The following is a 70,169-nucleotide window of genomic DNA, read 5'->3' as shown; positions in this document are numbered from 1 at the left end:
GGGTTTGTTCACTATGCATGGTCTCAGCTGCTCTTTTCCTGAACAACGCGCTACGTACGTTGCGTCCCGAACCGTGTCTTCACCGGACCATCATTTGGGCACTCGTGGTACCCACGGCCGTGTGGCGACGGGCACAGTTGTCGGTGCCCTCCTACGTGAGCAGGGGAGGCCGGCCCCTTGCGCCTGGGCGCGAGGCGGGCACGGCCCTCGGGCTGCCGGACAGGGCAGCATTGCCCGGGCCACTTGGTCAGATGGCCAGAGGAGGCTGGAGGCTTGCAGTGCGCACCGCGCTCTCGGAAGAGGAGACAACGTGGTCTCATGACTGCAGGCTCAGAAGTTCCACTTCGTACCTTCCAATCAAGATAAACCCTACATATTGAACTAGGTAGGAGAGATGGCTTTCCAGAGTAATGTTAGAAATGTGGAGCTTTTGAAAACAGTCACTATCTGCCTGAGAGGAAGACTTCTTTGTCTCTGGAGCCGCTGAAGCCAGGACAACCGCTTTTGATGTGAGTGACTTCTGGTCACCCCCACCCGCTCCCCCAGCACTCAAAGAACTGAAAGCAGTTTCTCCGTCCACACCTCCATGCATGTGTGTAGGAGCATTTATGCTGGCAACAGTGGGGAAGATTTAGTAGACGACTTAAAAGATTTCATGTAAGTTTCAAGACAAGGATGAAAATGTCACCCCCTTTTCAAAAGAAAGCTGGACTGTATAGGAAAGCTCTAGAAACTTGCACACAGGAAGGACTCTGGCAGGTTTACCTGAGCCTGGGAAGAGGGAGCGTAAGTGTCTCCAGACACCTGGGGTTTTCATGTGGGTTTCATATTATTTCGTAATGATTTCATGTTCCAATCAGCATATTCAGATGTATTTGGCATTTTTCCTAAGTAGCTTCAGAGACCAGACTAGAACCCAATGGAAGCAATTACAAAGAAATAAATTTCAGTGCAGCAGGAGAGGGAATGTTTTCAATGGCTAAAGGAGCATCTTTGCTCCAGCCTGACTCTGGGTAGCTTGGAACTAACTGTGCACGTCAAAACCGGGCACCACCACCCACCTTGCCCCCATCCTGCCATCCTCCCCGCACCCCCACACCAAGGATTTTGGTTTTGAAAGACAGGTTCACGTAGATGGATGCTAACGTTCCTTCCGATTCAAAGTGTATAGTCATCTGGTTACAGAAGAAAAAAAAAACCTAGGAAAATAAAAACACACAAAGTGAAAAACAAACACACTGTGCACAAAACTCTTATTCAGAAGACTGCTTGCATATGGAAGCTAGTTTATGAACCAGAAACCTCAATCCACGTGCAAGTGTTTGCTGGTGTGTAATGATTAATTACAGCTTTCCACTTTACGAGTTTTTAGGAGATGTTAACATTACACATGAAGGAAATTACCGCTGAATTTAAGTAAGACTTATTTTACAGGCATTGATCTGCGGTATCACGGTGCCATGGGAAAAGGCTCCAGCGAGTAGACTAAAAACAACAAGAAAAGTCCCGTATGAAATATTATAAGAAGGTGAAAAAGGGCTTTTAGTTCATATTAAAGCAAAAAGATGTGGGCAAGGCAAATGACCAAAACAATGATACTACGTATTTATTTAATATATTTCAAGCATTGTACCCGGGTTATCCCAATTAATCCTCACCCAAACCCTGTGACATGGTGTACCTACTATTTTTTTTAGTAAGTCCTCTTTGCAGATGAGGAAATGGAAACTTAAGACAATTGATAACTCATTCACATGGGTTAACCATTTACCCCTGTAACTGGTTACGGACCCTGTGTCCAAACCCGGGCTGCCTCCAAAGCCTGTAGACTGTCTAGGGTAGAGCACAAAATTAACATGCAACAAATGGACAGAGAAACCCTTCCTTGTGCCCAGTGAGCATTAGTCTGCCAATTTCATTCTTAATGTTATTAATAAAGTGATATACATTACATTACAAGAAAAGACAACTACAGACCAATATCTGGCATGACCATAAATGCAAAAGTTCTCAACAAAATAGTAGCAAATCAAATCCCCCCAAATAGAAAAAGAATGATATACTATAACCGAGTAGGATTGATCTCAGGTATATAAGACTGGTTCAACATTTGAAAATCAATTAATGTAATTCATTACATCAACTGACTGAAAAAGAAAAATCACACGATCATATGAGTAGATGCAGAAAACACATGTGAGAAAAATCCAGCACCCATTCACGATAAAACAACTCTCAGTAAAGTCGAAATAGGAGGTATTTCTTCAGCTTGATAAATATCTACAGAAACCTACAGGTAAGATCACACTTAATGGCGAGAAACTCAAAGCTTTCTCACTAAGATCAAGTACAAGGAAAGTGTCCCTTCTCGTCATTCCTTTTCAAGATTGTACTGGAACTCCGTATTTGTGCAATTAGATAAGAAAAGGAAATAAAAGGTATACAGATTTACAAGAAAGACATAAAACTATCTTTGTTCTCAGATAACATCATTATCTAGGTAGAAAATCTGACAGTATGGACCAAAGAGCTCTTGGAGCTAATCAGCAATTATAGTGTAGTTGGAGGAAACAAGGCTAATATACGAAAGTCAGTTGGTTTACTACAGACCAGCAGTGAACAAGTGAAATTTGAAATTAAAAACACAGCACCAATTACATCAGCATCCCCACGCCCCCCAAAAAAGAAAGACTTAGGCATAACTCTAACAAACCATGGACAAGATGAGCAAAACTGCGAAGTTCTGACAAAGAAATGGAAAGAACTAAATAAGTGGGAAAATATCCCATGTTCATGGATATGAAGACTCAGCGTTATCAGGATATCAGTTTTCCCAGTTCGATCTCTAGATTCAGTGCAATCCCAACTGAAACCCAGCAAATTATTTGGTGACTATCATCAACAAACGGTTTCTAAAGCTTATATAGAAAGCAAAAGGCCCGGAATAGTCAACACAATATTGAAGAAGAATAAACTTGGAGGACTGACACTACCCTACATCGACACTTACTATAAAGCTATGGGAATCGAGACAGTGATGTATTGGAGAAAGAACAGACAAATGGTTCGGTGGAACAGAACAGAACAGAGAGCCCAGAAATAGACCCACGTAAATTAGTCAACTGGTCTTTGACAAACGGGCAAAGGCACCACAATGGAGCAAAGGTCGTTTTTGTAATAAGGGTGCTGGAACAAGCGGAGATTCACACAAAATGAACCTAGACCTTACGCCCTTCCTAAAAGTTAACTCAAATGGATTATATTATTTTCTTATTAACAATTTATTTATTTTTTAATTTACATCCAAGTTAGCATATAGTGCAACAATGATTTCAGGAGTGGATTCCTCAATGTCCCTTACCCATTTGGCCCATCCTCCCTCCCACAACCCCCCCCCCCCAGTAACCCTCTGTTGGCTTTAAGAGTCTCTTCTGTTTTGTCCCCCGCCGTTTTTATATTATTTTTGCGTCCCTTCCCTCGTGTTCATCTGTTTTCTCTCTTAAAGTCCTCATATGAGTGAGGTCATATGATATTTGTCTTTCTCCGACTGACTAATTTCACTTAGCATAATAGCCTCCAGTTCCATCCACGTAGTTGCAAATGGCAAGATTTCATTCTTTTTGACTGCCGAGTAATACTCCAATGTCTTTATTATACCACATTTTCTTTATCCATTCAACAAATGGATTATATTCTTAAATCTAAATGCAAAAGTGTAAAAGTAGCAGAAAACAGAGGAGTAAACCCATATGACCCTGGTATGGTGATGACTTTTTAGATACAACACCAAAGCCATGGTCCATGAAAGAAAGACTTAATAAGCTGGACCTCATTAAAATTAAAAACTTCTGCTCTGTGACAATGTCAAGGGAACTTAGAAGACAAGCCAAAAGATGGGAAGAATACATTTGCAAAAGGCACATCTGACTGATAAAGGACTATTATCTAAAATATACAGGGGTACCTGGGTGACTCAGTCAGTTAAGCGTCCGACTTCGGCTCAGGTCATGATCTCACGATTCGTGGTTCAAGCCCCACGTCAGGCTCTGTGCAGACAGCTCAGAGCCTGGAGCCCGCTTCAGATTCCCTGTTTCCCTTTCTCTCTGCCCCTCCCTCCCTCACTCCATCTCTATTTCTGTCTCCCCAAAATAAAAATTTTAAATATACAAAGAACTTGTAAGACGCAACAATAGGAGAACAACTCAATTTAAAAATGGACCAAAGACTGTAACAGACACGTCACCAAAGAAGCTGTCCAGATGGCAAATAAACTGGGAAAAGAGGCTCTGGATCATGTCCTTAGGGAAATGCAAATTCAAACCATGAAATACTGCTGCACGCCTATTAGAATGGCCAAAATCTGGCCAACACTCAGTGCTGGCAAGGATGTAGAGCCCCAGGAACTCTTGTCGCCGGTGGGAAAGCAAAATGGGGCATCCGCCGTGCAAGATGGTGTGGCAGTTTATTTCTTTCTTTTTTTTTTTAATATATGAAATTTATTGTCAAATTGGTTTCCATACAACACCCAGTGCTCATCCCAAAAGGTGCCCTCCTCAATGCCCATCACCCACCCTCTCCTCCCTCCCACTCCCCATCAACCCTCAGTTTGTTCTCAGTTTTTAACAGTCTCTTATGCTTTGGCTCTCTCCCACTCTAACCTCTTTTTTTTTTTTTTCCTTCCCCTCCCCCGGTGCGACAGTTTCTTACGAAACTACACATGCTTTTGTCATACGATCCAGCGATCACGCTTCTTGTCATTTGCCCGAAGGAGTCGAAAACTCTGTCCACACAAAAGTCTGCCCACGGATGCTTATAGCAGCTTCATTCATAACTGCTTTCCCTGGGAAGCAACCAAGGTGTCCTGTAGTAGGTGAGTGAATAAAGAAACTGTGGTCCATTCAGGCAACGGAATACTATTCAGTGCTAGAAAGAAATACACTATCAAGCCACGAAAGGCACAGAGAAACCTCACATGTGTATTACTAAGTGAAAGAAGTCGCTCTGTAAAGTCTTCATACTGTAGGATTCCAGCTATATGGCATTCTGGAAGAGTAAAACTAGAAGGGACCCTGAAAAGATCTGTAATTGATCGGTAATTGATCGGTAGTTGATGGGGCTGGGGAGGCAGAGAGAAAAAAGGACACGGAAGACTTTTAGGGCAGTGGAGACATTCTGCTTGTTATTATGTTGAATATATGTCATTATACACTGGCCCGCCCCACAGAATGTCCATCAAGAGTGTATCAGTGGAGCGGCGCCTGGGTGGCTCAGTCGGTTGAGCGTCCGACTTTGGCTCAGGTCATGATCTGACGGTTCGTGAGTTTGAGCCCCGCGTCGGGCTCTGTGCTGACAGCTCAGAGCCTGGAGCTGCTTCAGACTCTCCCTCTCTCTCTCTCTCTCTCTCTCTCTCTCTCTTTCTCTCTCTCAAAAATAAATTAACGTTAAACAGAAATGATATAATGTGACTCGGCAGTCGGGAAGTCCCTTCCTAATCATTGCTTCCTGCTAGATCTAAGTGTTTTCACCAGAAACCTTTCTGCAGAAGGGCCCTTCAGGTGAATTTGGAACTTGGTGAGTGCAGCTCGCACCTAGCTGTGAGAAAGCCTCTTGGCCTTTCATCTGGCCCTTGGGTCTCTGCCGGCCGCGGAGCCCCTGTTTGGTTTGCCTGTATTTAAGGCAAACATATCCTTGACTCAACATTGTTACCCACTAGCTGACCGAGGAGGAGATTGTTCACAGAAAGGCGAGAAAAAAATAAAACTGAAATGAGGCAAGACCGTTTTTTAACAGGAGAAGGAAAAGTGCCACTTGAGATTGCATCCAAAATGAATTTAAGGTGATTGCCCTAACAACTTGTCAACAGAAAGGGCAAGTGAGTGTGGCAAGCCGTGCTCTGGGGACCTGACAACGGAGAAAAGGAAGAAAAAGTGCAGATGAGGGGAGGACGTGTCTCTGGCTCCCAGTGGGTCCGGTTGTACCGTTTTCGCCTCCCCAGTTACACGCTTTCCTCCCCAAACCGTGTGGCACAGGGTCGTGGTTTTTATCCCCCTGCGACCCAAGAGGGTGCGGGACAGAGGTCCCTGGGGCGGGGGGCTGGCCGAAATTTAGCCACTCAGCCTGGCATCTGCTTAATTACTTGGACTCCAGAAACTCTGGAAAGAATGCCCTCGAAAGACTGAAACCGGGTCACGTGGTTTGGGAGCATCTCGGGCCCATGTGGCCATGAGAACCCTTTGAGCAGCCCGGAGTCCGCCCCCTCCCTGGAAACTCAGACGCTCGGTGGCCATCTTAGCAGAGAGCGCGGGATTTGGGCCACAAAAAGTAAATGTCCGGCCGCAGTGGGAACTGCCCCCTTCAAAGTCAACGTCAGGCTGCCGGTTGAATCATGTTGGGAGCCCACTCTCCTTTGATCCCTAAATACTCTGTTTTATTATCGCCTTTTGACTTTTCTATACCGCCAAAGAGTTATGTGCATGGACCTTGTCGCTCACAGAGGGAGCCTCTCTGAAGGTCTAGGGCGAGATCGTTAGTCCTGCTCCTGTGGATCCTCCCCTCTGCCAGCTCGTCGGCCTCTCAGCAGCCCAGCCTGGACGGGAGTGCTGCACTGACCAGGGCACGACACCAGGGGACTTACGTGCACAGACGTGGGCGTATCAGCAAATCTGGGCTCTCTTAGATGTGTTGGGATAGATTCTGCACCATCAACAGCAACAATATACCCAATCCTTTAACTCTCTCCCTCTCTCTTTCCCTCTCTCTCTCTCTCTCTCTCACTCTCACACACACACACACACATACACACACACGCAGCGAGAGTGGCTGAGAGTGGCCGTGGCCAGCCCAGCACCCACTGGAACTTCTTAGAAGTGCGAATCCCCAGCCCATCACAGACTCGCTGAATGGGAAACTCTGGGGTGGGGCCCAGCCGGCTGTTTTGAACAAGCTCCCTGGAATTCTGGTGCAGCTGGAGTGTGAGAAGCGGGGCCCTGGGCAACCGCCCGGCGTCTCGCTGTCCTGATTGAATTGCCCGCTGTCGGATCAGCTAGTGAGAGTCTGCCCGACTTCACGTAATGACACCAGAGCTTGCTTCTGGAAGCGATTCTTTTCTATTTTGTGCACCAGCCCCAAAGGGGGCACCAGACGGGGACTCTCCCCGTGCCCGGCTAGGGACACACCTGCACCCTAAGACAGCCTCGGGTGGCCTGGGCTGAGTCCTCCCTTCCCTGCTGGGAGTGGATTTGCCCCGGCTGGGCACCTGGCGACCAGGGGCACATATTTGTGGGAAATTCATTTGTGATTAAGTTCTCCTACTTGGGGCTAAAGCTAACCGTGGCCTTCGTTAGCCCGAGTCTAAGCCCCTGGGCTACAGGGACGCACCTGCTAAGGTCCATCTGCCCCTGGCCCAGCTCGGGAGGGTGAGGGAGGAGACTCACCTTTACGGTGTGAACAAGCGTTTGTTTGTGTGAATCAGCGGCTTAGCGCTTCCTGGAATTCACGCTCCGGGCCCCGCAGAGCACAGGGCAGCGACCAAAACTGGTTCCCAGCTTTGGTTCCCAGCCGAGTTTCCGTGTGCTTCAAAATCCAATTAATTGCACACAACCTGTATCCTCACTGGGTGTTTTACTGGGTCTTAGGGCCCGTGTTAAGCACCTGCTGGCTACAGAGGAATCAGGGGGCCCTTTCAGAGCACATGGTTGGCTCTCGAGCTGTGCCCAGATACTCATTCTGCTGCCCAGTTAACTGCGCCCCATCGTCCCCTCTCCTTACCCCCCCGCAGCATGAGATGTAAAACTGTCACACGTCAGGCCCCGATCACCTGTCACTGCGGCAGGTGAGCGGAGAATTGGGTGGAGGAGAGGGAGGGGGAGGGGAGGGGAGCGACACACAGGAGACTAGGGGTGCTTGTGTCATCTTATAGAGCGTGTCAGGGAGAGATCTCTTAGAAGGGAGATTGCGGACGCCCTGGGAAGGCCATAGCAGGCCAGAGACGTTTACAAGCTGCTAGTGTCCAAAGAGTCAGATGTGAACCGCGGTTTTCCGACTCTGGGGAAAGACTGTCTCTGAAGCAATGTGTTCCTGGGCATATGGTAGGTGCCAGTACATCACTGAGGACTGAGGAACTCCTAGAATCATGGACCTCATTCCCCAGTGAGGCGGGGGGAGCGCCAGCTGGATTCCCTAGAAATGAGCATCGTTTCTGCCTGGGAATGTCCAGGGAGAAGTGAACCGAGGCTGGGTGGCTGTTTGTGGATTGGCGTCCCTGTGACGCTGTCCTCATGAGATCCCCCCGCAACTGCTCTCCCTTTCCGTGTTGCGTCCCCTCGGTGAGCTGCTTCTGGAGGATGGGAAGGGCCGGGTCCCTCCTTCAACTCTCAGAGACAAACGGCCATCGGCGTCCATGACTCTGGAAGGGTCTGTGGTATCAAGCTTTGCCTTGCTGCCCCCCCTCACGGTCTCGGCACCCGGACGCGGAGCTGTAAGGAGTTCCTAGTTCCCTGTACGTCCTTGGGGGACCGGTGACTCTTGCCAGCTCTGTTCACTCCCAGTGCTGGCCCGCTTCCGCTTCTGAGTGTAGGAACTTCCATCTGGCCCGGTCTCGGGAACACCTGCCTGGTACCCTCAGACCGTGCCGCTGACAACAGGGACTTGGGACCAGATTCGTGCTCCTGCTCTGGGGAAGAATGAGGTCCCGGCTGTGAGGGCGACTTTGTCCTTGACTCGTCTCTCTCGTCCCCGCTCGCGTCCGATGTCCACGGTTGTGTGGGCCCTCCCTTCGCAGAATACCCAGAGGAGGCCCCAGAAAAGCTGTGCCTGTGTCAGAACTTTGTGTAAATGCAAACATACTCCAGAGTCGGGGGACTTCTAGCCGCATCGCCGAATTTGTGACTAACGACATGGCCAGGCCAGGCTCGCCTCTCCGCTTCCAACGCACACGCACGTAGTCTGGTGTTAACGCAGGAGCCACACTGATCCCGCACAGGGCTGCCGTAATCTGGAGGATTCTTTCGTTCGTCTCCTCGGGGCTCAATCACGTGGCTGCGTTTGGCTGTGAGCTGGGCTGACGCTGGTTCGTCCAAGATGGCCTTAGACCTTCTCTGTCTCTGTGTGTGTGTCCGTCTCTTTCTCCCTCTTGCTCTCTGCCTCTCTCCGCCTGTTTCTGTGTCTGTCTCTGTTTTTCTCTCTTTTCTGTCTCTCTCGGTCTCTCTGTGTCTGTCTCTCTATACCTCTCTTTCTGTCTCTATCTCTGCGTCTGTCCCCCTCTATCTCTGTGTCTGTTTCTCTCTTTCTCTCTCTCTCTCTCTCTCTCTCTCTGTCTCTCTCCCTTTCTCGGACGGGGCCGCTGCGTTTCCTGAGTGGTGACTGTCTTCTAAGCCAAAGGATTAGCAAAAATGGGTTGTCCTCTCAAGGCTGGTTTGGGAGTCCCAGAACTGCACTCCGTCACATGCTAGGAGTCAGAGCAAGTCACAGGGCCACCCGGGTGCGAGGGGAGGGGAGACCCATCCCGCCTCTTCATGGGGGCAGCCACAGAGGCGAAGGAGCTGGGCTGCCCCTCAGAGACCAGCTCCCACAGACGTAAGCCTGCGAACTCACCTAGACGGCTTCTTTTGCTGCAAAAGCTGACGTCCCGCCTCGCTACAGCCTACACGACCCACTTGTTTTCTGCTTATTTGTCCCGGCGCCTGCCCCCCTTCAACTGAATGCAAGTTCCTTGAGGGCGGGCATTTCTATTCACTTGTCCCCTGTTGTCCTCACCGCCCAGAGCAGCGACTCGTGAGTAGGAAGAGGCGGACGATATTTGTTGAATGAGTCAGGTGCCGTCTGGCCGAGCCCGTGTGCGCCGCACCTGTGCAGCCAGCTGCTCGGAACCCGGGAACGGCGTGGCAGGCCCGCGACACTGAGAGACCACAGCGCGCGGTGCCCACGCTGGGCCTGTTCGGTCACGGGATTTGCCAGACGAGTTTCTCTCTTCCTACGGAATGAGACCTGACGCTCAGGGCAGTGACGACCGTCCTCCCCGGCATCTTGATTGTCCGTGGATTCCCATCACGTTGAGTTTTCTTCCCCCTCTTCTGGGTGGGAAACCCAAACATGCCAGTTTTATGATGACAACTATATTAAACGAATATAGAAAATATTTTTGGCTCGGATCGATCTCCAGTGCTGAATTCTTTCCTTTAACATGCCTTTGGGGCATAGAGGTAGATTAGCCTAAGGACAACACGAGCTTCGTCTGTTGAGAGTCCTAATTCTAGAAACTTGGTCCATGCCACAACAGGGCCCTCAACGTTGGGAGGTGTTCCCTAATTTTTTTTAATGTTTATTATTTATTTTTGAGAGAGAGCGAGACGGAGCGTGAGCAGGGGAGGGGCAGAGAGAGAGGGAGACACAGAGTCTGAAGCAGGCTCCAGGCTCCGAGCTGTCGGCACAGAGCCCGACGCGGGGCTCGAACTCACGAACCGCGAGATCGTGACCTGCGCTGAAGTCGGACTCCTGGCCGACTGGCCCACCCGGGCGCCCCGCTAATTTTCATACCATCGGAAGGGTATCTGCTAGTGTTTTCAGTAGGGATGGAGGAAGAAACGTCACAGTCACACTGCGTCCAGGGTCATAGTAAGGAGGAATCCACGTGTCTAAACGCCAAGGACACATCAGAAATGTGGGAATGTCCTTTGGCAAGAGCACTATCCGGTCATTCTTCCCTTGTGAGTGTCACTCTCTCTACATCTTCATTTCTCTCTCCCGGGGCCGGAGCCTCTGTGGTTTAGGGGTGAACTGTCAGCCCGCCCTGTTCTCACACACGCTCAGTTTTCGCAGATGCCGCGGGTTGAAATCTTCATGTTACTTACACCTAAATGGAAACAATATTTGTTGTTGATCGATCAGGAATAATAAAACTTTTCAAACTTGAAACATGAAAAGATGAAACAATTATGGTCATATTAAATATAGACTACTTTGACTTGACTCACTTCTAATGAAGCTGGAATTGCAAAAAAATATCGGTTCGACTTTTCTCGTGATGTTACTTTTCTCCACCGCCGGTCTGCCCACCCTTACTTTGACCAGAGCGCCGAAAGATTAGCTAGATATCCCGAGAAGCAACAAATAACACACTTTTGGATACTTAGTGCTGCGCTCTAGGAATCTTATCAGTCACTGATATTGACATAAAAGGACATTTTCCAGAACCAAAAATAGTTTTCCTCTAAAAATGATACAAAATAATAATGCATTTTGGGTTCCTTATTACATTCGGTATTGTTATACGTTGAGAATCTAGACTGTATTTATTCAAGTGGGGAAATACTGGAATGACCAAATGTGTGTGCAAGCGTATGTCTTTTCATTCCGGAAATATTGAAACACACGGTAACGTCTCCAGATAAGAGGTGTTTTATGTTTGCGAAATGCTTTTGATCAGTGAGGCACCTCTTCGGTTGGAGCTTACCTTTCACGGAGTTGAACATTTAGTGTTTTTTTTACAGACCAGGGTCTCTTCCCGGGCGTCAGCTGCCTGCCTGTCTCAAGCACAGGAAGATTCTCAGCAGCCCCTTCCCAGGGTGAGTGACATGAGACCCTTCTTTGTGGCCTTGAAATCGGAGGGTTATTTGCCAACTTGATAATTAAACCAGGACTCAGCGTGGCGAAAAATGGCCTTCCTGCCCCAGACACTAACTGTAGAATCTGTGTGGGTGTGCTCATGCCTGTGTGAATGTGTGGACATGTGCGTGCACGCGTGTGTGTAAACCAGGAGAATATGGCCGCTGTCTTTGCTGTTAGCACACTGTCCTGTATGTGAGGGTGTGCGTCTCTAAAAACCCGGGGCTTCTGAACTTCATCAAGTATCATCATCCGTCCCTCCACCCAGCCGTGAATTGATCTGCTGAAACCACTTATTTGAGGATGCACGAAAATAGATTCTGAGACAGAGAAAGAGAGGAATCAGCTCCTCAAATGAGTAACATTTTGGTAAATTCTTAGCATTTATCGCACCGCAACCTGATCTGGGTTTTAGAAATAGCGGTAGAGTGATTTTTCACGATGATAATGTGCAATTTGATTTTTTTTTCCCTTAAAAACAATTCCAGTATACGAAAGTGTGTAAAAGGGCGGAGAAGTTCCAGCCAATGGGGAAATGTCAACGAAAATACATACACGTTGTCCCCTTGTTATCTCTCTGATTCCCTTGGCAATGTTTCCATTTTCCTTGGTTTGGCCAGGGGCTCCCTCCCACCTGCACTCCCCGCACACAATCTGCACTGAATGGGGAGGGAGTGGTTTAGGATTATGTTTGCAAAGAGTTCCTAAAAGATAAACAAACAAACAAACAAAAAACCAGTACTCTTTCCGAAGCTCTTATAATCGAACCATGAAAGACATTTTTGTAGTTGCAAGATCTTAAGGGTTCGGATACCCCCCAGAAGCAAACAGGGGAGGGTGGGAGAGGGGTCCACCTCGCTCTACGTTTTTCTTGAAATGCCAGCATCAGAGAACCAGCTGCAAACAGTCCCCTCCCCTTTCACCTGGTGAAATAAAAGCGGAAAGAATCTGACTGGCTTTGACAAGATCGAGGTGACGTTTTAGGAAAAACGAACTCTCCTAAGGAGGGGCGTGCACGTCCTGGGACTCCGGGTGGGCACTCCCTGGTGCCTGGAGCCGAAGGGCTGATTCCCGGGTGCTCAGACCATAAACAGCCTTCAAGGCACTTCAAAAATCTGCATTTTGTGGGTGTTGGCAAAACCACCCTGGCTTCCTCCTCCGCCATCTGTTCTTTGTGTGTGAGTCTCCCTTTGAACATTTGCCTTGGCTCGTAAATACCTCTATTTATTTCACTCTGGGCTTCGAGTTGATGCTATTTTGCCAAATGCACTTGTGGTGGCTCTGTTCCCAAAAAAGTCTGCGCTTTTGTTACCCGGACTCAGCTTTCCTTGGTGAAAGCCCGGTGCAGGTTTTAGGGAACTTAGGGGCGCCCCTGGGAGCCGCCAGCCTGTCCTGCTGATGGCCACGGTGAGGGCAGAAGCCACCTTTCCCAGCCCCTTTTACGACCCGCTCCAGACTGTCACTTTAGAGCCCACGTGCAGATCCCTGCAGGCCCACTTAGGAGACGTGCCCTCAAATCCAACGTCCCCTCGTTCCCTCAGGACTCTCCGGACCCAGGCCGGTGTCCCGGCCCCGCGCCGTCACTCATGGGCACACGACACTCGTATCCGAGAGAACGCTTTGCTTCAGGGGGCAGAAACGCTGGGGTCTCGCTGTGGGCACGATGGACCGGGTCCCCGCTTTACGGATTTTCTCGAAGAGGCTTCCTAATACCTCAGGAGGACTAAAGAGGACTTGGCGACCTCTGCGACTTGCAAAACCCTTCACGATGTAAGGACGGAGCCAGAATTGGTGAAGCATCTCGTGGCTGTGAGATAAATCTAAAGATCGTGCCATGATGTAACAAAAGGCAGTCTCGCCCTGTGCGGGTCTGCTGACGTTCTGGGAACTGTCCTGTCTGGGGTCTCAGCTCCCTGTTTCCAGGCCTTTCCGTGGGTTTATCCCAGCAGCTGTCCGCTCCTTGCTCTTTCTGCCCTGGCCACCCCAGGGCCTTTGCACACGCAGGTCCCTATTCCAGGAAGGCCCTCCCCGCAGAGATCCCCATCGCTAACCCCTCACTTCCTTCTTTAATCAAAAGGCTCACCCCGAGGACCCTAGTGGAGCTCCCGCACGGCCTCCACGCCCTGCCCTATGTCTAATCACCGTGGCCCACTTTGGTTTTCTTCCTGGGCCCTCGTCACCATCCAGCGTCATGAGTACTTTATTATCCTCGTTAGTGCTTTGCTCTCCCATCTACTCCAGAGCATCATTCTCACTCTGTACAGTGTTTCTGTGTCTAAAATAAAGCGGGGGGGGAGGGCCTGTCATTCAACAAACACTTGATGGATTCGTGAAAAGATTAGATTTTCCTTTTTTTCTTTTAATCTTTTTTAACATTTATTTATCATTGAGAGACAGAGAGAGACAGAGCATGAGCAGGGGAGGGGCAGAGAGAGAGAGGGAGACACGGAATCCGAAGCAGGCTCCAGGCTCTGAGCTGTCGGCACAGAGCCCGACGCGGGGCTCGAACTCATGGACCGCGAGATCACGACCTGAGCCGAAGCCGGACGCTTAACCGCCTGAGCCACCCAGGCCCCCCAAAAGTTTAGATTTTCTAGGAAATGTTGTTTTCCTCAGCAGCTCTTTTCGTTTGATTTCGTTACACGGTTTCTGAGCCACTGGCACAAGGCGGACGGAGCGTGTTTAACTGGAGATAAGGTCAGACCTGGCGTTGGAGGGTCTGCCATCTGGCGGCCGCTCCCCCCGGGCCGCAAGGCCTCTGATCCCCTCGCCCCGGCCGCCCACCGTTCGTTCCCTCCTCCCGGGCCTGCTCGAAGTTTCCTGGGCCAGGCTCGTGCCTCCCCTGCTCTGCAGGCCTTCTGCTGCTCCTGGCTCTTCCCCGAGGTGTGCGTGGGCAGCTCGGTCCTGGCAGGGACCCCACGCTCCTCGGTGGGACCACTGTGCCCTCTGCTTCGGCACCTCCCCCGGGCTGGCCCCCCCGAGCAGCGCTGTGCATACTGCGGGCTCGGCCCAGGCTGCGGGGAGCCCCGTGCTCCCCACGGCACATCTCGTCCGGTTCGTCGACCTCCTCCTCCGCCCCGTTTTCCCTCTTCCTCTCACACCCGCACCTTCCATGGGCAGCCCCTGTCATCAGCCTCTGGGGTCACAGCTCGGTAGGGACACAGGTGCTTTCAGACAAAGTCGCGATGATCATTCGGTTAGAAATGGGGTTCCCGAGGCCATGGCCACCGGTCCCCTCCTGCACGCTGGATCCGTCGGCTCCAAGGGGCGGAAAACTTCCTCCCCCGGCGCCAGCCTCCCTGGCAGTCATTCCCACGTGTTTACTGAGCTGGGGACAGGGTGCCTGTGCCCCGTGCCGCATGTAGGTCTGTGAGGAAAGCCCAAACACACCTGCTGAGCGATCCTCCTTTCTTAAAACAATTTTCTTTGGGCACAAAGTTCCATTTCAGGGAGCACCTGGGTGGCTCAGTCGGGTGAGCGTCTGACTCTTGATTTGGGCTCAGGTCATGATCCCAAGGTCATGGGATGGAGCCCCGAGTTAGACTTTGCACTGAGCATGGAGTCTGCCTGAGCTGCTCTCTCTGCCTCTGCTTCTCTCCCCCACTCGTGTTCTCTCTCCCTCAAAAAATAAATAAATGCATCCAGTACGGACATAAAAATAACAGGTCTGGGGATATCTCACGGGTGGTGAAGTTGTTACGAGTACTGATGACATTGTCTTGGCCTTCTGTGGGGACCACAAGTTCGTTGCCTCCTCTCCCAGAGAGGCTGTCGGCTCACCAGATGCCCCGCCCTCCCCCGGGAATGGTCACCATACGGATTCTACTCCGTCGGAATGCACGGACAGGTAGGAAAAATATACTTTGAAAGGTTACTTACTATCTACATGTAGGGTATTCTCAATTATGCCTCGAAGCACTTCACTTTTTTATCTTTATCGGAAAATGTTTTGAGCCGCGACATGCCCGCCATGCTGCCGACTTATTCTGCGTTACCCAGATGTGGGCTGTGATGCCACCTGTCGGTCGGCGACCTTGGCTAAGTCTCTCGCGTTTATCATGTGTCAGCTTTTTTCTAAGCTTTTATTGTGATTCCAGTTGGTTGACACACGGTGTTATGTCACCATCAGGTGTGCAAGATCGCGATCTGGTGACCGTCACTGTGTTCTCCAGGGTGAAGAGTCTGTTTCTTGGTTTGTCTCTCTTCTCTCGGTTTTTCCCCCCTCTTGTTTTTCCATTTGTTTTGTTTCTTAAATTCCACACATGAGTGAAGTCATAGGGTATTTGTCTTTCTCTAACTGAGCTTATTTCAATCAACATAACACTCTCTAGCTCCACCCATGTCATTGGAAATGGCAAGATTTCGTTCTTTTTTGTGGCTGAGTAATATTCCAGTGTGTGTGTGTAAGTGTGTGTGTGTGTGTGTGTGTGTGTGTGTGTATACACCACATCTCTACCCACTCATCTGTCGACAGACACCAGGTCTGCGTCCACAATTTGGCTGTTGTAAACACTGCTGCCATGAGCCTAAGGATGTGTGTGTTCCTGTAAATTAGTTCTTCGATCCTTTGGGTAAATACCTGGGAATTCACTTCCTGGCTCGGAGGGGAGCTCTCCTTTTAGCTTTTTGAGGAAGCTCCACACTGTTTGGCACGGTGGCTGAACCGCTTTGCGGTCCCACCGGCAGTGCCTGAGGGGTCCTTCTCCCCCACATCCTGGCCAACACCTGTCGTTGTGGTTTCAGCCATCGTGACAGGTGTGAGGTGCGCGCGTCAGCTTTCTTATCTGTAAGATGGGAGCACTGATTCCTACCTCCTAAGGTTACTGAAGAATTCAACGAAACGAGTTACACAAAGTAGCTCATACAAACTTACCCCCCAATAAATGCACTTTCTTCTTTTCTTATTTCTCCAGCTGAGGTCAAGTTAAAAAATAATAGCCATTCTGGGGCGCCTGGGTGGCTCAGTCGGTTGAGTATCCGACTTCGGCTCAGGTCACGATCTTGCGGTCCGTGAGTTCGAGCCCCGCGTCGGGCTCTGTGCTGACAGCTCGGAGCCTGGAGCCTGCTTCGGATTCTGTGTCGCCCTCTCTCTGACCCTCCCCCGTTCATGCTCTCTTTCTGTCTCAAAAATAAATAAACGTTAAAAAAAATTAAAAGAAATAGCCATTTAAATGAAAAATGTCAGTAGAAATATGAAGAACTGAAAATAATGGGGAGACAACTTATGCTATACGGCATCTCTGCTTATGAGTTTGCCCTAATTTAGAATAAACTCAGTAGTCAGGTAATGCCACAGCTAGTTTCTCTGTTTTATAAACTTGAGAAATGGTTTCGTATCAGGTCAATCCCGTGCACAGTTTTATTCTTTTATATGAGCAGGGGTGGGAAGGTTTGGTTGCCTCCTCCTGGGGGCGGTGTGAGGTCCTCCCTGCACTGCCAGGCGCTCCTCCAGAGGCAGGTGGCTGCTTGATGTCAGATGCAGACGACATCATTCTCTGTTAAGTGGTTTTGTTTACTAGGGAAAGTTACATTCCTGCTTCTCAACAAGAGGATTCGATATGAATCCCAAAGTTCTTGGAACGTTTAGGGGAGTCTGTCTGCCTCGTCTGTCCTCGCATTTACTCCAATAATCTTCCCTAATTACTTGTGTCTATGTTTGATCTCCCCAAAACTTCGCAACTCGGCACAGCCCCCCGGGCCACCAAGATGTGTCTTATCACATTCTACGCAGAGCGATTGAAAAATAGACTTCGGGACAATACGTGGCTGCAGCTGACGGAGCGGCTTGCCATCGTGCAGATTGAGAGGAGACTTCTTGTTGTCCCTAGTTGATGGGGTGGGATGGGAGTTTTGCATGCAGTTGCCTAACTGTGGCAGGCAACGTGTACTGAATCAGACCCCACTGGTCTTGCAGGTAAGTTGTAACAAGTAAGTCAGTGCCTGTCCCTGTGGGGTCCAGCTGGCTGCAGAGTGTGACTCCAGGTCTGGCCAGTACAAATGGCATTAATGGCCTCGAACGGGCATATGCCAAATGGAGTCATCGGTTTTAGGAACTAGCCATATCCTCCACTTAGATCAAGGATCCAACTTTTATTTTGCCTGGTTCCAGAAAAACACGTCTTGTTATGTTTACACCGAGCAAGCAAATAATCACTAAGAGGAGGACAGTGCAGAACAAATTTCCTTCTCATCTGATTTGCTTTCTTTTTAGATGCTCTGCATATGAATAGATAAATCTAGGCTGATCGGTTTCGCCTTAATTTCTCAAAATGCTTCAATTTCCCTTCATTACCAAATAGACTTAAAACTAATATAAAATAGCAAAAATAATGTAAAAGTTCTGAAAATTCCAACTTCAGCCTACGAGTAGTTTACCGCATCCACCTGAGGACAGCGTGTAACTTCACCAGCAGAAACGGAAACAGCTTCCTTGTTCTTCTTAAACCATGGCATAGGTAGCCGGGCGTAATTTGGTAATTAAAGACTTCTCTTCAATTAGACCTGAAAAGTAGCTGTATCCCAGGTGACACAATCTGGGTGGTTTCGATGCGGTTAGGAACCACGGTTCTTAAAAATGCAGGTTGGCGTGCACACTCACACACACGGGCACACAGTTTAACCACGTAAAGTGTCTGGGTTAGAAGAGGCAGCAGACGGAGTGGGCCCGAAAGACCTTTCAGAAAGCCACGGTGTTCGGATGCCCTTGAACGTGCGACGTACTGATTTCCTCGTGAGGACTAATGTGCCCTCAGTGCTAACTCGGGAATTCAGAAATAACGTTAAGACTAATCTAAATTAAACATAGAGCCCGCCAATATCTGAGACCCTGACAACTCTAAGAGCAGGAAGGAAATGATATGGAGTCAGTATGGCTTTTTTTCTCGCTGTACTCAGATCCAGGCAAACATTTTCTGGAAAGGACTAGGTGCCGGTTGTCTTGGCCACATTTGGTTCCGTCGCTGTTGTTTTTCTTTCTTTTTCTCTTTCTTTCTCTCTTTTCTTTCTCCCTTTTCTTTCTTTCTTTCTTTCTTTCTTTCTTTTTTCTTTCTTTCTTTCTTTTTCTTTCTTTCTCCCTCCCTTCTTCCTTCTTTCCTTTCTTCCCTCAGTCTTTCCCTTTTCTTTCTTTCTTTCTTTCTTTCTTCCTCTCTCTTTCTCCCTCCCTCTTTTTTCTTTTTCTTTTTCTCTTTCTTTTTCTCTTTCTTTCTTTCTTCCTTTCTCTATTTTCTTTCTTTCTTTCTTTCTTTCTTTCTTTCTTTCTCTCTGTCTTTCTCCCTCCCTCTCTCTTTCTCCCTTCCTCTTTTTTCTTTTTCTCTTTCTCTTTCTTTCTTTCTTTCTTTCTTTCTTTCTTTCTTCCTTGTTGTTTTTAAATAACCGTTTGAAAATGTAAAAGCCACACTCTGGCCTCAGAGTTTGCAGACCTCTGATCTAGGATGTTAACTCGGTGGTTCTCCTTTCTGGACTCGGATGATAGAAAAATGAATGGAAATACGCCACTCATCTTTTGGAAGCTAAAAGTACCAAAGCCCATCTTCTTTATGATCTTGTGTGCTTCTGTTTACACCACATGCCTTATTGTGTTCAATCCTCATATGCCAAGATCCTCGCCCAATGCCTGGCATATGGCAGGTTCTCAGAAAATGTTTGCTACGGAATAGCCTTCCTTATTTTCGTCTAATGCTACAGGATCGAAAGGACGGCTTCATTTCCGAGAGATGGTTATTTTACCGCCGGCCTTAACAGTGGTGTTTCCAGGGCCACCCCTCCCCCCACCCAGCAGTTCTCTCTGGAAGTTAAAGTATGGAGCCCAACAGATGGAACTGATCTAAACTGCAGCCTTGATGAGCAGCATTATGTATGATGCAAACACAATATTGAAGAGTACAAATAATTTAAGAGTGCAAGATAAATTCCTGGCTGCCTATTTTAAGAATGCGTCTAAACCCAGTTTATGTTTATTTTGGGGGTATCCCGATTATAAAGTAATGTCTTATAACATCGTACGTCAACTATATTTCAATAAAAATTCACATAATGTCCTTGAGGACAAAACCAGGACTTTAAAATTTTCTTTCTTTCCTTCATTCCCACCTACCCCCTGCCCCCCGCCCCCTGCAAAGTGGTAAAGTGATCAGTAGTGAACACACAGGGGCTTAATAAATACCACAGACCACTGTATTTGCTTTGCGAACCGTCTCTAGGATGGGTCCTCCCCTCTTCTATGTTGCCTTTCCCGTGGCAAAATGCCGCTCCCACTTTTTCCATTCCTTTAAAGAAGTGTGCTCCTCTTTCAATCTGCCAAGTAAAAACAATATAAACACTTTATCTTTCGATCCATTTTCTGGGTTTTCCCCCTCCCCATCTGGTTCAAAACACGGGATCAAAACCATAAGGTGTGATGAGCTAGTGCTTTGCAAAGTTTTGTTACGATCGACTGACACAGTGTCTGTAATTATCGATTTCTTCTATCAGTAAAAGAAAAGGGCAAAACGCAGTCCATTTTTCCTATTCAGTGCCAATCGGCAACTGACGTCTTGGAGAACGCGTGTGATGTTCATTTCTGTCTCCCAGCCTGGGGAAGCGACAGAACTCGATCTTGCAGATTTTAAAGCACTCCGCCGTGGGACTTGACGTGGTTTGACCTCTTTTTTTCCCTTGGGTTGTCACATGTTGGGGTTGACGGGGCTTCTGTCTGCTTCCCCTGTCCCGGTGGCCTGAGTTCCAATGGACTTGTGCACGGGACCCAAGTCTCTGTGGGAGGTCCCGAGACCCGCTTCCCCGCAGCCCCGCCCGGTGCCGAGGGCAGCAATTTTGGGGATCGTTTTTTGGGGGGAGCTGACCCGCTCACCCTCCCAGACAGAGCTCCCATCTCCCTCCAGCCCCAGCTCGGCCGGCCGGGGTGTCAGGGAAATCATTAAGGGGGCATCCTGGCCTCTCCCGCCCACACCTGCGGGTCCTGGTCCCCTGCTGTAGTTTTATGGGCCGCGAGGAGGCAGGTTTGACGCCACGGGGCACAGGCCCTGCCAGCGGCTGCAGACGAGTCAGCTCCGCAGACAGTAAAATGTAAAGCGGGGGGAGGGAGAGATAACCTTTGAAGTTCACAAAAAAGCCTGACTTTGACCACTTCCTTCTTCCTTTTTCAATTGGTGTCCCAGGTACGGTGACAGGAGCCATCCGCTAACTTTACGAGGAAAGACCCACTTGCTCCCAACACTTTAGGGCCACGGGATTCCCAGCATGTGAGTCCTCGGCGGCCTCCTTCGATCCGGCCCATCTGCAGCGAGCAGGGGAGGAGGGTGTTTGAAGCCAAGCGGCGTGTGGGCGCCCAGAGGTGACGCAGACGTGTCTCTGGAAATGTGCGCTCACGTACACGCAAAGAGCATCTGGATTCAAGTTTAAGGTTAAAGGCGCGAACCCTCCCTGGGCCCCCCCACCCCCCCGGCCTCCTTCCCCACGGGCTGACGCCGCTTGGGGGCTTCTCGGTTTCCTCCTGAGACGAGGTGACGGGAATCTGGGCCCCTGTGTTTTCCCCTGATTTTCATCTCAATTTTGTTCTATTTTTTTTTTTTAATTTTTTAACGTTTATTTATTTTTGAGAGAGAGAGAGAGAGAGAGCGCGAGTGGGGGAGGGGCAGAGGGAGAAGGAGGCACAGACTCCCAGGCAGGCCCCAGACCCCACGGTGGGCTGGGTGTCCCCCATGTCCTGGGTGTCCCCTGGCCGTCAGACACCAGCAAACTAACTAATAGTCCCGGGGGTCGACAGGACAAAGCTGTGCGGAGGGTGGAGGGCGTCCAAGAGGGACGGTTTCTGAGTCCGGTGGGCCGGGGTGGGAGGGGCACACAGAGGCTCGTCCTTTGATGGGCACCTAGAAGCTTTGCACACGAATCATCGCAAAAGAGCACAGAGTGGGACTGCTGAGTTGAGTGTGACGTCTTCACGGTCATGGTGACCTAAGCTGTCTTCTCGTGCACACCGTGCAAGCACCTGTCTTCACACTGTCCAGCCCTGAGGGGTCCATAAAACCCGTTGATACCCACATTATAAATACTAGCGGTTGGTTTCGCATCCTTTATGCTGGTGAGCTGGAACACGCTTTCACGGTCTCCTGGGTGTGTATTCCTCACGTCCCTCTCCCTAGCAGCCATCCCTGTGTGTGCGCGGGGGGCCGGAGCAGGGATTTTGATGGCCCGGTTTCTTTCTGCTTCCTAAGACCTCATCATCGCGCTATCAGCCCTGTGTCTGTCATAGAGGGGCAAAAAGTTACCGGTTTGTCATTTACCTTTCAGCGCTCGTGTTTTTTAAATTTGTGGGAGCCAACGATAGCTTCAACTCGGAGGTGATTGCAATGTTTCAATCTTTCCCTTTATGTCGTTTATCTTCCTAAAGCAAGTGGTATGTAAGTATTGATCTGTATTGTGGTTTGTCACTTTGGCCGCACATTGGAGCCCCCTGAGGAGCCTGAAAACCTAGACGCCTGGGACCCGCCCGGGGGGGTTTCACCACGCGGCCGCACTTGAAAACCCGTTTATGTGGCGTGGTAATTTTTATAATTTCACTCTCTACATTTGCTTGCTCGTGAGGTTGGAATCTGACCTTATATTGCCAAAGTATTTAGCCGTTTTTCTTAAAGCCATTTGTTAGACAATTCATTCTCTACCAGATACTACCCTTTCAAAGATGTTTGAGTGTTTTCCTTTAAGACATTTTTTTAATGTTTATTTATTTCTGAGAGAGAGAGAGAGGAAGAGAGGGAGAGAGAGACAGAGTGTGAGCAGGGGAGGGGCAGAGAGAGAAAGGAAGACACAGAATCCGAAGCAGCTCCGGGCTCTGAGCCATCAGCACAGAGCCCGACGCGGGGCTCGAACTCGCAGACCGAGATCTTGACCTGAGCCGAAGTCGGAAGCTCAACCGACTGAGCCACCCAGGTGCCCCTTTCCTTTTTTATTTTTTAAAGATTTCTATTTTCAAGTAATCTCTACAGCTCCCGTGGGGCTGTAACTCACAACCACGAGGTCAACAGTTGCCCGCTCAACCGACTGAACCACCCAGGCGCCCCTGGGTATTTTTCTGTGTTTCGATTCTGTCCACCGGATTCCTGTGAAAGTACTTTACGGTATCGCAGAGGACGAATCTCCCATTGTTACTTTTTGAGATGTGGAGGTCACATGTCACTCCTAAATTGAGACTAACTGGACGGAACCTAGAGACTAATAATTTGCCGAGCCATCTGCATCGGGTGGCAGGCAGTTAATATTAAAAGTTGCTCTGTCCTCGAATCACTTACCGTAAACACATTTAAAGGAAATGCACACAGGGGCGCCTGGGTGGCTCAGTTGGTTAAGCGGCCGACTTCAGCTCAGGTCATGATCTCACGGTCCGTGAGTTCGAGCCCCGCGTCGGGTTCTGTGCTGACAGCTCGGAGCCTGGAGCCCGTTTCAGATTCTGTGTCTCCCTCTCTCTCTGACCCTCCCCTGCTCATGCTCTGTCTCTCTCTGTCTCAAAAATAAATAAACGTTAAAAAAAATTAAAAAAAAAAAAAAAAGGAAATGCACACATATTCATCCCCTGGCTTTTGGTGACGCCCAGGCTTTCCCTTTGAGGCTGGGTCTGCTGCCTGGTTCGGTGTGGTTTTCGTGCGTCCTCCATAACTGGATGTGTGGTCTGCGTCCTAGACTTCCCGTTGGTGATGGTGTCAGCGCCGGGGACGGCCAGCCCAAGTGCAGACTCCTTTCCGACTCGACGGTTCTCTCCCCTGCGCTGATTCGCTGGCTGTTTCTTAGGTGACTCACCTCCATCATGTTTCCCCAAAGCGGTCAGCTTGATGGTTTTGTTTTTTCGGAAAGAACCCCCTTTAATAGTCCCATTTTATGAGGTTATGTCAAAGCTTCGCTGAATTATAAAACCCGACTGTAACTGCACTTGGCCTCAGTGGGGAACACACGCAGACGGCTGATGACCATCAACCTGAGGGTGGATAGAGCCACGCAGCCGCCCACGGGGGGCCTGCCGTGGGCTCAGCCTGACCTGGGACCCCTCGGTGTATTTCGAAGAGGGTCATGGGCTCACCTGGTCGATGGGTTCAGTGGGGTTTCGGGGAGGTTCTGGGGTGCCCGTGGTGGGGAGGCAGCATGGAGGCAGGAAGCAAGCGTGGCCAGCAGAAGAAGGTGGGCCAGTGGGAACCCGTGTCTGCCCAGCGGTGGGGCTCTGGGAACGCTCCTTCTGTCCCTGCCACTCTCATCCTGTGCCCGACGAGGGGGATGCCACAATCGCCGTGAGCATTCAGCGTAAGGGGGCTATCGTGCCTGCACCCCGGAACCTGGGAATGACCCTTCCGTCACCCTCTACTCCCGCAACACCTGACGTACCCCAAGCTCGTTCTCATATCCCGAACTCGCACATCTCTCAGGCCCCCACACTTGGCCGGGCCACCGTGACCTGGGCCAGTGGCCTCCCTGTGTCCACTCTTGCCCGTCTCACACCAATTTTCAACTGGATAGTGATTTTTTTTTTTCAACGTTTATTTATTTTTGGGACAGAGAGAGACAGAGCATGAACGGGGGAGGGTCAGAGAGAGAGGGAGACACAGAATCGGAAACAGGCTCCAGGCTCTGAGCCATCAGCCCAGAGCCCGACGCGGGGCTCGAACTCACGGACGGCGAGATCGTGACCTGGCTGAAGTCGGACGCTTAACCGACTGCGCCACCCAGGCGCCCCTGGATAGTGATTTTAAAACACATCTAGGGATACCAGCCTCCCCTTCTAAACATCTGTGTCTCCTCCCCCCTCCCCTCCGCTCTTAAGATAAAGTCATCCGTCCTGCTCTGTCCTCAGCTCTCATCTCCCTGGCCTCTGGGTGCTTGTGGTGGTGGTGGCTGGTGGGGGGCGGACAGAGTGCTTCTTCACAGGGAGTCTGGTGCCCAAACTTCCCTCCGGCCCCCTGCTGGCCCAGCCTCACTCCTGGGGGGGCGGGGATTCTCTTCCTCCAACACACTGGGTTCTCAGGCCTGGGGGTCTCCTTCCTCAGGGACACTCACTCAGCTGTAGGCGGGGTTCTGTGGTTACCTGGTTACCATCTGTCTCCCCTGGGGGACGGTGGGCCCCACGGCCAAGGAACCCTGTCACTGAGCGAATGCTCTACAGAAAAGCTTCAAGTTTCGGGAGTGTTCTCAACTGGTCCTGAGTCAACTGCCGTCCCTCAACCTTAATCCTTGGTAACAAACTGTCACAGTTTCGGATCATACCAAATTGCGGCTTATTTGTAATTATATTAGACTTCTTTCTCCCCCGTTGAGCTCTGGCAGGGAAGGTGAGGCCGGCTTTGATCCGGGAGCAGGTATGTTAATGCTGCAGCTACAGGAAGCCCTCGGGATTGCCGCCCACCCCGCCGCTCCCGGCCTCCACGCCATTTATCTGCCCGGCCAGATTAAGGAGACCAACTTGAAAGGCGCAGGCACTTGGTCATATTTACATCAGCTGTATCCATTCTAAGGAAAAAGAAACACTTTATGGGGGAAAGAAAAAGCCTTAGTGACTCAGGGGTTCGTCGGAATCCCCGGTTAGTACAAGGTTTGGGACTTCTTCGTATGTTCCAGGGGTCTGCAGGCTTTTTCGGTAAAGGGCCCAGGGTGGGGGTGGGGCGCGTCTACACTCCTCTTTATGGGGGCTGCTCAGCCCATCGAGTCTCATTGCAGGGGGGGGGGCTTCGAGAACCACCCCCCCCCCCCCGCCCGCTTTCCTCCGACACCCCTCCCACGGCACGGCAGAGGAATCTTCCTGATGGGACCACTTGAGGGTCTAAGTCCCCCCTCCCCACAGGGCTTCCCAGGTACCTGACCGCCTCCGGCCCCCCTGCTGCCCCGCAGCCACTCCCCTCTGCTCTCCCAGCACTGGCACTCACCCGGGCCCTCCCCCCCCCACCCCCCCTGCTTGCAGACCCCTCCACGGCGGCGGAAGCTTAGATTTCCACGTATCCCCTCAAAACGTGGTGGGAACAGAAACTCTGGGTGGAGGGGCACATGTCTGTCCCATGGCACTTTGCACGCGGGAGCTTGGGAATCTGTACCCCGTGGCCTGGTGCACAGAGGGCCGGCCACCCCGCCACGGGGATTGCTGTTGTGGCAAGGACGCCCTCCCCTTGAAAGGGGACAAAAGCTTGAGATTCAAGTGTGGGAGTCAGTGTTCTCCAAAGTAGGGTGCTCTCCGTTACCCATTTGGGGGGGAAATCTTCTATTCACGGGTTTTTTTTTTTTTTCTAAAAATAAAAAAAAAAAAGGTATGAAGTGTCGCTGATATTTAACCTACCGGCAGAGGCTGGGGGCCTGTCCTGTGTCATCAGTCACAGGGCGCCGTGGCGGGGCCGGGATTCGTGGGGCCTGGAGCGCACACGCTTTCCAGAACAAAAGGGGTACTTGGGGGGTTCGGCAATGAAATGTATGTGACATCATGCTGAGGCCACCCGGTGGGACAGCCGTGCTGCCGTCACTCACTGCAGCTCTTTGGGACACGCTGTGGCTTTCACGGTTGGGTAAGCGAGCATACAGATTATGCCTCTTCCACACCCCTCAGTGCCGCCCCCCACCCAAGGCAGCGGGAAACCACAGGAAATGGCAAAAAGAAAGCCTTTGGGGCCTAGGCTGAAACCTTGGTCAGTTTTATGAAGCCGGGGACTGGGCACGACAATCGAATCAGAGGCTAAGTCAGGAAAAAAATGACAAAAGCCCTGTTGAAAATGTAGATTCATATCCTGATCTCCCACGGGGGCAAAATCCCCCGGGTGCACACCGTGCTTGGGGAGACTGGCGAGTGACCCCACAAAACCTTGGTGACTTAGCAAGACATTTAAAGGGAAGGATGGGGTGGGTGCACCTGGGTGGCCCGGTCGGTTGAGCTTCTGACTTCAGCTCCAGTCATGATCTTGTGATTCACAAGTCCGAGCCCCGCGTCGGGCTCTGTGCTGACAGCCCAGAGCCTGGAGCCTGCTTCACTTTCTGCGTCTCCCTCTCTCTCTCTGCCCCTCCCCAGCTCCCCCTGCGTCTCTGTCTCTCTCAAAAATAAAAACATTAAAAAAAATTTTTTTTTACGTAAATTTAAAAAAGTAAACCAAAATATGTCAGGATTGTCAGAATGGCATGTGCCATGACACGGGCTGTGGTCACGGCATCTCGTGCCGCGCAGAGGCTACTGGTCACGTCTACAAGGGGTACTTGGAAGATTTCAGTGACAGGTGAATCACACGCCTTTATTCTATGCAGAGACGGTGACCTAAATTTGCCGGCGTTTTCTGTGTGACGAATGACTGGTACATTGCAGAGGGTTAAAAAGAAAAACTTAATCCACATCCTTCAAGGTAAAGACAGAATGATCAATTTGTGATTGATTTGTTTTAATTTTTTTTTTTATGTTTACTTTATTTTTGAGAGAGACAGAGATCAGAATGCGAGTGGGTTAGGGGCAGAGAGAGGGAGAGACACAGAATCCGCAGCAGGCTCCGGGCTCCCAGCTGTCAGCACAGAGCCCGACGCGGGCCTCGAACCCGCGAGCCACGAGATCATGACCTGAGCCAAAGTCGGACGCTCCACCGACTGAGCCACCCAGGCTTCCCCAATTTGTCATTATTAGCTGTAGTCCACAGCGGACTTTAGGGTTCACTCTTGGTGTTACACATCCTACGGGCTTCGACACACGTGCCACGGCACGTGTCCACCGTTTGAATATCACGCACTTTCCCTGCCCTAAAAATCCTCTGTGCTCTGACTGTTCACCCCTCCCGCCCTCAGTGCCTGGCACACAGGGATCATGTCACCGTCTCCGCAGTTTAGCCTTTTCCAGAATGGCGTGTCGCCGGCGTCATGCAAGGCACAGCCTTTTCAGATTGGTTTCTTTCCCTCAGTGATACCATTTAAGGCTCCTTCGTGTCTTTCCATGGCTTGATCATTTCTTTTGAGCGCTGAACAATATGCTATTGTGGGGCGGCGCCACGGTTTATGTATTCCTTTACTTACTGAAGAACATTTTGCTTACTTCCTAGTTTGGGCAATTAGAAATAAAGCTGCTATAAACATCTGTGTGCCGCTTTTCACGGGGACAGAAGCTACAGCCCCTTTGGGTAAATACCAAGGGGCCCAAAAGCCAAATCTTATGGTAAGAGCATGCGTAGTCGTGTAAGAAACTGCCCGTCTGTCTTCCGCGTGGCCGCACGATTGTGCACGCCCACCAGCAGTGACAGTTCCCGCCGCACCACAGCCCTGCCGGCATTGGGTGTCAGTGTTGCAGATTTTGGCCATTTTGGCCTTTCTAACAGGTGGGTGGTGCTAATCAATTTGCATTTCCCTGAAGACATGACCTGATCATGTGTTCATGTGATTGATTATCTGCCGTGGGTTTGTTTTCTTGGGTCAGGTGCCTGTGAAGATCTTTGGCGCATTTTTTTATCTTTTTTTTTTTTAAGTTTATTTATTTATTTTTGAGAGAGTAGTGGGGGGAGGGACAGAGGGAGAGGGAGAGAGAGAGAGAGAATCCCAAGCAGGCTCCGATCTGTCAGCACAGAGCCCGAGGTGGGGCTCGAACTCGCAAACCGTGAGATCGTGACCCGAGATGAGATCAGACGCTCAACTGAGCCTCCCAGGCGCCCCTGGCCCATTTTTAATTGCATTGTTTTCTTGTTAAGTTTTAAGAGTTCTGTGTGTCTTTTCAAGGCAAGTCCTCAGGTACATTTTTGCACACATTTCCTCCCTGTTTCTGTTTGTCTCTTCAGTCGGCTACTGTCTTTCATAGAGCAGAGGTTTGAATTTCACCGAAATCCAGCTTAGCGTCGTTTTTCATGGATTGTGCCGCCTTTAGCGTAGAATCTGAAAAACTTATCACCAACCACGGTCACCTAGGTTTCTCCTGTGGGATCTCCTAGGGGTTTCGAGGCTTTCACTCTCCTTGTGGGTCCATGATCCATTCCGAGCTTGGGTCTGAGCTCTGTATCGAGATTCTTTTTGCTTTCACATGGATGTTCGATTGTTCTATTTCTTTTTCCTTTTTTTTAAGTTTATTTATTCTTGAGAGAGAGAGAGAGAGAGAGAGAGAGTGCTCGAGCACAAGTGGGGGAGGGGCAGAGAGAGAGAGGGAAACAGAATCTGAAGCAAGCTCTAGGTTCTGTCAGCACAGAGCCCGATGCGGGGCTGGAACCCATGAACTGCGAGATCATGACCTGAGTCGCATTCAGACGCTTAACCAACTGAGCCCCCCCGCCCAGGTGCCCCTTGGTTGTTCCATTTCTTGAGAAGACTATCCTCTCTCTGTTGAATAGCCTTCACTCCTTCGTCAAAGATCAGTTGATGTGTTTGTGTAAGTCTGTGTTTATTCTGTCCCATTGGTGTGTTTGTCTATTTGTTCACCAAGAACACACCATCATGATTTTTGTAGCCTTACTAAATCTTCAAGTTGCATAGTTTTCACCCTCTGACTTTGTTCTTCTCTTGTGCTACTGTGATGGCTATTCGGGGTCTTTTGACTTTTCTTTCTTTTTTTAAGTTTATTTTGAGAGAGAGAGAGAGGCCGAGTGAGAGGGAGAGAGAGAATCCCAAGCAGGCTCCAAACTGTCAGCGCAGAGCCTGACGTGGGGCTCGCACTCAAGAACTGTGAGATCATGACCTGAGCTGCAGTCAAATCGGAAACTTAACCAACGGAGCCCTGCAGGTGCCCTGCTCTGTACTGTGTTGTGTGTGGTTGTTGTAGATATTACAGTCTATAAGTGACTTATCCCACACTCCTCATATCAAAGACTTAACATTTCGAGCGAAGCATCGAATGTTTCCTTCCATTTAGGTCCTTTTATTCTTTCCACTTTTTAAAAAGATTGGATTTCCTCTACGTACACTGAGCGCTGCGTCAGGTAGTGTTAAAAGATTTGTTTCAACCATGAAGTCTGATTTAAGAAACTCATAGAATGGTACTCTATTATTTCCCCCCTATTTTCCCCCAATGCATCAGTCTGCTAGGGCCCCCATAACAAAATACCGCAGACGGGAGGGATTAAACCGCAGGAATTTCTTTCTCAGGGTACAAGAGGCTGTGAGCACAACATCAAGGTGCCAGGAGGGCGGCTTCCCAGCGAGGCTCTCCTCCCGCCCTGCAGACGGCCGCCTTCTCCCTGCCTCCTCACTTGGCCTTTCCTCTGTGCGAGGAAACCTCATGTAACCTTAATTACTTTCCAAAAGACGCTGTCTCCAAATATGTCACATTGAGGGCTGGGACTTCGATATGTGGATTGGGGGGAACACGATTTGGTTCATAACACTCGCCGCCTTTTTCCCTTTCTGCAAACAATATCGAGCGCCTCGAGAACTCACGGGCCATCCTCGCGCAGGCAGGTGGATCTCTGTGTGGTTTCGTTTTCCCTGTGCGTGGCTGAAGTGAGCGCCCCAGTCGCTGTTGGAATACTTAAGTAATTCCTTTTGGTTGAGTCTGATTGTCATCCTAGGAACAGGCATGTTGCACCTTTCTGATGTAGACGCATTCTCAGAGTTAACGTCCGCTTCTCTTAGTCGGCTGGATCTCAATGTAACCTTAACACGTTATCTTCACCGGTGTATCGGAGCCACTGGTGAAATTTGAATCGAGTTGTACATGAGACGACAGCATTACAGCAATACTCAATTCCTAAATTTGGTCAGTTTGCTAAGGTTGTATGAAAGCATGACCTTTTTATTGGGAAGCATACGATGAACTATTTAGGGGTAAAGGGTCATTATGTCTGTAACTTTCTCTCAGATGATGAAGTAATAATACTAATAATATAATTATATCTACAATGTATGTATATGTAAGGTAGGTATCATATATAGGCATGTATATGAAAACCCACATATAAAAGGAGAGAGAGAGAGACCCGAAACATGTATTTCATGTGACGCACAATGCGAAAAAAATGTTTACAATGGATACATCTGACCGAAGGACATATAGGAGCTCATTATACTATTCCTGTAACTTACGTGTAAGTTTAAAACATTTTTCCAAATAAACAGTCAAAACATTTCAGAGTTAAAAAGACAACCCCTCCCCTCCCCGCAACTTGACCTGGGGGTATTATATCGTCCAAGATATTAAAAGTAGGATGAGGTCTATTTTTTTTCTTCAGTATATAGTGTTAGCAATAAAGACAGATTGAAAACAAAATCACACTACTAACTCCAACTGGCCAATAGTCGGTAGGTGTCTCCAAGTACAGAAAGCAGCTCAACAGAATTTGGTGTTTCCGTCGATTCCCCCGGAAGATTTGGTGATATTGTTTAAGGTGGCAGAAGCTGTGGGAAAAGTGTGCTCGTCATGAACCATTGACGAGCTTGTTGTGAATCACAGATACGCAGTTTGAGACGGAGACTGGAGGTAAATAAACTTTGTGCCCCCAAAGATCGGAAGGCTATCGACTAGACCCAGGAGCAGACGAGGCAAGTCAGATGTCTCAGATTACGGTGGGTGGTTGTGTAAAACACCTGAAAACCCGGACAGGCGCTTGGGAACGGACATGACCGATTCGGCGGACGACGTCAGCACAGCCAAAATTCCACAACGGGGTGAGAAAATGAAACCCTGCAACAAACGGGAAGGTCATAAGTGACTGAAGATCACGACCAGAAGTGTTTGAGAACGTTAACCAACTCTGAGATACAAACGCTTCTAGAATAAAAGGAGGAAATAAAATACGTGAAGACCTTTGCTGCAGGTGTGACCTTTTACATGAGAATGGGACATAGTCGGGGACAGTGTAGCTGACATGAATTGCTTGGAGCCCACGCTCAGCTTTATGATTTAAGAAGCATTACGTCAAACTTTCAAAAACCCTACTTAAGCATGTAGAGCATGAGAACATGCAAAATCTTCACCGTAATTCCCAAACTGAGCCGAGGCCATCGCATGGCAGCTCGCCAGCAACTTGAGGCTTCCGTCCGAAGTGGCGAACATCCAGCAGAGAACCGCAGAAGGCTGAGGAAGAAAAGACTCCTCCTCAGCACCCTCCTTGGTTCACGCGGGGATCCACGGGCTGGGTATTGATGAAGGAGGAGGAGAAGAGGACAGGAGGGGGCGTGAAGAGGGGAAGGGGAAGACGAGGAAGACAAGGAAGAGGAATTGGTGAATGAAAAGGAGGCGCGCAAGCAGAGAAGGGGTGCGTCCGGTAAGGCATTGCAACTCCAACTAAGTAAACAAACGTCTTCCAGGGAAACTTTCCCAACGTAGATTTAATCACTGATCGTCGCCAACGGCGACATCTCTACCGATCAAGCCATCCAAAGATCAAACACTCCCACAAATGGAGAGATTATGTGACCATCAGTGACAGTGGCTTATCACCCAATGGGGATCCTCTTAAAAAGAAATGTCTCTAGGATCGAGTCACTTTGGCAAACAAGAGGACGGCATCCACACCGGGGGGGTGGCTGAGCTCAAACCCAGAACTGCACGTTAGGACGCCTAGACAGGCCTTTGCTTTCTCACTCACCCCTCTCCCCCTTGCTGAGGGACAAGGGAACCCCCGTAAGTGACAATGTGCATTTCCAGGGCATCAGCTGCCCTGGAAATGTGGACAAAAGCACATTATTCTGAGGTTGAAGCAAACATGTGAAACGTAGAGTAAAAGAACAATTTGCAAGAATTTTTAGTGAAACATATGATGTCAAGGAAATGTTGCTCTTGAAGTGGCTGAGTCCCTGGTGCCGTGGGGGGCGAGCCTGCTTCCCGCTGACATCAGTGGGGCTTTTTGGAAGCTTCACCCAAAAGTTCCCTTACATATCGTTGTCCCGAGCTCCGTCACATTGCCATTGGAACTCACAAGGGGGCCGGAAAACACAGTTTCTTCAGCTGGGCGCCTCGCCCCCCCACAGCGCGGCTGGGGCCCTGTTAGTTAAGGAAGACAGGCGTTGGGTCCTTAGCCAGCAGGGTTGGCCACCTCGGGAGAGCCCCTGCCACTTGCTGGGCCTGGCGGTGGCTTTGCGCTGATCACTGGGAAATGGGCATCGAAAGCCTACGACGGGTACCGAGCACTCAGCGACGCTGCTGCAGGTGGCCGGTGCTGAGGGGGCGGGGCTTTGCCAGAGTGACCTTGTTTATGTTTATTCTTGTTTCATTTACTTTGCTCATGTGCTTTGCTCGGTTTGTTTCCCGTAGGCTCCTCGAGTCCCATTGTAAATAATCCCGCAGCGGGCCTGCCCTAGGCGAGCGACAGGTGCGGTGATATTGTGAACTTAGGCGTCCCCCACCATTTCTGTATTTGAAACCTTCAGCTGTCCTGTGTCACCATCGGGTGAATGAACGAGGCCAATTATTCTCCATAAAAGGCTTTAAAATCTCATGGGCCCCCTGGATTTTTCTGTCTTTTTTTAAGCCCCGAAAATCATTCTTCATTTCAGTCTCGGAGTGGGGCTTACCTTACCGAAGACTTCACCCTGGCTGCGTGTGATGTTCTCTTGCCACATTTCGTCTCACTTGTCACTAAAAGTGGATTTCTCCTCTGAAATGCTATTTCTGAGACCTTCCAGTTCCGGAATTTGTCCAAAACTCTCGCTTTTTTATGGTAAGGACTTAGGAAACAAGAGAATCGGACGTGTCGAATTGCTTTGTTACGTAATAGGCCAACGCGCCTTGACTTTCACGCCACACGTGTCATGACGTTGACCTCCTTTTTGCTCCGAACTGGCCTTTGCTATAAAACATTAATGTATAAATAAGTAGGCTCCAGTATACTGAGGAATAAAAGTACAGGAAATTCTTTATGTTCGCATAAAGATCCTGTTGTGCTCTAAGTATGGGAGTGACGTATACTGTTTGGAGGGTGTGGGCTGGGTGGAGCGATGGCCGGCATTGGGGCTGCGTTGTCCCTGTCTCGCTTGGTATGTGTGGCCCCCTCCCCCCACCCCAGCCCCGCCCCGCCCCCAGCCGCCCTTCCGGGGGTGTTTGGGGGTGTGGCCGAGTGCACGCTTCTGCACCCACATTCTATGTTGTTAACACAATTCAACGGGGTACCTTTTCAAGGTCCCATTGGCTTTATTTGGCGATTCATGAATCGGGCAGCGCCCCATCGAGCAGGCAGAGAGGAGCTCTGAGGAGCTGGACAAAACGGAAGGCTCACGGGCAGAAGAGAGTGGGGACAAGAACCTGATAGGAGTCAAAAAAGCACACTTTCCCTCGGGGACGGCAGATGTCTCGCAAGTACCTAATGGTAGTTAGAGCTGGTCAGGCGATTCCTCACGGGCGGGCTGAAGTCTCCGTTTCCCGGAAAGCGGAAACCACGCCGAAGTCTCAGTTTGGTGATGCCGGGCTTGGCGTAAGCGACTCCATTTTGAGCCTTGTTGTTTAAATGACGTCTGCATCCAATCTCATGCTTCCAGCGGTTGCGCCAAATTCCGTGGTGAGCGTTCCACCCCGTTTTTCTTACCTGCTCTCACTGGGTGGCTTACGTCCGCAGAGATGACACCACGGGCGAGAACAAGTGGCCCGGAGAAGCCAGCGCGGCGGCATCAGATGAAAGAGTGCCAGGCCGGGGACCCCGCACAGGGCAAGCCCGGTGCGCGCAGGCCGGGGTGACGTGTGGTCACGGGAAGCTGGAAGAAGGACCTGGAGGCAAGAAGGGGCCAGATCAGACCGCCAGCCTCGTGGCGAAAGGTCCCCGGGAGCTGAAAGGCGGAAACGGCCAATTACCCTTATCAGCCAGCGTGTATTAAACGTCCCTAGGTGCCAACATGTCACCCACCGCGCAGCTTGGCGGGGTGCCGTGGCCTTTGCCGGGCCGGCGAGATGCACGGGGCGTGAGTCGGTCATCCCCCAGAGTGACAGGACAGAAGGCCCGGAGCTGCATTTCAACCCGGAAAGACCGAGTTCCGGATGCACACGCCCCCGCCCCCCTGCACAGTCAACTGCAAGGCCGAGCGGAGGGCAGGGGGAGACGGGGACCCGCCACACAGATTTTGCCTGGTTTTCCCCTGGAGATGATTCGAGAGAAAGAAATAGACAAACCCGAAGGAAGACTAGGGACCGGCATCCCCAAAGCCTGCGAGCCAGCGAGGAGGAACCAGTACGTGCTCTTGTGCGTCTGATACGACACACGATACTGACGTGTAACCGGGCGGCTGGCATCGTGCGTAAGGCACAGTGAGGCCAGTGCCGGTGCTGTCCAACCAGAGGGCCTGAATGGTGGGGGGCAGCATGTAGGGGCGACAGGGGTCACCGAAACGTGGGTGTGGCAACAACCCCGCGCCCCATTTGCAATCTTGGCCTTACGTTCCAGGGAGGACCTGGCCCCCGTCAGGGTGCAGATGTGAGGCAAGTTTCCCAGTTTTTAAGTTGTGGCGGAAATCGGAAGGCCTCCGCGTGGCTGAGGGCATCACCGATCTGCGGCACCGAAGGGTGTGTGTAAAAGCCTGTCTCCTGTTCCCTCTCAGGACCTTCTTCCTCGGCTGGTGGAATCCAGGGTAAAGTGGGATAAATCCAGGATAAAGCAGGATGTGGCAGAAAGGCTGGCCCGAGGCCAGGACCAGGTGAGCTACTCCCGGACACCTTTGCTTGTCTCTCTCACCTCTTTCCGCCCCGGCCCCCCGTCCAGTCGGGCTGTCTGTACCCGAGAGAAGGCCCAAGGCGCTGGGGGTTCAATGTGGAATCTAGAAGAATCCATAGTAGACAAGAAAAAATGAAAGGATTCAGACAAATGCTTTTTCTTCTTGTTTTTTCTTTTTTTTTCTTTTTTTCCAGACAGATGCTTTCTTTATCCTGAGAATAGTGACAGAGCCCAGCTGAGTGTTGGCTAAAGGTGACCGTCTCACCCGTGTCTCCACTGACTGAGGCCAGACTTCTCTTTACCAAGCACAAAGCCAGATAGCTGGGCTTAGTTTTCTAAAGCATGTCAAGATTACATCAGTATAACCTGAGAAACAGTCGGCCTTCTTAAGGTGCATGTGACTTCTTGAAATTCATGAAACGAAATGAACAAACTTTCCCCCAAGGACGGCCCATCATGGATTATGAGCTAGAATTGGACTCTGTTTAATACGTACAGGCTATGGGTTAAGGGTGTCGGCTGCAGAATGCTCCCAAGCTCAGGAAGGGGTAAAGACACACACCTGTAATATGCGCTCACACGCGCACAGACGCACAAACTTACACGGCTCACGGAGGTGCACCTGTTGTCTGTCGGATGAGGGACCCTGACGGGATGATGTTCTTGGCGGCCCATCCTGCCTCTAACATTCTGTGAATATATATGATCTAGAAATCCAGGGATGTGTTTATCACCACGACCCTGACAGCACAACCACACTGGAAACACACACATACGCTTACTTGGGCCTTTAATTTAGAAAACAAAACGTGTCCTATTGGTAATGTAGTCTAGCTTTAAATTGGATTGTTTTTTTTAAAACACATAGTATTTATTTTTGAGCGGGGGAGGGGCAGAGGGAGAGGGAGACCCAGAACCGGAAGCAGGCTCCAGGCTCTGAGCTGTCAGCCCAGAGCCCGACGCGGGGCTCAAACTCATGGACTGCGAGATCATGACCTGAGCCGAAGTCGGCCGCTTAACCCACTGAGCCACCCAGGCGCCCCTATAGTTGATTCTTGAAGCAAAGAATACAGTGGCAAGTTGTTGGCATATGTTTGGGGCTGTCCAAGAAGACTGGTTTGTTTTCCTGAGCCGGACTCGGCTGTACCAGGGTTCCCCAAATGTGCTGAGTCATCACGGTCACGGGGGCTCTTGGTAAAAATGTGCAGTTCTAGGCCTTTCCCCGAAGACTCGGATTTAGTTGGTCTGTGTTGGGACCCAGGAATCTGTGCTGTTATCAAGCTCCTCGGGTAATTCCTGTGATTACCTGTGATTCCTGTGATTAGACAAGTCTGGGACGTCCTGAACGGGGTAACCTGCTGTCCCTACTGGTACCCGATTCTGTCTGGACGTGAAGTTCAAGGACGGGTCATGATCGTAGGCGTCTCCGTTGGAGCATTGACTGAGGGTGTGCTTTGCTTTACGTGTAATAATTTCTGCACCAAGGACCACTGGGGCTTGAAAATGCTCTGCTGTGCGTCCTTCCGGGCCCCCCTTATATTCCTACTTGTTCTTATTTCTTGTTTTCCCATCTCTTTGAAATTTTCACAGACCTAATTAATACTCTTTCATTTGGGATTCAGTTGGATGTAACTTTCTAGCTACTTCTATGGGCTTTTTTTCTCCTCGTTTTCTTAGAGGGGTGCAGTTTATGTGACTACGTTTGGATTTTTTAAATATTATCTCAAATACGATACTTGATAAGACCCTTAATTGTGCTTCAGTTAATATCATCCACTTTTTTTTTTTTTTTAAGTTTATTTATTCTGAGAGAGACAGAAAGTGAGCAGGGGCGGGGCGGAGAGACAGGGAGAGAGAAGGAATCCCAAGCGGGCTCCACACTGTCAGCGCGGAGCCCGAGGCGGGACTGGAACTCAGGAACCGTGAGATCATGGCCTGAGCTGAAACCAAGAGCCAGACACTTAATCGACTGAGCCCCCCACACGCTTCAGTCCGTTTGCTTTTTACCAGCCTGAGCCTGGGTACCTCGCTGTCTGTCGGACTCCTGCTTTTTGGTAGAAGTAGCCTGCTCTCACGAACTAACTTATCCCGGAGGACCGAGGCCAAGGAGTCGAGGTATTTGCAGCATGCCCAGAATATTTTGACACGCATCCGAAAGCAGAAGTGTAAACCGGGAAGGATTTGTGCTGGATTCGCTCGTCTTGAGAAGCAGCCCAGTGTGCTGCCCGTGTGGGATAGATCGGTCTGTGCGTTAGAGACGTAAAGAGGGAGAGAGAGGAACCCGTCCTCGGCGGTTCTCATTTCCAGCGGTGGAGGCAGGACATGAACAGAAACAAGCATAAAACGTTTGTTTCAGAACAAGACGGTGTGTGAGTCAGAGGAGAAGGAATCCCGAAGCAAAGCATACCTTCGCCGCTCACGTCGCATGTATTCTGCTTCTCTGGCCAACATGGACTTCTCCAGGAGGTGAGTTCCTTCCTGAATGTGTGGGTGTATGTGGATTTTCTAAATAGTGCTCTGCAAACTCATATTCACTGCCTTGTCACGGATCCACGAGAGAATCGTCACTCTACATAGTGGTAGCACACGGTTCCCCAGTAAAAGAAGGGTCACAGGGGCGCCTGGGGGGCTCAGTCGGTTGAGCGTCCGACTTCGGCTCAGGTCACCATCTCGCGGTTCGTGGGTTCGCGCCCCGCGTCGGGCTCTGCGCTGACAGCTCGGAGCCTGGAGCCTGCTGCAGATTCTGTGTCTCCCTCTCTCTCTCCGCCCCTCCCCTGCTCACGTCGTCTCTGTCTGTCTCTCAAAAAATAATAAATAAACATTAAAAAAAAAGATGTCACAAAGGCCAATCGGCGAGAAAGAAGCTGTCAGAGTGTAGATCTAAACAGTAACCGGAGTAACCCCTGCTCTATGAGATCCTCGGGGACCGTAGGAAGTAGCCCTGGGGGAGGGGATCCTTACCCTTGAGGATTGTATAATTATTCCATCGCGGCTGGAAATTGCGAAAGCATCTTATTGGCACAAACTGAAAACCAGTGTTGCTCTCCCAGACACGCATACGCCCGCAGAACGGAGCTAACCCTCACAAGGCACCCAGGGAACCCGGGAGCGGGCCACTTGGTGAGCGGTGTGCCCCACGCCGGGCACAGTGTAGGTGCAAGGCCAAAACGTGCAGGGCTGCATAATTGGTGGACGAGGCAAACGCAAAACCAAATGTTACGAAAGCGCACTGGAACAATGGCAAAAGAGAGACAGAGGAGAGGAGTTGTTAAAACCTCTCCATCATCTGCCCCGCGTTCCAACCCGGAGGGCTTTCCCAGGCCCCTCGGCAACAGAGGCAAGCTAGTGTCTCCTGGGACAGGGAACAGGGATGGGGGTGACAGAAGAGACCACGTTCTTGGAGTCAGAGCCTCTTTCAAAGCGAAGGCCCCTTCTCTTCTGCAGAACCCCACACGCTGAGCATGCCTCACCCCAGGCCACCACGGATGTTTCCCACGAAGCGGTTTAACAGACGGCCCCGCCCGCCCGACTGGAAGAATCCTGTAGATTTCTTGCAGCAAAGGAGTGAGTTTCTGGTTGTTTGCAGGCAAGAGCGTCTCCCTTTTAGGGGCCAATTCAGCTCCGGCCATTAGCATTTGAATCGGTCCACCAGGCTGTTTTGATTGAAGAGAGAAACACAGCCTTTGTTGCTGTGATTTAGGGGCGTAAGTAATTTTCCAACCCCCTTTAATCAGTTCACACAGTTGGGGAAATGGTAATATATAGGAAGGGTGTGGTCTGGCCTCGGAAATGCAGATGGGGCTCCTGTCCGGAAGGTTCCCCGTGGCAGCTCCTGGCCCTGCCTGCGGCCGCTCTCTGAGCTCTGGGGACCCCCCCCCCCCGCCAGGGCCGCCTGTCCTCATCAAAAATTGGCTGAATGTCTTCAACACGTTCTTTGTTTGGGTTAAACCGACTCGGGTGATCACAGAAACCCAAGGGGCCCGGAATGACACACGGCCGTTGCCTCATCTTCCGGGGCTGACCCGTGCTTCTGACACACGGATATGGGCCAACCCGGGGGTCCCGTCTGAAACATGACGGGAAGCTGGGCTCCCTGGGTTCACCGGGCCACTTTACAACCTGTCATTGACTCGCTTAGCAGACGTGCTTCTGTGGCTGAGAAAACCCGCCAAACTTTAGGTTTAAAGAGAGGGGAGACGGCGTCTTCCAAGATCCCGTCGGCCTCGTTTTCCTGCCGCACCTTTGCTCATCTCGTGCGCGTAGACGCGTGGCGGTTTAGGCTGCGTAGCAAGGCAGCGCCTGGGGACGACCTAGCTGGGAAAAGCAAGGTCTTCGCGAAGCTGCTGCCCGGGCCGCCGGGCTCAGAGCCGAGTTTCACGCGGCGTGTTGGTTTCTCCGTGGACACTCGGGCAGAGGCCTCGGCCGAGCCGGGTGCCCTTCTCAGCGCTCCGAGGCTTTAGCTCCGTGGCCCGACGGAGAGTGACCGGTTGGCTGAGTATCCCCCCGCCCCGCACCCCCGCCGCCCCCAGCGTTGACCAAACACCCCCGGAGGACGCCCGAGCCCCGAGGCCCCACGCAGGGGGGTGCACCGGGACCCCAGACGGCCGTCGGGGGGCGGGCCTTGGGCTCCAGCCGGGAAGGAACTGCAGTGGTAGCCGCGGAGGCGACGGGAAGATGCTTCACCCCGCTTGGCCCGAGACCAGAGTCAACGACGACACGTTCGCCCCAAAACGTGCCTTCAGAGGGCACCCGCGCCCACCCAAACACACTCTGCCCGCTACCTTGGCTACCGTATTTGAGAGCCACCTTTCCCTCCGCGGGCGAATTCCCTCTCTGAGACTGGGTTCCAGTCTCCCTTTACCTCTTCCCTCCTGTCAGCTAATCCATCACCTCCTCCAGGAGGCATTCCCGGACTCCTCTACCTCTCTCACTAGCTCCTGCCTCAGCTGGGGCTGAACTTGTCCCTCGGCGAGTTACGTTCTTCGGCTTTCTCGGAGCTCTCAGGGCCTCCGAGGCGGGTGCCGCGGCTCCTAATCACCGCGTGTCCTCCCGTCGCCGGGCCCGGGTCCTTTTCCAAGAAAAGCAAAGTGTCAAGCAGCTGTTCCCCAGGAGCTGATGAAAGGCTGTGTTTGTTTCTTCGTTGGTGTTTGCTGTGTCGTGTGCACAGGGACAAATGGCAGGAGGGGCTTTCAGGCACCTGTCTCATCCCAGCGGGAGAGGCACCCGTCCTGCTCCTGCGCCCGCTGGTGCCCCCAGCCCTGCCCGGGGCCCCCCGGGGCCTTGCTATGGGCTCGCCCTGGGGTGGGGCTCACCCTGTGCCCTGCTTCACCTGGCCTCACCAGGAGGAGCACCGGGAAGGAAGGAGTCCCCTGGGGCCGGGCGGTGGTCGCTGTGAGGTCTGGAACTTGACCTGGACAGCGCCCAGGGCTGGTGGAGGCCTGAGGGGAAGTCCCCACGAGACACAGTCTCCCCACCTCCGTCTCCAAGGTCACAGGGCGCAGGATGCAGGCCGTGGAGGGGAGGGGACAGCACAGTGACAAACGTTCATGTCCCATTAGCACTGAGAGAGAGGCAGCAGCTCGGGGCGGGGGGTGGGGGGGCGACGACTGCATTCTAGGCCCCGGGGCCAGCTTCCCCGAGGACCACCGTCCCTTCGTCCCCCCCCCGAGCGATGAGGGGTTCTCGTCACATATCGCAGCTCAGCGGCTGCGAGGGTCTCGGCTGAGCGGAGACTGACGCCCTCCATCCAGGAGCCACCCCCTTGGGCCACCGACACTTCTTTGGCCCCACACTTCCCGGCTCGAGACCCACTTTATGTTTAATTCTCCGAGTGAGCGAAAGGAAAATGCAGTTTCAGGGGCTACACCAGGGGGCCGGCGGCACCACTCGTCCGTCCGCGGTCGCCTCCCGCGTGGCACGCCGAATGCGTCCCTCACCGCGCCCGGCCGACCGTTGCTTCTTCCAAGATGCCTGTGAGCCGCAGGCTCCCAGCAAGAAAAGCTGTTGAGGCCGCTCTAACAACAGCACTGTGTGTTCAAGGAGTGCTGATCCTGACAGCTTTGCTTCTGTTTGCTTTTCTCTGCTTGGTGCTACCGTGAGCAGACTCCTGGAGAGGGGCAGCTGGTTCGCAGATGTGGCCGCGGAGGGCAGAGCCGGAGACCTGGTCAGTGTCGTCTGGTCTGAGGCCGCACAGCGAGGCTCTGTCTTCGGGCTGGGGGGATGTGGGCCAGGGGCCCGCAGGGCGGGGGCGGCCGGGGGTGAGCAGAAATCTCCAGTGAAAGCTCTGATCAATGCCAGAGGGCTGCCTGTAAGCGGGGGCTGCCGTTTAGAACTAAGGGTGAAGAGGCACATGCCCTGCCCTCCTCCCAAACTGCACTTCCATCCCGGGGTTTCACGTGGGGACCAGAGGACAGAGGGGTTGGTGACGGTGGTTACAGAGATAAAAACAGAATCTTGAGTCTGACTCAAAGACAAAACGCGATGTAAACAGCACTTGCCTGTCCGTGTTCTGGCTTCCCTGTCCCTTCCCTGCATCGCCAGGGCACTGCCCAGCAAGGCTGGCACGCAGGGGGTGTGACCGGACAAGACGAGCCGGGGCTTCCAGGGGACGTAATGCTATTTCTTGGCCGTAAGGAACTATCTCCTACAATATCAAAGGGTATGCGAGGAAAGATTTTAAGATCGGAGTAAATAAACCCACACTTTAATGATCCTTCTGGTCCAGCTTTACCAAGTTCTGTTTTAAAAGTTGACACTCACACCCTAAATGTCATGTTTGCTTCCTAAAGCGGGACTGCGTGTTCTCAAGTGGACACGGGCAGCGTGCAGCGCGGCCCGGGCCCAGGGGGAGGAGGACAGGGGGCAGCGTGTGCCCACCTAGGCAGCGGCCCGCAGCACAGCCTCCCCTCAGCTTCCTGAAATGCGACAGTCCAGCTGCTAAAACAGAAGGTCCCAATCGGAAGACGAGAGGGCACCAACCAGCCCGGTGTGGCATGTGAGTAGTCTGGAAAAAAAAAAAAAAAATGCCAGAGAGAAGAAATAGGGCAAAAACCCCAAAGTGCAGTTTTTGAGAATTTAGCGTGAAGGGATAACAGCGACCGAATGCGAAGGATGCCAGGTTTAGGGGGCAGGCTCTCCGCCTGAGGCCACTTTCTCCGGGAAGCCTTCCGGGACGCCCCCCAAGAAAAGGTGGGTACCCCGCATTTCCCTCCACTCCCACCACAGACCCGCTCTTTGCCTGCCTGCCTGCCCCTCCCCCACGGTCCCCCCTGTTGGAAACCCAGCGAGGGGACCCGGCCTACCGCCTTCCCTGCATGCCTCCTGCTTCTGGTTCAGTCGCTGGCAAGCAGCAGGAGCTCGGTTAATTTTTCTTGAATGAATGAATGAATGAATGAATGCACGAGCTCCCTCTGGTTCAGTTTTCCACCTATGTCTACGGCCCCCCTTCTCGCTCCGAGGCCGGATGGCACCCCAGGCGTCGCAGGGCAGACCTGATTCGACTCCCGGCCACCCCCTCTACCCACGAGGTCTTTGTCAGGCCCAGCCTGGGTTTCCTCATTTTGTGCGGTGCGTATGGAGATACCCACGCGAGGGTCTTGCGTGGACTCAGTTGAATGACGTCTGTCAGGCACTTTTCGTACCCCTGGGACGTGCTACCAGCTCTTTGAGCGCTGAGTTCTTTGTACAATCCAGGTCCCGTGTGTGCAGGCGATGTAGGTGGCGGTCGTCGAGAGCGCCTCGTGCGGGCGGGAGCAGGCGCCCCTGGCCAGGCATCTCCCATCCCTCCCAGCGACCAGGTCCACCAGCGGAAGCAGCGAGGGCCCCCTGCCTCCTTCCCGGGAGACACCCAGCTGCGGCCGGGCCTCTCACTGTGTTCAGCTGCGTTGGGGGGACAGCTGTTTTCAGCCATGGTCGGTCTCGAGGTGGCGTGGCAAGGCCTAAGGCGCCTGGATCGGTCTCTTACGACCCGGGTACCCCGTCAGCATCCGCTTTTCATTTCGGAGTCCTTTCCAGCGTGACTGAAATGAACAGAGTTACTATTTGCGTCAAGGCAACTTGTACTTTCGAGCGTAACTGTCACCACAAAGCTGAAGCTTAGCCCAGAGGCCGGTGACGCCTGAGGAATCAGGTGCACGCTCCGTGCAGGTCGGGAGCTGGTAAGGAGCCGGAATTTGCTCTTAACCCAACGAACGCTGCCCTCCGGCCTCCAAAAAATGTCACAGGTGGTGTTCCTCTGGGCACTCGGGTGTAGACCCGGAACTGAAGACGAGACAGGATCATCGGGTACCGGCTGTCCTCTGATCTCTGTTTCCCGGGTAGCCCTCAAATTCTACTCGATTATAGATGTTTTGTGGATATTAGTTTCAAGCCCACACATACAGCCCACGTGTGCGCTTCCTGAGTCATTTGTTTGTTTGGCTTTTCACGCGACTGCAGCGGAGATCTTTACTGCACGCACACGTAGGCATACGCGCACACAAACCCTCCTTAATAGTGATTTGTTTTCATTTCTCTGATAACTGGTTTTGGTGAAGCTTACTTTGTCTTGTTGGCAGCAGGCATGGTTTTATTTAGCCGAGATCTGTGGCTCTCAAAACGTCTTCCGAAGCAGAATTGTGGAGTATAAAATGTGAATCCGAAATTTACACGCCTTATTTTCAGAATTTTGAAAACATTTCCGTGAGTGCCCCAGTGCTCAAAATTTCCAGCCTGAGATATAACTGCCTTACGGATTCGCATATCAGAAAAAGAGGTCGGGGTGCCTGGGTGGCTGACTCGGTTGAACGTCCGACTTCGGCTCGGGTCACGATCTCACAGTCTGTGAGTTTGAGCCCCACATCCGGCTCTGTGCTGACGGCTCGGAGCCCGGAACCTGCTTAAGGTTTTGTGTCTCCCTCTCTCTCTGTCCCTCCCTTGCTTGTGCTCTGTCTCTCTCTGTCTCAAAAATAAATAAATGTTGGGGCGCCTGGGTGGCTCAGTCGGTTAAGAGTCCAACTTCAGCTCAGGTCACGATCTCGCGGTCCATGAGTTCGAGCCCCGCGTCAGGCTCTGGGCTGATGGCTCAGAGCCTAGAGCCTGCTTCCGATTCTGTGTCTCCCTCTCTCTCTGCCCCTTCCCCGTTCATGCTCTGTTTCTCTCTGTCTCAAAAATAAATAAACTTTAAAAAAAATTAAAAATAAATAAATAAATGTTAAAAAACTTAAAAAAAAAGAAAAAGAGGCATAGATATTGTAAGTATGAATGGATACACAATAAAAAATTTACAAGTGAGTCTTCAGAGAGCTACTGAATGGAGAAATCTGTTGGCAAATGTCTAGTAGATCGAGGTGTTTAACGTCAGAATCATAAGCTTGGGGGTGAAAAGCACTTAAAATATATTTTATATGATTATGTATGTGTGATTTTTCTTGGAGAAAGGATTCACAGGGTGCTGTCTTTAAAAATTAGATTTTAAAAGAGGTGTGTGATCCAAAAATGTTTAATGCTATGAAGTTCAACGAAGTGGAAAAAATCGTACATTTGCAGAAAATACTGTACATTGGTGTTAATACCATTTTAAGAGTTTATGTGTAGAAAAAATTTAAATATAGTCTTCAAGTCTCTCTCTCTCTCTGTCTCTCTCTCTCTCTGTCTCTCTCTGTCTCTTCCTTTAGGATTAACCTTCCAGAACACACAAGGGATGAGCCTGCTCCATCTAGGATGGCCACAGTACCTCTGACTTTGGAACAAGCAATTCAGACTCACCACGTTGTGGTTCGCTCGTGTCTCTTCTCTGCCCCGGGGGTTAGGCGACGCAGTTCCCGGACGAGCAAAGGAGGATTCCAGTGGAAGGGAAAGCAGAGACGCTGGAGGATGGGAGGTTGCGGTCAGAGCGGGATGCCCAGCACGATCTCTGAGTCTGAGCAGCTCTGGGCAAAGCCCAGAGGTAAGAGAGTAAGCACGTGTCCTCTGTGGAGTAGGGGCAAAGGTCATGGAGATTTCGAGGCTGAGAATTAGATGGGTCAGCAGCCTGAAGAGAGGGAGATTCCCAGGATAACAGCAGGGGTTGGGGGGGGCGGTAAATTGTTTTCTAACTCCTTGGTGAATAAGAAACATGGCCAAGAATTAGGGTCCTAAGAGGCGGTGGGTGCACTTGGCCGTGGCACTTGGCCTTTGGAGTTTATATGTAGTTTTCCCCTTTTCTTCTTTGCAGGAGGCCAGGACAGCAAGGCGATATTGGACCAACTACGTGGACCAGGAATGAGACCGTAGCATCACCTTGATGAAAAGGATGAAGAAATGTTGAAACTCCCAAAGAAGCAATTAAATGGCAGATTTCTTTTTCCTTAGTTCAAAGTTATGATAAGCAACAATAGCATCATCCACTAAATAACATATTCGTTATAAACGTAACATTTTCCATACAGAAGCCTGGAACCATGAATGAGAAGACGTAGAGAAAGGAGAAGAATAAAACTCACAGAGGGATGAGATCATGGAAATTAGCAGATGGAGAAAATACCTAAGTATGATTTATATGGTTAAGTAAGTTTCAGAAAAAAAATTTAAATTATGACTAAGCACTAGGAGACTCTAAAATGAATCAAGATGTTTGAGGGGCGCCTAGGTGGCTCAGTCGGTGAAGCATCCGACATAGTAGGCTCAGGTCATGATCTCGTGGTCTGTAAGTTCGGGCCCCATGTCAGGCTCTGTGCTGACAGCTCAGAGCCTGGAGCCTGCTTGGGATTCTGTGTCTCCCTCTATCTCTGCCCTCCACCCCCCACCCCCCCCCCCCCCCGCTTACACTCTCTCTCTCTCTCTCTCTCTCTCTCTCAAAAATAAATAAACATTTAAAAAAAAAGATGTTTGAGAAAGAATGAAATAGAGCTTTTAGAGTGGAAACATAATAAATAAAAAATACTCAATGGGGGGCTAAAGAATAGATTAGACATACCTGAAGATAGCATGAGTGAACTATATAGATCAAAATTATCCAAATAATAATATTTGGAATTATCCAAACTATAGCACAGAAAAACAAAGTGACAGAATATATAATAACAGAGAGGTTAAAGGAAACAGAGGTTCTAGTGAGAAAATCCACCATACGTTTAATTCTGGCTTAGTAGAAATACTTGAAAGAATGGGGAAGAAGAAATACCTGAAGGAAAAAATTTAAACATTCCAGAATCGATGAAAGAAAGTAATCCTTCGATCTAGGGATTCCCAAGGAATCACAAGAGCAATACGTAAAAAGAACAGCAAATGTAAAATGAAGTTCTGTAAAGAAGCCAGAGAGAAAAGACTGATCATTACAAAGGAATAACAATTAAAAAGACAGATGACGTCTCAGTAGCAACAGTGGGTAAGTTATTTCAGTGAGAAGAAATGGAAAACTTAAATAGTCCTATAGTTATTGAATACATCGAATACATAATTTCAAAAGTTTCTCACAAGGAAAATAAGAAAACTCTAGGCCCAAATGGTTTCACTGGCGAATTCTCTAAATACTTAGGAAATAATGTCATTATCCATCTATGAACTCTCTAGAAAATGGGGAGAGAAGGCACATCCCCCAACTTTTTTGTGAACCCAGCATAAACTAGAAGAAAACATAGAAGCTGATCGCATTCAAGAATGCAGTTGCAAAAGTCCTAAACAAAATACTAACAGAGCCCAGTAACATAGAGTTCAATTCAGTAACTTCTGCTCTAATAAAAATAATAGCAAATTATGAATAAGAAGAAAATCACTTAATCTGTTAGTGTATTTAAAAGTATTTTTGTAAAAAAATGTACTTGATGGTGAAATGTTGACACCGTTCCTTTCGAAGTTGGGAACAACAGAAGGATGCCTGCGCATCTCATTTCTATTCAAGATTGTTCTGGAAGTTTGACTAGTATTATAAACAAGAAAAAGAAAGAAAAGCTGTAATGTTTGTAAAAAATTTAAAAAACGGATTTTTAAAAATAGAAAAGTCCTGAAGAACATAGAAAAGCAAGAATGCCTCCTACTTTTCTGGAAAATGGCTCACATTGAAAGGGAGAGAGGGGCTTGCGAAGGGGGAGGAAACTTCCGGGGCTGGAAATGGGCTGCTTGCTGACCTGGGTGCTGGTCCCTCAGTGCTCACTTGGTAGTGAGATTTTACGTGAGATGGATATGAAATTTTTAATGTGGTGAAAGTGTTTCCATGCAAATTCCATAATTTTATAAAATAATTTTTTTTAAATTTTTTTTCAACGTTTTTATTTCATTTTTGGGACAGAGAGAGACAGAGCATGAACGGGGGAGGGGCAGAGAGAGAGGGAGACACAGAATCGGAAACAGGCTCCAGGCTCTGAGCCATCAGCCCAGAGCCTGACTCGGGGCTCGAACTCACGGACCGTGAGATCGTGACCTGGCTGAAGTCGGACGCTTAACCGACTGCGCCACCCAGGCGCCCCTAGAATAATTTTTTTAAGACTTCATTGATGATAACAGTCGAAAGTAATTACCTAGGATTCAATTTGGAAAAATGTACATAAGCCCTTTGTGAAGAAAAAAATCATCAAACATCATTGAGAGACATTGAAAAAAGACCTGAATAAAAGGAAGTGTGATGGTCTTCAATAGAAGTACCGTGCAATTTAAATGGTGTGAGTTCCCCTCAATCAAATCTTTAGATCTAATGCAAGTTCAATAATGTTTCATGGAAGTTGACGAACTAATTCTGAAGTTCATGGGAAGGAGGTGCCAGCTGGGACAGGAGGGACATACCGGAAACAGAAAGTAGTAAGGGGCGGGGCTTGTCCTACACATCAGGTCCCGATTTAAAGCTCTGTAGCAATTTAGCGGCGCCTGGGAGGCTGAGTCGATTAAGCGTCCAACTCTTGACTTCTGCTCAGGTCATGATCTCACAGTTCGTGGGTTCGATCCCTGTATAGATATGGCTCCTCACTGATGGTGTGGAGCCCACTTGGAATTCTCTCTTTCTCTCCCTCTCTCTGCCTCCCTCTTTCTCAAAATAAATAAATAAACGTAAAAACAAAAATCAGACTCCAAAGTCAGACACAGAATGGAAACGATGTCTGGCAGATTTGTTGTTGGTCTTTGCTGAAACAGAGGACGATTTAGCGAATGGTGCTGGGACGATTGGTTTTCTTTTTTTTTTAATTTTTGTTTCAACGTTTATTTATTTTTGGGACCGAGAGAGACAGAGCATGAACGGGGGAGGGGCAGAGAGAGAGGGAGACACAGCATCGGAAACAGGCTCCAGGCTCTGAGCCATCAGCCCAGAGCCCGACGCGGGGCTCGAACTCCCGGACCGCGAGATCGTGACCTGGCTGAGGTCGGACGCTTAACCGACTGCGCCACCCAGGCGCCCCTATTTTCTACGTTGAGATTGGATCTCCGTCTCATCTCACACACAGAAGTCAATTCTCTATGGATTAAAGTCCTGAACGTAAAAAGACAGGACTATGAAGCTTTAACAATATAGGAGAGTCTCTTGGGCGGCCGGGATGGCTCTCTTAAAGGCACAAAGAATGTAACATGAAAAGGACAGTGTGATAAATCTGACCACGTTGAAACTGAGATTTTCTGTTCACAAAAAGACATCATCAAGGACAGGAAAAGTCGAGTCACAACGTGGGAGAATGTTTGCTTTTATAAAATCGACAAATGACCAGTACTGGCATTTAAAAAGAACTCCCAGGGGCGCCTGGGTGGCGCAGTCGGTGAAGCGTCCGACTTCAGCCAGGTCACGATCTCGCGGTCGGTGAGTTCACGATCTCGCGAGATCTCGAGTGATCTCGCGTGAGTTCGGGCCCCGCGTCGGGCTCTGGGCTGATGGCTCGGAGCCTGGAGCCTGCTTCCGATTCTGTGTCTCCCTCTCTCTCTGCCCCTCCCCCGTTCATGCTCTGTCTCTCTCTGTCCCAAAAATAAATAAACATTGGAAAAAATAAATAAATAAAAAATAAATAAAAAGAACTCCTGAGGGTGCCTGGGTGGCTTCGTTGGATAAGCATCCGACTCTTGGTTTCAGCTCAGGTCATGATCTCATGGTTCTTGAGTTCAAGCCCTGCACTGGGCTCTTGCTCTCTCTCTCTCCCTCTCTCTCTCTGCCCCTTCCCAGCTCGCATGTGCGCGCTCTCTCTCAAAATAAATAAATGGGGGCGCCTGGGTGGCTCAGTCGGTTGAGCGTCCGACTTCGGCTCAGGTCACGATCTCGCGGTCCGTGAGTTCGAGCCCTGAGTCAGGCTCTGTGCTGACCGCCTAGAGCCTGGAGCCTGCTTCCGATTCTGTGTCTCCCTCTCTCTCTGCCCCTCCCCCGTTCATGCTCTGTCTCTCTCTGTCTCAAAAATAAATAAACGTTAAAAAAAAAAATTAAAAAAAATAAATAAATGAACTTAAAAATAAATAAATAAACGAACTCTTGTAATAGAATTTTAGAAAGAAGATCAATGGGATACTCAAAATCCTTCGTAATCAGGAAAATGTAGTTCGAAACCATAACATTCTTTGTATACCTATCAGATGGGAAACATGATAAAATTGGACGAAGGCCTGTGTTGGGCAGGCTGCAAAGCAAGTGGATGCTCGCTCACTGCAGGTGGCCTCTAAAACTGGTTCAGCCTTTTTGGGAAAAAATTCGGATATTCCAGAAATTCTACAGGTGGATATTAACCCAGAAATTCCCTTTCGAGGCTTAAAACGCAGCTGTGGAAACTCTTGCACAGGGGGCATCAAAAGATGCGTGTCAGAATCTTCTCATGGATTCATGAGACTGACAGGGACATCCGAACCCTGACTAGATTTCTGATGACATTAAGGAATTATTTTTTGGGGGGGTGGTTTTGATAATGGTGTTACGGTCAGGTATAACCAGAAAGAATCCTGTCTTTAAGGGATACGCGCCACAATATTTCTTTCATGGGTGAGGATCGGACATCAAAGTGATCTGGAGGTGTAGGAGATGGGGCGAGGGGTCCGATGAAACAAGACGGCCCACAAGTATGTCTCATTGATGCTGGGTCATGAGTCCAGGAAGGTTCACCAGGGGATTTACTCTCTAGGCAGTGTCTAGGCCCGCTCGCTCAGCCCCAATGCTGGCTCGCATCACCGCACCGTCTTCAGAAACGCGATGCAGCCAAGAGAGCCAGACCCGTGGCTCCAGGTAGTGAGGGCCCCCCACCCAAGCAGACTGACACACCCCATCTCCTTCCCTTTGCTGCTCACGGGGTGTCTAGTTGATTCAACCTTGTGATCCGAGCCTCTTCACTTGGCCTGTGAACGCTTCTGTTTTGTGACTTCTGCAATGGCTATGCTGGCAGTGAACTTGAAGGCTGTATCTCCATCAGAGACTTCCCACTGTGCCACCACCGGGCGCCCCCGGAGCCCAGCTTGGCACGAGTGTCTGGGGCTGGGGAGGGACGTGGAGGAGGAGTTGGTTTTGACCGTTGTGTTGAGAACGGACCACAGGGCAAGATGGCTAGGGAAGCCGGATGCAGGTAAAGAATTTGCTAGATTGGGTCCAGGGTTTTAAATAAGCCAAGGATTATGGCAGACAGTCGAACAATTGTTCAATATGTTTGTATTTTTCCTAACGGAAGGTGTCCCCAGGGGAACTGTTCGGCACGTTGCAATCCCGCAGACTCGATCTTTGGCAGGTCTGTTACTTGGAGGGCTTATTTTCAAAAGACTCAAAAAACCAGCGGTGGCCCAGTGTTGGGCGTGGAGCCCAGCGATTTTCGGAGGACCTCTCGCACCTCAGTGCAGAGCCGAAAATGGCACCGATTCAAAACGGCATCTTATTAGCCCTCACAAACCTTTGCACGGAGCCAGCATACCTACGTTACAAATTGTGAAAGACACTCAGGCTACAGATGTCAAGTGATTTTCTCGGGTGATGGCCGTAACTGACCCGATCTCTAATCCCCTACCCTGGCCAGCTCGACAGCGGATGATTCACGTTATTGCCTGTCGTGAAAAGTAACAAAATTCCCCCATCTTTAAGTTTTAATTAGGTTTTCAATTTTAACACAGTTTTTGTTTTGCCCCAAACATGAGCCAACAAGTTTCCGTAACACTGCCAGGGTCCTTCACGGCCTTCGGTCTCACGAACCTTTCTCGCACCCCGGTGAAGAAGCTATCACAGTAGCGTGGTGTTTCCAAAAGCCTCCCTCTGCGGTTAATGATGATGTCAGAAAGCTAGACGACAAGCAGACGAGCAAAGACCAAGAACGTGACTTGACTCTCCCTACCCCTGTGTTGGAGTCACCTTAGTCGGCTGGCATAACGTGCGATTCTTGCTGTGTGACCCTGGGGAACTTCTCTACCTCTCAGATCTACATTTTCTTTTACTACGAAACATGTTGTTTATTTATTTATTTTTAAAAGTTTTATTTATTTTGAGAGAGAGAGAGAGAGAGCATAAGCAGGGGAGGGGCAGAGAGAGAAAGAGGGAGGGAGAGAGAGAGAATCCCAAGCAGGCTCTGCACTGTCAGCGTGAGATCATGACCTGGGCCAAAATCCAGAGTCTGCTGCTTAACCAGCTGAGCCACCCAGGCGCCCCACTATGAAAGAATTTAAAGGGGGAGGCTAACAGTGCTGACGTTCCCAGGGTTCTGTGGGATCGGGACCAGGAGAATGTGTTTAGCCGGAAGCTCTAGTTGGCTTTGGCCCCTCTTCCCTCTAGTTTCCGACACCTCTGACCGCACGGCCAGCTGTTTAAGGATTGAGATGTTCCTTCTTCGGCCCCTAGTTTTCCGTCGTCCTTCGTGTGACTATCGCGTGTTTCAGATTTCCAAAGTATTTAAGCTGACCCTTTCCCCCTCCCCAAATGCACACACCCCAGGTTCCTTTTATAACTGGAATGTATGTGCGTGGCGGGCAACAGGGGGACGGTGCGTTTGGCTGCACTTGCCATGTGCTTAACCTGGTCTAGTGGAAACAGGATGGGTTTAAACGGATGGCTTCTTTACCCCAAGCCGTAGTTGCCTGAACCTGAAGGAGAGGCTCTCAGCCCCCCCCCCCCCCATCTCCCCGGGGCAGGGCCACCGGCGTCCAGATCATGGCTTGGGGACAGTGGCCTCCGTGAACGCGAATTCCTCCCGCTTGCGTCCGGGGGTGGGGGGCTGCACTGGGGCGGGGGTGGGGGCACCATCCTGCAGGCAGTGTGTGTTAGCACGTATGTAGAAAGGGCAGATTCTAGTTTCCGGAGGACTTTCTTCCCCAGTGGCTGTGGTGAGAACCACGGATGGAGCGTCTCTTCCTGCGGCCCTGCTGAGCCCTCCCGTGGCCCCATCAGTCTGCTACTTGACCCGTAGGGAGCTCATACCTTAGGCCCTCCCTCCCCATCCTTCTGAGCAGACACGAGGGGGCCAGGCCAGCACCCCCCACCCCCAGCCCTGCCGTCTTCTGCCTCCTCTCCTCCCTCGGGCAGGTTTCTGCCCGGCTCTGCCTCTGGCCTCCCTTCTCTCGCCTGCCCCCAGCCAGCCATCCCCAAACTATTCTTACAATTTGATCGCTCTCTTGTTCTTCCTTGTTCGTTTTTGGTCTTCATCTGCGGTGTTTATGGGAATCCCTACAGGAAGCCCCCGGAAGGGTTCCACTACCTTCACAGGCTACACTGCAGACCTTTGCAGGGCCTTCCTATCTATCCTTGTAGATGCTGAAAGCCCATCCCCTTCAGGAAGTCTGCTCCGGGCCTCACCCCCATCCCTACCTACCTGACTGCTGCCCCCTTTCTCTTCCCACATCGTGCACTTAGCACGCCTGTCTCGCCGTGGAGTGTCCTGCCCGCGTGGCCTCGCTCTTGCTAGATCGGGGACTGTGTCTTTGAGTCTCTGCTGTCATGAAAAGTGGACTCCCTCCTAGCCACACATCCCTTGCTTCTACAAAAAGCTCCGTCTCTCTTCCAGTCCCGGGCCGGGAACCCTGCCCTGTCCCCGGGGCCACACCCCCAGGCTGCCTCTGCTCTCTCCGCACAAATGTCGTGTGTCCCAGCTCTGAGCCTGAGCAGCTGCATGGCCCTCGCAGCAATGAGGACAACCCTTCAGGATGACGTCCACCCTCACTGCTAACTAGTGATTGTGGCGACTAGAGCTGGGCAGGCCTGGACGTGTGTCTGCATCCCCAACATTCTTTTCCACGAGACAATACATTTGGGATCTCATGTTGCTTTCAGTAGCAAAATAGGAGTTTCCAAAACATAGGTGCAGATGTAGAGAAGGTACAAAGAAAGGAGACAGCAGGTCCCACAGAGTGAAGTGTATCATCATCCCTTAGATGATGGAGTGGAGGCCCCGTCAGGGCTTCTTGAGTAATTTTAAATGTGGGGGGGGGGGATGCTCTGATCACTTTCACACTCACTTTGTTAATTTCTCTTCCTTCTCTGGGCCTCATTCGATACACAGTTTCCACAGAGAATCCCTCCCTCATGGTCTTCAAGACAATGGACTATTTGAGCCCATGAGTGTGGGAGCCTGCACCTGGCCTGTGACGGGGCGTCCACGTCCACAGATCGAGACCACGGAGAGCGAGCCCCAGGCACGGAGGCCTCCCTATTTAGGAGGAGTGAGTGCGGAAAGCAAGTGGCGCGGAGCTGAGTGTTGGGGGCTAAGGGCGGTGGGATTATCTAGAAGGATCAGAGGAAATAATAAACTATACGAACCAGAAGACGAATCCAGAAAACTGCTGGGCCTTCTCAGTGAGACCCAGAGAGCTGTGGCCTCTGAGAGACAGAGCCCTGGGGAGCGGGAGCCTGCGAAAGAGGCCAGCGAGGCCACGGAGGGCGCGGGGGCTGCTGGAAGGCCGCCACAGAAGCGAAATCTCCATCGGAAGCACTAGACCCAAAAGGGACACTGAGACGAGTGGACGCTTCGAGAGCCACTTACGACGTGCAGAAAGGCCTGGGGGCCACAGCTGCGGGAGTCCGCGGGGTAAACAGAACAGGCCCCGGCCAGGGGCCGGGTGTGGATGCGGGGAGTCCCCAGAAGACAGCAACTGTCAGCTGGACCGACCACGGAAGGGCTCCCCCTGCATTCGAGGGACGTCGGGGGAAAGACACCCCACTCACACACCATGGGGAAACCCGTGCCCCGCAAGCATGGACAAAATTGAGCGTCCCCACAGAGAGCACTCGAGCTCCCACCGCCGGAGGGACGGCAGCCCGGCCGGCCCACGGAGCCCTCCTCCGCAGCCTTGAACCCGAGGGGACCTGAGCAGCCGCCCTGGAGTTTTAAGGAGACGCGCCCCAATCCCAGGCCCTGAGCCTCTCACCAGGCTTGTTTGCTTTTAATGTGTGAACTCCCGTCAGGAAACCACGCACGGTCATGTGCCACAAAGCACACAGAACGTCTACTGAGGACGTATTTGGGTTGAAGTGCTTCTCCAGCGGACCGTCCTCCAATCCAGGGGCTGTGAGGGCCGTCCCAGCCGGCCAGGGGACAGCAGGCCGCAGCTCAAGATGGCGGCCTGACCGTCACCTTCCCGTGGCTGCACTGAGCTGGGCCAGGGTACTCAGAAAAAGACAGGTCCCTGTTCTTCTCCACAAACCGCAAGTGCCCCCCAAACAACCCAATGGCCTTAACTTTTTTTTTTTAATGGTGAGGAGTCCAGAGAATTATATCATGGAACTTTACAAACCGTAATACAATTAATTGGGTTCCTTTCAATGGGAGAGACAAATAAACCAACTGATGACACAAATGATTTGCTATTCCCCACTGTATCTACGTTGTTTTAAATTTAGGACTTGCCAAAGCTTTTGGCCGCCGGGCCTGACCAGTACGGGAGAGTGAGCTCGGCAGAAGGAAAAAAATGAACAAAAGTGAGGAAAGGCCAGCAAAATGTGAACAGTGGTTAGTGATGGAGGTTTTTATTTACACACACACACACACACACACACACACACACACACACATGGGTATACATAAATCTCTATTATATTCCACACTGAACAGAAATTTTACAATCAGAAAGTAAAACTTAGGTTTTCTTCCAGAAAAGGAGGGTCCCGCAATGCTGTCCCCTGCCCCTGCCGGCCTTGAGCCTGCTTTGGGACATCGATACCTACTCCTAAAAGACAAATGGTTTTGTTGCTTGAAAAGGGTTGGGCCTGGGGAAGATGGGTCTCTGGGAATTGAGGGGTGTGTGTGTGTGTGTGTGTGTGTGAGAGAGAGAGAGAGACAGAGAGAGAGATTTCTTGTAAAGTGTTTGCTAAGTTATTTTGGGGGTGACCATTTGCATTCTGAGGTCCAGCCATAAGACCTTTTGCAAATTTTCCCCTGAAAGGCTGGGCTTCCCAAGGAAAGACAGAAAGACAGACGTTGGGACAGAGCAGCCGGCCGCACCTCCTCCTTCCCAAGGAGGCACATTGTTACTAACCGGGAATCCTTTATAGCTGGGCCTGAGGAAGTTTTTGGCTGTAAACTGTCATGCACGGAAGCCTTCAGTGAAAAGGCTGGAGAGTTGGAGACGCTTCTCCTGGGAACCGAGGAACAAAGATCCAGAAGACAAGGCAGAGAAAGGTGAAGGTGAAAAAGGAGAGTGCTTCCCAGCTCGGCACAGTTGGAACCCCCCCGGCCCCTAGCTGCACCAGCTACGGGGGCTGAATTTCTGGGTGGTGTTCTTGAACCCTTGGGACGTTCTTTGTGGAGAGTAAAGACGGCATTGCACGGATTTGAAACTTAGCATCTTTCCCGATGGGGTTTTATTCTTAGCTGGTCGTGCCCCCTCCTGTTTGTGGAGCCCGCTGAAATCGGAACCATAGTTCTGGATCGATCTGGAAACCCTTCATCACCGGGAGCTCTACGGGGCTTTGCGGAATACACCGACAGAACTCGCGCTGTACCGGTCAGGGGGCCTTGGAAGCGCCGCTTCTGATGGGGGGAGGGCCTCCGAGAGCCTCGACTGCCGGATCCCCCCCCCCCTTCTTTCTCCACCTCACACCCGGCCTCTCCCCTTTAGGACGAGTGCGGACAGAAATGACCTTTGACACATTTGAATTCTCTCGGAAAAGACTCGCCCCCAAATCCCAAGGCCCAAAGAGCCGGGTGGATGGCAACTCGGGAGCGCCCGGCTGTCAGGGGCAAATGAGGTCCTTTCGGTGCCTCTTTCCAGAAGTTAAATCCTCCCTCCCCCGCCCCCCCCCCCCCCTCGGGTCAGCCCCTTGGGAATCGCCTGCGTCCCAGACAACAAAAGAAACCGAGAAATGCGTACAGGGACGAGGTGCGCTGGGCTTCCCGGATCATCAGGACCCATTTGGAGAGGGGAGGAAACCAGCTCTGGAAACACGCTGTCTCCACCCCAGGGGGGCGGCGGGCGTCCCCTGTACCCCCAGGGCTGGCTCCCGGGAGGCGAAGGCCCGGATCCCTCCTGCGGCTTGCCCCGGCAGGGAGGGGGTGGCCGGGGCGCAGACCCCGCGTCCTGCCCCGAGAGCCCCCTAGCTCCGGCGCGGGGCTGTCCTGTGTGGGCCGCCCCACCCGATGCACTGGCTCCCCCCCGCCCCCGGGCCGTGGGGGCGGGGTGCGCGCGGCGAAGACCCGGGAACCGGCTGGAACCGCACGCTCGGGTTAGAGCGGTGGCCGTGGGGTTCAGAGGCGCGCAGCCGGCGCTCGGAGCTGCTGCTCCTCCTCGCCTCCCGGGCTCCCGTTTTAGGAGGAATGTTATTGTTTAAAGAGACCTCATTGAACTATTTCCTGCTCATTGTCACCTTTCCTTCGCTCTCCTGGCGGAGGTTCTCACCGAAAGGTCATAAACCACCCGCTCCCCACGCCGCCGGGCGCTGCGGCCCCCCGGGGCCTGGCGGGGAGGCGCACCCCGAACCCTGCTCTCCGGGGCGCACCCTGGCCAGCCTCCTCCCGCGCCCACCTTCCGCGGAAGGAAAGATCAGACCACAGAAGCCACGCAAACCCCCAGGTCCCACTCAGTGCACGCGCAAACCCCGTCATCCAAGTCCCGCGTTTACGCAGCAGGCGGGAAAACTTCCTAAAGGGACCCGTTTGGTTGATTTCTGAGTATTTCCCTCTCTGGGCGCGGAGCCCACCGTCGGGCAGAGGCTCGGGCCGCCGAGGCGCGGGGACGGGGGCGCCGGGTGGGCCGATCCCCGGTCTCGGGCGCTAGCGGAGCGGAGGGACCCGGTCCCGCGGGGCGCACGACCGGGCGACGCGGCGCGGGGGCGCGCGCCTTCTGCGGGGGCCGGGCTCCGGGCGCCGGCGGGGCGATCCCGGGCCGGCTCCCGCGCGACGGCAGCCCCTCGGGGACGCGCGGGCAGGGGCCCAGCCCCAGTGTCCGGCCCCGCGGCCCCCGCCCCGCCGCTTTGATGGAGGCGCAAACGCTTGGGGGAGGGCGGGGGCGGAGGGGCCGGGCCGGGGACGCGTCGGGCCGGGGCCCCGGCTGACAGGAAGCGGGCGCGGGAGCCCGGGGTGGGTCCCCCGGCGTCCCCAGCCCCCGCGCCGGGTCTGAAATGGCCGCGCGCGGCCAATGGGCAGTCGCCCCCGCACTTCAAAGGGCGCGCGGCCCAATCGGCCGCTCCCCTCGGCGGCCGCCGCGGCCCTATTTATGGGAGGGGACGCCGGTGCGGTCCCCGGAGACCTACTCGGGTCGTGCGTCGCGGGAGTTCAAGTGGAAGAGCCTTCCCCCCCACCCCTCTCCCCCGCCCCCTCCCCCCCCAGGTCGCGCTCCTCGCCCTCCGCCCGGGAGCCCGGCGCCGTCTCGGAAAAGCGGCCGCCGGCCGGGGTGAAGGTGGCCGTCGCGTCGCGAGTCGGGGCTTCGGGGGCGGCGGGGAGGGGGCGGGCGGGAGGATGAGCTCGCCCGGCGCCGAGGGCGCGGGGAAGAGCCTGCAGTACCGAGTGGACCACCTGCTGAGCGCCGTGGAGAGCGAGCTGCAGGCGGGCAGCGAGAAGGGCGACCCCACGGAGCGCGAGCTGCGCGTGGGCCTGGAGGAGAGCGAGCTGTGGCTGCGCTTCAAGGAGCTCACCAACGAGATGATCGTGACCAAGAACGGCCGGTAGGCGCGCGCGGGGCGCCCGGGGGCCCGGAGAAGTCTTCCTGCCGGGACGGGGGGGGGGGGGCGGGGGGGGGGGGGTTCTTGCTCCCTTCCGCTCGCTCGGCCGCGGAGCCCGGTGTGCCCCCGCCGCCACTCTCCTGAGGTCTTCCCCCGCGGAAGTTCGGGAGGCGTCCCGGGGACACGCGCTTGCCCCGCGCGCGGAGAACCCTCGGCCAGTGCTCCCCGACCCTGCCTCCGGAGGCCGTGAGAGTGCGTGGGGGACGCCTGGGGACCTAGGGGGGCTCTGGGAAGCGGGGGCGTGGGGGCTTCTCTGTGCCCCCACATGACAGCCGCCTCTGTGCCAGGTTGCGCGCCTCCCGTCCGAAAGCTCCTCTCTGGGGGTCCTCCTGCCGCACTCCTTCCTTTCCAGGAGGATGTTCCCGGTGCTGAAGGTGAACGTGTCCGGCCTGGACCCCAACGCCATGTACTCCTTCCTGCTGGACTTCGTGGCGGCCGACAACCACCGCTGGAAGTACGTGAACGGAGAGTGGGTCCCGGGCGGCAAGCCCGAGCCGCAGGCGCCCAGCTGCGTCTACATCCACCCCGACTCGCCCAACTTCGGGGCGCACTGGATGAAGGCGCCTGTATCCTTCAGCAAAGTCAAGCTCACCAACAAGCTCAACGGAGGGGGTCAGGTAGGTGTGATGGAGCCCGCGCCGGGCAGGGGCAGGGGCCGCGCCAGGGGGGGCGCGGGGCCGCACCTTCCGCTGGCGGAGCCTTGGGAGGGGCTGTGCTTGCGCGCCAGGTGACCTCTGTCCGGGAGAAACTGCCACCGCCGGCCTCAATTAAGCCTTCGGTGTTGTTTATGGGAAAGCGATGAGGGCAACACCAGGCCTGCAGCGCGGGGCAGGGGGCAAAGCTTCCCCTTTGAAGACTCAGCCGGTCTGGGTCTCAGGCTGGGGGGAGCTTTTGCATTCAAGCCCTCGACGGCCCTAGGGGCAGAGAAAATACCAGCCTCGAGGGGCAGTGGTCACTTTGGAGCTAAATATGGGCTGCCGTGTGGCCGCGTGCTCTGAACAAACTTGTAAATTTGGCATTTTCTGAGAGCCCAACCGGGAGACCCCAGGTTCAAGCGCCTCGCACACAAGCTCAGGCTTTTAAAGACGTCTGCTTCCCATCCTGGAAGCATTAACAGGTTACTCCACCGGGTCAGGGGATTTCATGATGGGCATTCATTGCCTTTAATGGGGTGTAGCATCTCACATTCCTTTTTTTTTTTTTTAACGCTGGTCGTGGGAAGCAGTGCCCGTGGGGAAACCCGCCCACTTACCAGCAAAGAGACACTTTGCTGTGAGCTACACGGCTCTGTGCACATCGCGTGTACTTTTCTCCTCGGCAGCAGGACAAGGGACGTTTCCTTATCTGAAGGTCTGGTTTCTTTGCTTCCCCCAGATCATGCTGAACTCCTTACATAAGTACGAGCCTCGGATCCACATAGTGAGAGTTGGGGGCGCCCAGCGCATGATCACCAGCCACTGCTTCCCCGAGACCCAGTTCATAGCGGTGACCGCTTATCAGAACGAGGAGGTGAGCGGCGGGGAGGGCATCCGGGTGGGCGTCCCTCGGAGCTCACAAAGCATGCAGAGACTCTGCGTGTGGGGCCCTGGCGCATTTTAGCCTGGTAAGTAAGGCCTCATCAGATAACCTGCCTGGAGGGGCGAAAAGTTTAGTCCCGGTCCTTGGCCAGGCCTTTTGCCTTTATTTCTCTGTCAACGCGTCTAAAACTAGAACCATCTAGCAAATGAATCTCCGAACGAAAAGAACAAAACTTTTAGGTGAAGTGCCGTGCGAATTTCTTGAGAGCAAGATGAGGGTTAGGGTTAGGAAATCTTTGGAAAGCGTCCTGACCGGCAGCGGGGAGGGGCAAGAATCCGCAAGGTGCCCAGCCCTGGCCCCTGCCTGTAAATCTCGAAGTCTGAGCCCAGCGTGCAGACGTTTTGTGATGAGCTGGTTAGGTTGTCCGTGTTGGCCACCTGAGGGCCCTGGAAGGTCGCTCTTTCCTAAGCAGATCCGAGTTATGTTTTGAACCACGTTGGTTTGATTTCTGCGCGCAGAATGTTGTCAGCCGCGGGTTAAACTCCTTCCCGTGATTTCCGCTCAGAAAAGCAGCTTTTAACAACGTACTTTGTGAAATGTTCCCATTGCTCAGCCACCTCAGACCCAAACAGAAAAATCCACCGGGAGGGGGTCCGGTTCTGTCTGAATCTTTAAAGAGACGCACTGATGTTTCCCAATTTCCCGGTACCAAACAATCCTCCGGCTGACGAGCAGTGTACCAGTAACCGTGAATTCTTGTTTTTCAGATCACAGCTCTTAAAATTAAATACAATCCGTTTGCAAAAGCTTTCCTTGACGCAAAGGAAAGGTGAGAGATTTCTAACTTCTACCCTGAGGGCCAAGAAATATGCAGAAAGAGGAAATATTTCTGCAAATGCAGTTTTCCGAAAAGTTATCCTTTTTGACAGTTCGATGCGTTGTTTTGACAGAAGCGATCACAAGGATATGACGGAGGAGCCTGGAGACAGCCAGCAGCCCGGGTACTCCCAATGTACGGTTTGTTGCACTCTGTCTCGGCGTCCCTTCCCTCGGGGACTAGGCAGCTGAGGGCCGGAAGCCGGAGGGGCGACCCGCGGCGCGTTTGGGGGAGTTGACCGCCCTTCTGCCGTGCAGGGCACGTGGGCCCATGATGTTGAGGCTCCTTTACTACTGGTCTTCACCCTCGATCCAACTGGGAGGGCTGTGGGTGCCATGCAGCACCCTTGACCGAGAAGCCCGGGGAGAGTTTACCTGGGGTCTTTTGTCCGGCTCCGAGGCAGCTCGAGCCAGGGCTGGGTCGGATCGCTGAGATCTTGGTGGGTGGCTGGACCCTGCCGTGTTGGGCAAGTGGAGAAGCCAGCTCGTTCGACACGGTTTCTCTCTTTGTCAGCGATAGGAGACTGGAGGATCGTGTTGGGAACGATGCTCGTGAGCGGTGTGGTTTTTCCCTTGGCCCGTTTCGGTTCCAGGGGTGGCCGCCACCTGAGGCTGGTTTTAGAGGGAACGGCGGCTTGCAGGCTGGGAAGAGGGCTCCCAGTCCAGCTCCCTTTTCCAGTTGCACCAGCCAGAGCCCGGGGGTGCGGGTCTAGAGAGCCATCAGGAGACCAAGTTCCGTGTAGCTGCCCTCTCTGATCAGGGAAGGGGCTTGGAGTTTAAATAATGGACAGAAAAGTTCGTGTTTGCCGCCTCTTCTGGAGGCCGGATAGACCAGCATGGCACGTTTCTGGTCTATTTCTTCTTTAACCCGCTTCTCGGCTAATTTAACAAACAGCTCTTCTAAAGTGGCTCCCTCGTGGGCTGCCACCGCTCGGCACACGGGACCTTTCCCTCATTTAAATGTTGTCCCAGGAATTGTTTGTCGTTTGGAAATTAGAGCCAGGATAGTTGTCCCTTTAGAGGTTGCGTTTCTGAATTAAAAAAAAAAAAAAAATGCCTTACAAACCAGTGACTGGAGAAGAGATTGGAGGGTGAGGGGCGGGCAGGGTGTGGAGGGAGTGATTCTCTGATGCACGACGGGGAGAACCTTGAGCCGAAAGCAGGAGAAAAGCAGGAAGAAACTGGCTCCAGTGGGGACACAGCTCCTGGGGCGGGGGCGGGGGGGGGGGTGGCGGTAGGAACAGGTGAAGGGAGGGGAGGGGGCGCCACCCGCGTGAGTCGCCCCATGTGTCTTGAGCGCGTCTGGTTCTGAATTTCATCTGTTTCCACATTTTTTTCATGCTCAGCAGTTAGGGCCTGGAAGCTGACGGGCCTCGGAAGGTTCTGGGGGGTTGAGGCAGAGGGGGTGAGGAAGCAGCAGGTGTTGGCCGAGGCTGGGGTTCCCCAGCCCTTCTCGGGTGCCCTGTGGCTGTGGAAACCCTCGTCCGCCTATGGCCTCTCGTGTGGAGCTGAAGCCCAGATGCCTCGGACTTGATCTGGGGACTTGGTGTTAGACGCTATGAGTCCTCTCTTCGTCGGGGACCCCTCAGGAAGATACCCCGGTTTTCTGGTCTCCGCTCTCCTGTCCTTTAAGTAAGGGAGGCAGGCAAATGCCAGTTACTCAGCACTCTTTTCTCACAGCAGGGGGGTGGCTCATCCCTGGAACCAGCACCCTGTGCCCGCCCGCCGCCCCCCACCCACAGTTCGGAGGGCCCCTCTCACTTCCTTCCACTCACGGCTGTGAAAGGTACCCCGCCCTGAGGAACCACCGTCCGTCCCCCTACCCCAGCCCTTACGCACATCGGAATAATTCTCCAAGTAAGTTCTAAGTCGCAGTAGACCCGGGCTTTGGGGGTGGATGGGAGACCGCGTCTGGAAAAGCCGTAGGATGGGTTCTGGAGACCAGGATTGGAAGAATGTCCTCTGGAGCGGACCCAAGCCAGCCCCTTAGTGGCTCAAGACGGACCTTCGTTTCGCATCCCGCCCACCGCTGGCTTCGCACTGAAGGTGTGAGGTCCGGACCAGGGGGCTTGCGGTGCTGAAATGCATCCGTTTTTCCTGAGCTGCGGGTCTGTCTCCGGGGGCCCAGGTTTGGATATTTTATGGACCCCTCTAAAGTGATGCTGCTGGGTCAGATGGGCGTGAGAATTACTGGCTGAACCAGACCCACGCGTGATTTTCCAGTGTCTCTCCAAGTGTGGTGCCTGGGCCAGCGGCGTGGGCATCACCTGGAAACTACCCCACGCCTACTGAATCTGCAGTCTTCCGGCTGATCCTGAAGAGCGCTTAAGGACTGTGGGCACAGGGCTGGACCATTGACATCCCTTCCCTAACTTCCTCTAACACCGTGCACGGCTAGACTTGATATTGTCTGGCTCTAAAAAGGAACATAGTTAATGAACACCATAAAACAATTAAGCAATTAAAGCTGATTTGAAATGAAAGGAGCTTATTTGGGAAAGAAATAGTCACTGGGACTTGTTCAACCAGCGGCTGGACCCTGAGGTTAGAAGATCATAGTTTTGTCTGAAGCAAGTGTTTCTAAAGTCCTTTCAAATCTTAAGAAATAATGTTTTGGGAAAAGACAGGCTGAAGTTACATTTATTTTTTGTTTTACCGTTTATTTATTATTGAAAGAGAGAGACAGAGTGGGAGCCAGGGAGGGGCAGAGAGAGAGGGAGACACAGAATCCGGAGCAGGCTCTAGGCTCCAAGCTGTCAGCACGGAGCCCGACGCGGGGCTCGAACTCACGAGCCGCGAGATCGTGACCTGAGCCAAAGTCCGATGCCCCTGTTTATTTTTATTTTTAAAGATAATTAATCCCTAGGGCGCCTAGGTGGCTCAGTCGGTTGAGCGTCCGACTTCGGCTCAGGTCATGATCTCGCGGTCCCTGAGTTCGAGCCCCATGTCGGGCTCTGTGCTGACAGCTCGGCGCCGGGAGCCTGCTTCGGATTCTGTGTCTCCTTCTCTTTCTGCCCCTCCGTCGCTCACGCTCTGTCTCTCTCTGTCTCCCAAAAATAAATAAACGTTAACAAGATTTAAAGATAATTAATCCCCCATCCAGTGGTTGTAGGATTCTGTTTCTTCGGGGCATCTGCTGATCTAAAGATACAGAAAAGGCTTGGGTTGACTTGGATGCATTTTCCAAAACAGACGTACGACCATAAATATTTGCCTTTGATGACCAATGAAACAGGCCAGTGGCGTCCATAACGATGGCTTGTCACCTCCCACAGCCTATTCTGACAATCCGTCTGCATGCTTATCCATGCTCCAGTCCCACGACAGCTGGCCCAGCCTTGGAACGCCTGCCCATACCAGCATGCTCCCCGTGGGCCACAGCGCCGGCCCGCCCGCTGGCTCCAGGTAATGTATGTCTGGACATGATGCAGAGCGTCCTGGGACCCCGAATGTGACGTCCTGCCGTTTCCATCCTTGGTCTTTATTCTGCCCTTCACCTGGGGGTGGCTGGGCGGTTATTTGTAGCCGTACCGCTAACCCGGGGATCCCAGGTTGCATGACCACGGTGAGGCATGGATAGAGATGTAACAGGGAAGCCAGGGCCCCCATCCTGGCTCTGGCACTTACTAGTTCCTGCGAAGGACAAGTCTCTTAAACTCTCGGAGCCTCGTTTCTTCTACAAGAATGCCAACTGACCCCATCTCTTTGTCTTTAACAGAGTTGGGGTCAGCAGGTGTAATCTGAAGAAATGTTTCTAGCACCTTTTTTTGAGAAGAGCTATTAAATTAAGGGAAAAGATGTAGTTGGCTTTCCTGTGGATATAGGACCAAAGTCCTTAACGTGGTTGCTGGTAACTAGTAAAGAACAATGAATGCTTTATTATTAACTTGAAAATAATGTAGGGGGAGATGGGCTTAAAAAAATCAAGCTGATTGGTGAATATATGGAGGGTTTTCATAGGATTATTATAAAAAACTAAGACAAAGTTGAAAGTCAACTCTCATTTTCTACCGAGGAAACAGGCTCAGGGATATTAAATGATTTGGCAAGTTGGTGGCTCACGGTAGAATGAGTCTGTAGACAAGTTATCTCGACTTCGAAAGCAGTGCCTTTATTCTATTTAGCATATCATACTATGCCTCAGATCTTAATTCTTTTGTCTAGGAAAGAATTCTTTGATAATAAGAATCTAAGCGTCTGCCTGTAAAAAATAAAGCAAACAGTGCTTCAGGTGCATAAAGCAGCCAACTTTTCAAGGGCGGGACGATCGCTTAGAAACCAGCACAGAAATGGAATCACCTGCAGGTTACAGACCCCTGGCAGGGGGGGAGACCCCACAGCACCATCCAGACTGGGCATCTCAGAGCCATGTGTTCTGTCTATAAACAGGGGGCAGTAGACTACTTCTTTCAACTCAGGGTTGTTTTCAAGTTCAAATACAGCTGAAATACAGCGCATGGCTCGGTAAGCATTATAGCACCACGTAGAGTGAGGTCGCCTTCATTTACAGGAAGACGTTTTCTCCAAACGATTTTAGCAGGTTTGCAACCTGCTGAAGTCTATGTTCCCAGACCGAAGGGTCTAATACCGATGTCCAACCCCTCCTCCCACGGATTGGGAGACAGGCTCAAAACTGGTTACAGGCCAGTGTTCCTGACGCAGCTAGCGAAGGGCGGGGCTCCGGGTCGGACTCTCAGACGCGTTCTTGCTGCACTGCGCCCCGCTGGCGGGCATTGCTGCCCAGGACAAGGTGCAGGGGACGGTGTCCGTTTTGGAGTCACCGTAAGAAGCACCTTCCAAACCATCATGCTTCAGGAGGGTGTTGTCTGCCTCTCGAGGGTCGGTGCAGTGGGGCGGGGGCGTGCCGAAGCATCCGACTGGGGGGATTCGGGGATTCGGGATTCTGCATGAGGGCGCCAAACCACGAGCCTGGCGTCCTTGGCAGCGAGAGTTGCCGTGTGCGCGTGCAGCGCTCTGCGTCTGGCTCCCACGGTCGGTCGTGTGTCTTGTTGATAGGTGTGCCCAGCGCTTGTGCACGCCTCAGGGTGTGGTTGACTAACAGAGCGGGTGACCTGCTTGGAAGACGCCGTCCGGCGCCCTGGTCAGCACCCGGGTCGTTGGCCACTGCTGTCCCTCCCGCAGCCGGTCTGGGGCCCCGCTCCAGGTCTCTGCCTGACTGTCTCCACGTTTGCATTTCAGCCAGTACCCGAGCTTGTGGTCCGTGAGCAGCGGCTCCATCACGCCCGGCGCCCAGGCCGCGGGGATGTCCAACGGGCTGGGCGCCCAGTTCTTCCGGGGACCCTCCGCACACGCGGCGCCTCTGGCCCACCCGGTCCCGGCCTCCCCCTCCTCGGGATCCCCGCTGTACGAAGGGGCCCCCGCGGCCACAGACATCCCTGACAGCCAGTACGACGCCTCGGCCCAAGCCCGCCTCATAGCCTCGTGGACGCCCGTGTCGCCACCTTCCATGTGAATCGAGGCCTGTGTCGTAAACGACGCGGGACTTCGCTGTGGCGGCCGCGAGTGCGGGCCCGATTCACCTCCCAGGTACCGAGGTGGCCGCTCCTGGGTTGAGGGAAGGAAACAGGCCCTGTCACCCTCCCTTTACGGTTAGGAGGAGGGACACGTGTCCCGCTGTCCCTCAGGAGTGCCGTGCCCGCCGCGCACACCGCAGGGAACTCTGCACGGACGCAGCGCGGCGGCCCGAATTTACCGCGATTCGCGATAAACGCCATTTGCTGGGGTCAGACACGTGGCGTTTCTCATAACGGCACGTGCAGCCTCGGCCCGCCGGCAGTTGTAAACCCCACCGGTCCTACTCGTGCGAGAGAGACGCACACTCAGTTCTCTTCCTTGTGGCTTTGGAGGACTTCCCAGACCCTCTGTGGCGGCGGTCACAGGTGGGCCTGTGCCGGGAAGGACAGGATCATGTCACAGCCGAGGACAGCAGGTTGTAGTTGAAACGCAGACTTGCCCGCTCTGCCCACTAGAACGTGTTCATTTCGAGCATCGGTAGTTAATCTCTTGTGTTGTTAAACCTACGATCGTTTATGTTTGTCTTTTAAGTAGCCAAAGACAATCAGCAGGAGGCCTTTTTCTGCAAAATAAAAGCAATATCCAAATTCGGTTGGTCTAGTTTTTATTCAGACTCCTCTTTTGGGGGGGGGCGAGAGTCTGTGACGGCCGGTGGCAAAGACCTCGTCCCAAAGGAGCATTGTAGTCTGTTGTGAACCTTAATGCTTCATCTAACGAGCTGCAGAACTGCGTGTGAACTGCGTGTATTCACTCGTGTATTCACTCGTTGCTCGTTACCACAAAAATGCAGAAGGTGATAATTGACTTTCAAGAAAGTCAACACCGAGAGTGGGGGATGACATTGTGGGCGATGGCCAGGGCTAACATGAACTGACACAAAGCGACAGTTGATACGTGGGAACAGTAGGGCATTGGTAAATATCTTCCCTGCTGGCATTCTGAGCAGAGAACCAGATGGCTCGATCGGGGCAGTCTTTCCATCTAGTGGCTGAGCCCTTAGTTTGATGCTGGGTATTTGAACCTCCTATTCAGAATTGCCAAGGGCTACAGATGGCCAGTCCGTCGGAGCTCGGCCAGTAAGGTGACACTATGGATACACGTGCTGTCGTGGACGTTAAGGGTGAAGAGGAACGAGGCAGAGGGGCTTCGGGACTTCCCGAGGGAGTGGGAGAAGTGTTTTTACAAGTCAGCACTGCTAACTTTTTAGTGCCCTTGGTGAACTCCTTAGGTATCATGGCCAGGGGCCCAGCCCAATGCTGGGGCTTCCTGCGGCTCCACTGCTCTTTCTAGGACCCGCGGCGATCCATTTGTCGTACTGAGGGCCAACCCAGAACTCAGCGCAAAGGGCTGAGTGTGCAGGGCCCTTGTGCCTGCTTGCCAAGCGGGACACTGCTCTCGTCCACTCTTTGCCCCTAGTTTTCCTCGATTTCGTAACCACTGCTCACGTGCAGACCTATCCCACATCAGAAGGTTTATTGACAAAGGTGTTACGAGCATAATTTTTGAATTATGCGCCGGTAGAAGTGGGAAATGAAACGGGCCGTAGTCTGCACTGTGGCTCCTGCCCAGCACAGGCGGGGTCTGCTGGAGAAGCGCTGGGCTTTGGAGGGACGGACAGTCCCCTGGGATCCCGAAAACCTGCACTCCCCTGCAGCCGGCTGCTCTGTGACGGCTGGCATCAGGGTCTTGTCCCCCAGGACTGACCTGAGGGAGCAAGAGGAGACTAGGTGGAGGGTTCTTGTCTTGAGGACATGTTCCTGGAGGTCGCGGCCAGGGAACACGGCCCTGCCCCATGCTGGGGACTGCAGGGAGACTGAGTCACACGGCCCTTTCTCCAGGGGCCTTCCACTCTGGCCAGGGAGACTGATTTTGCATGTAGAAGAGGGACACGGGAGTTTCTAAAGGTGACCCCCGGTTCAAATTTAGGGAATCAATACTGAAGTAACCAAACAGTGATTTCCTGCTTGTGCGGTGGGGCGGCGACAGCCATGTGGTGCAAAGAGCCCACAGTTCGGTGCAGAAGACCTGGATTTGAGTGCCCGTTGGCCTCACTTGCTGTGGGACCCCAGGAGAGTGAGTTGCGCACTCCGGAAATTCAAGTTCCTTATCTGTAAAGACGGAGGAAGAACATGCTTGTCTGCTGGGGTTGTGGTGAGAAATGAAAGAGAGAAAGGTGTTGGAAAGTGGGTAGAAACAGTGATTTGTGCTACAGCATCATAGATAAAATTCTAAGCCAATAAAACAAATAGTTGCCCAGCTCTACTTATGGAATCCTTAGAATAAGGTATGGCTGCATGTAAGAAACATCCAGTCAAGAATCTTATAGGCCATCTGTCCTGATTTGGACTGCAAATTTCTTTCTTAGCTGGAGGGACATTCCTAGAAATTATTTCTCTACCAAGATTAAGGGAGGCTCTCAATTATTCACGAACAACAAAAGACACACAGCCCAATATTTGAAAAGAAATTGTATAATCTGCATCCCTTGTCTGTGGCTTCTGGGGGGACTGACCCCTGTGTGTATATAAAGCGAAGGTGGTCTTTAGAAACTGTTCTCTACAACTTTTAATGTGTGTGGCTGGATTGTTTCATTAGATCTTTTTCCTTTTGGGGGGAAGGTGGTGGTGATAGGGTTATGCCTTCTAAAAAGAAAAGTACTTTTTGGGGCACCTGGGTGGCTCAGTTGGTTGAGCTTCCGACTTCAGCTCAGGTCATGATCTCACAGTTCATGGGTTCGAGCCCCACGTCGGGCTCTGTGCTGACAGCTCAGAGCCTGGAGCCTCCTTTGGATTCTGGGTCTCCCTCTCTCTCTGCCCCTCCCCACTCACCCTCTGTCTGTCTGTCTGTCTCTCCCTCTCAAAAATAAATAAATGTTAAAAAAAAAAGATCTGTTTTATCAGAACTTGAACTTTTCAGGGCAGCACTTTGTCCCATTGGCTACCTTCTGGGTCAGTTGAAAATGCTGTGACATTCATTCAACGGAAGAAAGACAACCCAAAAGACACCGGGAACTTTCACCACCAGCGCACAAGAGGAAAGAGGACTGCGGAGGAAGAAAAGAGGCCACTGGTGTAGAGGCAGAAGCCATCGGAATGTTCGAAGGGGCTCTCCGATTGTTGGCAGGGGCACTGCATTCGGGTCCACGTGGGAATAGAGACAAGAGACGACAGAGGACAGCCATCGAGTCTGAGAGGACTTGATGGCAAATGTTAGAATATTAAAAAAGAACACGAGAGAAACCGCAACATCTCTATGAGAAATCCGGGATCAGAACACGACTTTCTGATGGAGTGGTTTGGCTCATCTCTGGAAAGACAAAGCAGAGGGCTTAGCGGAACCCACATGTAGCTCGTAAAAAGGTGGTTGCCTTTGAAGGTAAGAGTCAACCGCTCATCAGAAAGGACGTGAAGCTGGAAAGCCAGAAATCTACAGAAGTGCTAGAAGGGTCTAGAAAGAAGTCTTTAGAACAGAAGAAGAAAAATAATGAGGAAAAGGGAGGTCAAACACGAACCCCCTTGGGGTCGGGAGAATAAGTCAGACTACAAAGGGCACAGAGTATCAGAAGGTCGGAAGGATGTATCAGACCACACGGAGCACGGAGCTGTTGCTGCTAAGAACGGAAGACTGACAGGGCTGCCTTCAGAGGTCTGGGGACAGATGGACAATATTGGACAGCTCAGGACGACTCGGAAGACACTTTCCCTTCAATTGGGGATGAAAATGAACGGCGCTCCACCCGACTTCTCCAGGTGGGAGCGCAGTTGCAAAAACAAGCAGTGGAATGTATCAGGCGACCCTGAGTTGGCCGGTCACTAGAGCGAGAGGGTCAAAATTGAAGAGGAGGCACTGAGAAGCATTTTCTGGGCAAAACTCCGCGCGCGACAGAAGGTAAGAGAATCTGAAGCCAAACCTGAGTGGGGGAAAGGTTTCGGTCCCGGGAGAGTGACGTGAAACTCGCCGTGTTCAGGTGGAAAACGCGTGGAAATGCCTGCGCCTGCAGGTTGAAGGCAACATGTTGTCTCTTTCTTCCACACCCAGAAGTGCCCCCCGTGGCGTCATCAGCGAGGCCTCCTCTGGGC

The 70,169-nt window shown here is 52.0% G+C and overlaps 1 protein-coding gene and 1 long non-coding RNA gene across 4 annotated transcripts; both read left to right on the top strand.

Moving 5' to 3' along the window:
• Positions 1–24,715: 24,715 nt before the first annotated feature.
• Positions 24,716–45,429, top strand: LOC125166711 (uncharacterized). Its single transcript, XR_007152507.1, has 3 exons — positions 24,716–24,810; positions 44,789–45,060; positions 45,328–45,429. It is a non-coding gene; the product is annotated as an uncharacterized LOC125166711 (long non-coding RNA).
• Positions 45,430–57,898: 12,469 nt separating this feature from the next.
• Positions 57,899–66,555, top strand: TBXT (T-box transcription factor T). Of its 3 annotated transcripts, none has more exons than XM_047859935.1 (8): positions 57,899–58,104; positions 58,514–58,778; positions 59,536–59,670; positions 60,447–60,508; positions 60,630–60,691; positions 62,239–62,412; positions 63,831–63,960; positions 65,755–66,555. In XM_047859935.1, exons 1-8 carry the CDS (start codon positions 57,899–57,901, stop codon positions 66,026–66,028), a joined length of 1,308 nt encoding a protein of 435 aa, XP_047715891.1. In that variant the 3' UTR covers positions 66,029–66,555. The 3 variants fall into 3 exon arrangements, with proteins under 3 accessions (XP_047715891.1, XP_047715890.1, XP_047715892.1); XM_047859934.1 differs by having other exon boundaries at positions 62,236–62,412; XM_047859936.1 differs by lacking the exon at positions 62,239–62,412.
• Positions 66,556–70,169: the final 3,614 nt, after the last annotated feature.

Source organism: Prionailurus viverrinus, chromosome B2 (assembly GCF_022837055.1).
Source record: "Prionailurus viverrinus isolate Anna chromosome B2, UM_Priviv_1.0, whole genome shotgun sequence".
Taxonomy (NCBI): Eukaryota; Metazoa; Chordata; class Mammalia; order Carnivora; family Felidae; genus Prionailurus; species Prionailurus viverrinus.
The sequence above is the reverse complement of the archived record's forward strand: the minus strand, read 5'-3'. Positions and strand labels throughout refer to the sequence as shown.

Bases quoted from the DNA above. Each gene is read 5' to 3' on its own strand.
- TBXT (XM_047859934.1), top strand. From the start codon at position 57,899: ATGAGCTCGCCCGGCGCCGAGGGCGCGGGGAAGAGCCTGCAGTACCGA. The intron at 58,105-58,513 runs GTAGGCGCGCGC...CTTCCTTTCCAG, and splicing joins ATCGTGACCAAGAACGGCCG to GAGGATGTTCCCGGTGCTGA. The intron at 62,413-63,830 runs GTAAGTTCTAAG...CACCTCCCACAG, and splicing joins ACATCGGAATAATTCTCCAA to CCTATTCTGACAATCCGTCT.